This window comes from Bos javanicus, chromosome 2 (genome assembly GCF_032452875.1).
Source record: "Bos javanicus breed banteng chromosome 2, ARS-OSU_banteng_1.0, whole genome shotgun sequence".
NCBI lineage: Eukaryota > Metazoa > Chordata > Mammalia > Artiodactyla > Bovidae > Bos > Bos javanicus.
The window spans coordinates 6,790,304-6,862,392 of record NC_083869.1 but is presented as its reverse complement, the minus strand read 5'-3'; the positions used below and the strand labels follow the sequence as shown (position 1 = coordinate 6,862,392).

General features: G+C 39.6%; 1 protein-coding gene across 1 annotated transcript; it reads right to left on the bottom strand.

The window, feature by feature from the left end:
• Positions 1-32,355: 32,355 nt before the first annotated feature.
• Positions 32,356-55,106, bottom strand: SLC40A1 (solute carrier family 40 member 1). Its single transcript, XM_061433100.1, has 8 exons — positions 54,755-55,106; positions 54,200-54,267; positions 48,800-48,959; positions 46,527-46,642; positions 45,141-45,267; positions 36,573-36,815; positions 35,101-35,754; positions 32,356-33,981 (listed from the first exon to the last, which is right to left on the bottom strand). The coding sequence occupies exons 1-8, from the start codon at positions 54,795-54,797 to the stop codon at positions 33,668-33,670; spliced, it is 1,725 nt and encodes a 574-aa protein (XP_061289084.1). The 5' UTR covers positions 54,798-55,106; the 3' UTR covers positions 32,356-33,667.
• Positions 55,107-72,089: the final 16,983 nt, after the last annotated feature.

Genomic DNA, 72,089 nt, shown 5'->3' with positions numbered 1-72,089 from the left:
AATGTTCTAGTTCATAGTAAGGTAAAACAACGTGTTCCAATTGTTTTTAGCAATCCCTAAATCAGTGTCTGTGCATGGGAAATATTTTGTCAATAACCAAATATACTTCTCCCTCCAAAATATCTCCTCAACATGTTTTCTTCAAGCCAATTATCTCTGTTTAGTAAGAAGTTTTCTGAAAATCTCTTTAATGAGATTAATGAGATCAATTCTTCCATGAAATTACCAGTGTATCATGGGGCCCAAAGTGCCCATCCTCTGAGTGAGACTCCAACAGACAAAATTTATGAGCGGTTCCTGCTTTGTGTGGCCTACTCTACTTAATGTGAATGTTTTTGCTTGTTCTGATTTTGGGGATTTTTTTCTCCAAAAAAAGTGTTCAAAAACAATTTCTTAAAGCCTAATAGTATCTGGACCCCAGTCAACTTAGTTAGCTGAGATGCCCTTAAATAAATATTATTGTATAATCATTTAGAAAGTGCCTAGAGCAGATAATTAGTGAGATTATTAGTGTTTTCTCCTAAAGTATACAGAAAAAAAATAAAATCTAATTCAATTTGCACAAATAACAACCAATACATTTATGAGACACTTCAGAATTAGAGCATACCTTCACTTCGGAATTGCAGTGTACCTTCACGTCCATTTCTTCACCTAATTCTTATGAGGTTCTTGTGAGATAGACGTTATTCTCTTGTTTAACAAGTTGAGTAATTTGCCTGAGGTGACTCAGATGCTACATGACCAAAGTCAACTCCATATGATCCATATTATCCCTTTATTGAGGTGCGAGGGTTACAACAGTGAGCAAGACAGGGTCTTTCTCCACATTGTGTTAGCAGTGTATGTACACATATTCTCAGTGAAAAGTCTAACACTTGCAGGAATGAGCTAGAAATTAGTCTCTTCCAGCAGATAAGAAAACTCTAACCAGTCATAGTTCCAATTCAGTCTACCTGCCCTCCTTCAGCATTGATGTTGATAGACCATAAATCACGAGGGGAAAATAGTCGCTGTGCCAATTCTGTTTTTGTTCAGATCCATACAAGTCACCAAGAAAGCTTTTCAGCTTTTCAGAAAACCAGTGTCTCGGGTTGCTCTTATGAGGGCACTTAATGTCACGTTCATTGTGCCAGGGTGTACCAGTGCTCCACCCTAGGAAAACGTAGGGGCAACTCTGAAGTTCAGCCACTAAGAGGAAGATGACCTGAAAGAGGTCACGTCAAACCACTTAGACCTGTTAGATGTGAACAAATTTTTTTTCTGCTGATTTTTTCCCTGCTGATATGTGGAATGGGATATAGTGATGTGAACTAGTATTCACTTTGATGTCCCCTAAATTCCACTGAAATATTGTCAGAAAATCAGGATGTAAAACTTGCAAACTGTTGGCCAAAGGCACAGACAGTGGTCCAAAGAGTGGAGAGTGATGCCACAGGTGTGTAGAGCCGTATAATGACTGTGATCTGTGTCATCTTCACCCCTCCACCTCCTTTGCCTCCCTGCTTCTCTGCACTGAGACACCTTCCTCTGGTATATTCAGGATCGGGCTCTATTTCCTATATCTTTCCTCAACTATATACACCCAGCAATTGCTCCTCCCCACTCTCTTAAATTCGGCATATGGCATGACTCATTTTGCAGCTGGGGGCTGTCTAGAACTTGCTGTCAGAGTCCCCTTTGAAGGAGGGTGCCACTTCTTTCTATGAGACCAGCAGACAAGACAGGCCGATTTCTTATCTTCTCCACCCGCATGTTTGCTACAACCCCAGCCCACGAAGCTGTGTGATGTGTCAGTCAGTCTTATCCAAACTGTTGAGATCACTAAAAGCACTGGGCCAAGAAGCAAATCATTTAATTAAGAGAATTTGTCCAAAGGCAAAACAACCAACAAGGTTCAGCCCTGATAGAAGTTTCTAGATGGACCCTCCCCAAATTCACATCCTGTTGCCTTATCTGCACCTATCTGGTATAATCTCTTTGCACCTCACATAACCTGATGCAAATCACCTTTAAAATCCCACTCTTAACCACAGTGGTTACCCTTTCCTCACTGTTCATTTCCCCCAAGTCACTCCATCTAAAATAAATCCCTGAGGTGCTCTGGGCTTCCCTGATAGCTCAACTGGTAAAAAATCCACCTGCAATGCAGGAGACCCCAGTTCAATTCCTGGGTCAGGAAGATCCACTGGAAAAGGGATAGGCTACCCACTCCAGTATTCTTGGGTTTCCCTGATGGTTCAGCTTGTGAAAAATCCACCTGAAAATGTGGGAGACCTGGGTTTGATCCCTGGGTGGGGAAGATTCCCCTGGAGAAGGGACAGGCTACCCACGCCAGTATTCTGGCCTGGAAAATTCCATGGACTACACAGTCCATGGGGTCACAAAGAGTCAGACACGACTGAGCGACCTTTACATTCAGGTGCTCCAGCTGGACAGTCCAGTGTGGCATGTGGAATTTTCCGTCATGCAAAGCAACCCAGCACAGATGTGGAGACATCATGTCCAGGTTCTCTCTGAGAATTTCCTATTAATGGGAGCTGCAGACACTTCTTTCCTTCAGATAACCAGGGAACAGGTGAAGGGACTTGGCATACACACACACATCTCTAAAGGACCAACATTCATTCTCAGAGATGGTAAGCCAGAGTTTAACCAGAAACCACAAAATAGTGACCATGGATCTGTTTTATTTAAGCCTTTACATTAAAAAGTTAATCAATTTCTGGAGTGGACAGAATTAAAACCCCCACTAAGATACCAGACCACCTGACCTGCTTCCTGAGAAATCTGTATGCAGGTCAAGAAGCAACAGTTAGAACTGGACATGGAACAACAGATTGGTTCCAAATCAGGAAAGGAGTACATCAAAGCTGTATATTGTCACCCTGCTTATTTAACTTATATTCAGAGTACATCATGAGAAACACTGGGCTGGATGAAGCACAAGCTGGAATCAAGATTTCAGGCAGAAATATAAATAACCTCAGCTATGCAGATGACACCACCCTTATTGCAGAAAGTGAAGAAGAACTAAAGAGCCCTTGGTGAAAGTGAAAGAGGAGAGTGAAAAAGTTGGCTTAAAACTCAACATTCAGAAAGCTAAGATCATGACATCTGGTCCCATCATTTCATGGCAAATAGATGGGGAAACAATGGAAACAGTGACAGACTTTATTTTGGGGGGCTCCAGAATCACTGCAGGTGGTGACTTCAGCCATGAAGCTGAAGCACTATTTGTGGCAATTTGTTTCAGCCGCAATAGAAAGCTAAAACAATTTTCAACATTTTAAAGTCAGAAGTTTTGACACAGAAAAAACTGCCTTTCTTAGAGAAAGATAAATACCATATTCTAATGCATATATATGGAATCTAGAAAAATGGTACTGAAGGATTTATTTACAGGGCAACAGTGGAGAAACAGACATAGAGAACAGACTTATGGACATGGGGAGAAGGGAGGAGAGGGGGAGATGTATGGAAAGAGTAATGTGGAAACTTACACTACCATATGTAAAATAGATAGCCAAAGGGAATGTGCTGTATGACTCAGGAAACTCAAACAGGATGACCCTGAGGGATGTGATGGGGAGGGAGGTGGGAATGGGGTTCAGGATGGGGAACACATGTACACCCATGGCTGATTCATGTCACTGTATGGCAAAAACCACTACAATATTGTAAAGTAATTAGCCTCCAATTAAAATAAATTAATTAATTTTTAAAAAGGGGGGCTCTGTATCAACCTAGAGGGGTAGAATGGGGAGGGAGATGCGAAGGAGGTTCAAAAGAGAGGGGATATATGTATACCTATGGGTGATTCATGTTAAGGTTTGACAGAAAACAGCAAAATTCTGTAAAGCAATTATCCTTCAATAAAAAATAAATTAATTTTTTTTTAAATCTACCTTTTTTGCTTATCTTGGAAAATACTGTCCACACTCAACCTACTTTTCATGGCAGAAATCAGCAGAGGAGCGGCTGTCTCTTTTAGAAAGAGAGGGGTGTACAGGTCTTCATCATCCCTCCCTTCCCTGTGTTCCCAAGTGCGGAAGCAGAGTCAGGGGTGGATTATCATCCTCAGCTTCGCACTGTGATGGATGACTGGTTGCTTCTCCCAGTGCTCAGTCACCACTGTGGCCACACAATTCTTCCTCTACCATTTTACTGCCTTGAACAATTGCCTAAATGGGCAGTCATTCCTTGTTTAAAAAAATGCCATCCCAGTTTTTAAAAACTGCCCGCAGAAGGCTCCTGATTTTATCTTCACCTCTGAAACACACTGGACAGAGACTTGGAACAAATCAGGGAAAGGAGATAAATGAATCCGCAGGCAAGCTGGGAAGAGGAGCCAGATCATCATGGTGTCAGCACTGAGGCTCCATATCCTCTTGAGTTCAGACAGATTTATTTTGACAGTTTTATTTCATGGGTGATTTACAGTAATTGCATGCACACATACAGATTCTACAGATTATAATCATTGAAAGTCTTCGCTTTGTTTAGTTTGAGAGAAAATAAGCCTAAATTAGATTTTAGAATTTTGGGCCAGTGATGTATTTATATCATTTTTATAAAATCATATTTTAAATTCAATGGATGTCAGCCAGAATCTAGTTTGTTTTTTCTGAGAAGAAGGCTCTGGCCACAAACAACTCCTAAAGATCTTGTAAATAGAAAGTCATGATTCTAAATGTACATAAAAGGGTATTCAAAAATATCTCTGTCTTGGAAATCACTCACTCAACAATTTGACTTCTAAAAAATATTTCCACTGTATAGGGGGAATCTTTTGCCAAGCCAGGTACAACCATGACTAGCTATAAATGTCTAAAGTTACTTTTTAAAAGGCTACTTTATAAAACAGCATTGGTGTGTTTTTTTTCCAATAACACTGAGTATCAAAAGTCAGCATGAACAGTACATTTCCAGAAACATAATCACTTCCTCGGTTAAAAACATCTATTCAGAGCCTTCACTTGTTACCAGGCAACTTCATCTGACTTTATTTTTGTAACATTTTATAACACCTCTGATGGTTCAACTATGCAAAGGCCAATCATTGTAAACAGGCCAGTTCTATTATTAGGCTGGTTGAGAAGAGTCTGCAGCCCCAAATAATGGGACTAGTGGAAGAAATTTATTCTCCAAAACTAGCTGTTCCCTCTCAATGCAAACTCTAGTCAAAGAACTGTTGAATCTGGGAAATAAGGCAGATTTGGAATATGAAGTAGATTTGTGAAATGAAGCAGTTTTAAATTGCTTAGGTAAACACATTTTTTTCCAGTGTGAACTAAGCCACTCTGTTCTCTGTGGTTCGTGAGATTTCAGTGTGTATCCCCTGGAGAAGCCCTTTGTTGACCTATTTGCTTATGGACCTATGTTAATTTAGTAGGTTGACTATAACGAAGTACCATAAATGAGGTGGCTTAAGAAACAAAAATTTATTGCCTCACAGTTCTATACCCTGTAAGTCTGAGATCGATGTGTTGGAAGGGTTGGTTCTTTTTGAGGGCTGTGAAAGAGAATCTATCTCTAGCTTCTTTCTTAACTTCTGGAGGTCTGCTGGCAATGTCTGTCATTCCTTGTGTTTGGCTGTGTCACCCTAATCTCTGCCTTTATCATTATGTGATATTCTTCCTGTGTGTATTTTTGTCCAGATCGCCCCTTTTATGGGCTTCCTAGTCGGAGAAGGCAATGGCACCCAACTCCAGTACTCTTGCCTGGAAAATCCCATGGACGGAGGAGCCTGGTAGGCTGCAGTCCATGGGGTTGCTAGGAGTCGGACATGACTTAACGACTTCACTTTCACTTTTCACTTTCATGCATTGGGAAGGGAAATGGCAACCCACTCCAGTGTTCTTGCCTAGAGAATCCCAGGGATGGGGGCGCCTGGTGGGCTGCGGTCTCTGGGGTCGCACAGAGTCGGACACAACTGAGGCGACTTAGCAGCAGCAGCAGCAGGTGACTCAGTGTAAAGAATCCACCTGCCAATACAGGAGATGCAGGAGACTTGGGTTCGATCCTGGGTCAGAAAGATCCCCTGGAGGAGGAAATGGCAACCCATTCCAGTATTCTGGCCTGGAAAATTCCATAGACAGAGGAGCCTGGTGGCTGCAGTCCATGGGCTCTCAAAGAGTCGACACAACTGTGCGACTGAGCACGCGTGCACCCCTTTCATAAGGACTCCAGCTGTATTGCATTAGGCTCCCACCCTACTCCATTATGATCTCACCCTAACTTATTACAACTACAACAACCCTATTTCCAGACAAAGTCACATTCTGAGCTACTGGGGCTTAAGATTTTAACATAAATTTTGAGAGTTCAGCCTATAACAGGAACAAATCTATTGGTTCAATTGAACCAACTTTTAGAAAATTATGCTAGCAGAAAAAGAGAGAAGTTGCAAACTAAGGCTACTCTCTCACTTTTCTCTTATACGCCATACTCTCTGTTCTTGGCATTTGGAGGATTTATGAATGATAGGCCTTTATCAAGGTAAAAGTTACAGAAAATTTTGTTCAATATTTGAACTTTGTAATTAGATTTTATCAGGAACTCATTTCCAGGGACTGGAAATGGATAAATTAATATTATTATGTTTTAAGAGCTAAAATAAAAGAATTAGAGCATTTTAGGTAAGAGTTAATCTGGTTTCTTAAAAATGAAGTAACTTGGCCTGGGGGTAGACTTTTGCTATAAAAATCTGACTGTCACCTCATCACTGTGGTCGTCTTTGCCATCGTTGGCTTTCTTCCTTCTACCTTGGCCTCCACGCCTAGCTCTCCAGTGGTTTGGGGGGGTTTTGTCTGTATGTTTTTGCCATCGTGTGTAGCATGTGAGATCTTAGTTCCCTGATTGGGATCGAACCTGCAGCCCCTGTGTTGGAAGTGTAGAGTCTCCTTCATTGGGTCTCCAGGAAGTCCTTCCGTTTTGATTCTCTTCTTGCCTTCTTCTCACTCTTTGCCATCTTCAGTGAGGTGTAGAATCTTCTCCACATTACACTCCACTTCTGTCCTCTTTCCCTGCTCTACCTTGTGACCGCATTTACTCTTGGTTCCAATGATCAATTTTAGGTGCCTGATTCCTAAGCTGGTATTTCTAGCCTTGATTTCTCTACCTCACTATAGACTCACACGTCCAGTTGTTTGTGCCTGAAACTCAATAAAACTACAACTGAAAATATTATGTCATCCTTCACCCTAGGTCATCTTCTCCTCTGCATCACACTGTTTCAGTTAATTTATTATTCTTCTGCTCAAGCAGGCTTGGAAACTCGTGATCATCATATATGTCTGTTCCTCTTCTCATATATCCATCTTTCTGGAAAATCTTTTGCCTCTACCTCTGAAATATAGTGGTGTTCCTCTGACTTGTCCTTGTCCCCCCCTTTTTTTTCATCTGAGGATTTTAAATTGTTTCCTATTATCTCAGGAACTCTCTGCTCCTCGCTAAACTTCACCCTGCTTAAAAATGTAATTGATTCCCTCATTCTCTATAAATATTAAACTGAGGCCAAAGTTTTAAAATGGCGTCTGTGACCTCTATACAATGGATATACTCTTCTGGTTTCCTTTATTTCTGGCCATTGTTGTACAGGTACCCCATCTTTGACCAAACTAGACTCCTTGCTATTTTTTTTTTCAAAACTAGATTTGACAAAATTGGGATTTTTCCAAACAGCGCATTCTTTAAGGCTAAAGACTTATTTATTCCATATTCTCTATGAAGTCATTTTCTGATCATCCAACAGGATCTCTGTGGCTTAGCATTTATTTGGAACCTCTATTGTTCCACTTAACACCACCCTGACAGAGGGATGGGCTCATGGTATACACTCAACAAACATCTTAACTGACTGTTTCCCCCGTAGGCCTTGCCTTAAAGTTATGGGCATGTTTGTGCTATCCTGTCTCAGTTCAGTTTAGTTCAGTAGCTCAGTTGCATCCAACTCTTTGCGACCCCATGAATTACAGCACGCCAGGCCTCCCTGTCCATCACCAGCTACTGGAGTTTACCCAAACTCATGTCCATCGAGTCGGTGATCCATCCCGCCATCTCATCCTCTGTCATCCCCTGAGTCTTTTCCAATGAGTCAACTCTTCACATGAGGTGGCCAAAGTATTGGAGTTTCAGCTTCAGCATCAGTCCTTCCAATGAACACCCAAGACTGATCTCCTTTAGGATGGACTGGTTGGATCTCCTTTCAGTCCAAGGGACTCTCAAGACTCTTCTCCAACACCACAGGTCAAAAGCATCAATTCTTTGGTGCTCAGCTTTCTTCACAGTCCAACTCTCACATCCATACATGACCACTGGAAGAAACATAGCCTTAACAAGACAGACCTTTGTTGGCAAAGTAATGTCTCTGCTTTTGAATATGTTATCTAGGTCGGTCATAACTTTCCTTCCAAAGAGTAAGCGTCTTTTAATTTCATGGCTGCAATCACCATCTGCAGTGCAATTATAAAAACTTAATATTCTATATAATCCATCTCTTTTTACCCCATATACTCTTCCTTGTTCTGTGCTTTAATTAGACTACTAACTAAAGACTATTAATTTAAACCATAAAGGATGCTGAGAAATCAATCTGACACACCAAGAAATTCTGTTATAAACTTCCCAACCAATAGATGGGCAGAAGGTTGCAATTATTATTTGACCTAACTATCTATTTTGTTATTTACATTGATTATTTGAGCAAACTCTAGGAGATAGTGAAGGACAAGGAAGCTTGGCATGCTGCAGTCCATGGGGTCACAAAGAGTCAGACACGACTGAGTGACTGAACAATAACAACATTGATTATTAGATTAAAGAACCTTATCTTTGAAACATAATAACTCTCTTGTGAAGGTTCCATGGGCTGCGAATGACTGAGGACTTGGAGGAGAGGGATTAAGAATACCAGAAGGAAACTTCATGTACCCATGAGCCCTGTTGAAAGTGAAGGAGAAGAAGTAATCCAAAATCTTAACCTTAAGAATGTCTCCATGACAAAATTTCCACATGTGCCTGTGTCTGTTACTCTTTAGTACAAGATTTCAGGCAAGAGACCAAGGCTTGGCTTTGTCTCCTAATTTCGTAAATTGAACTTTCAATAGTAATGAAAGATGTTCTTGTTTGTGTTTTCTTACAAGCTCACATTAAAACATCTAAGTTTATTTTTTATTTATCTTGAAAGCTGAGTTTACTTATAGAGAAATTGAAGGTTCTGCTTTTCCTCCTTCCCCTGAGCTGGTGTGATAGTCAGTGATAATTATACTAGAATTTCTAAAAATAGAAAGAAATTTAACACCATCACATTTTTCAGATACTTTGCTTGAAAAAAATGCAGTCTAAAATATGAGTTTACAAATATGGAAAATATTCACCATTTTAATTTACTTGTATAAGAGATATAGAGATCCCCTTCTGCTATAAGCTACTCTAGCCTTGAATTATTTTAAAATACAATTTGAGTTGCAAAATCTGACACTTTTTTTTTCAGAAATGTATATTAAGTAAAGATTATTGAGAAGCTATTGTGTGTAAACAACTGTTTTATAGATCCTATTGCATAAAATTACAAGCCACAACTAGAACCAGTTAGAGGAAAGAAGTTGTCTAGGTCTTTCAGAGACTGATACTATCTGGGATAATTGAAGTTTACAGCAAAGGGCAGTCAAAACCACATGAGTCCTGAGTGCTTGGATTAGCTCAGTGTTTCGGAGGTTGAGCTCTGAAGTCACATGACTAAGCTCCAATCCCAACCCTATTCCCTACTAAATGCATCGCGTTAACCAAGACATTTAACCTCTTTAAGCATCAAATTCCCAAGTGTGAAATAAGGATAATAATCACATTTCCTTCCTCATAAGCTTACTATGAACATTGAGACTTTATATAAACTGCCCTTTCTGAAGAAGCCACTCAAGCTGCCTTAAATATTATTACTCATAGCAATTAGTTATGCTGTCAAATTAAACTGATAATTATGGTTGGTTTGTTTGTTTGTTTGCTTGTTTTTCTTTTAGGCTGTAAGGTACTGGATTTCTTTGACTTTTTAAAAATAGCTTTATTGAGATATAATTCACATACATTTCACCCACTGAAAATGCTCAATTCAGTGGTTTTTAGTATACTCATAGATTTTTGCAACTATTACCACAATTTGATTTTAGAACTTTTTTTTTGTTTATTTTTTGTCTAATAAGTTAGCATGTCTCTTTCTTTTTTAATTTTTGTACTCTATCTTTTTTAGAATTCTTCCTAAATCCCTGTAAAGCTATGGTTGAATAGTAGAAGGAACCATTTTATTAATGGAATTACCAGGATTTTTAGAGTTGGAGAAGTGCAAAAATTTAATTGACATGAAGGCAATGCTGGATGATATTAATATCAGTGTTCTTGGCTGTTTCATACAAGATACAAGATCAATCAGGCTGGTAGAACAGAAGAAAGCAATGGCCTGATTATTATTTTTTCATCAGTTGGGTTGTAGGTTGGCATATAGGTGGACTCATGCCTTAAGAATAAAATGGATCCCCTTACCCAAATATACATGATATTGTTGAGGGCTTAGAGAAGAGGGGATACAATCTTATACCCCTTCAGGGTATAGAGAGTAGAAAGAAGTGTCACAGGATGGGGGACCATAAATCTCTAAAATTCTGAGCTCTGAAGGACTACTCTGGATAAAAAGCACCTTGAGATACATTCTGTAGGAGAGGAGCACATTGCGGTTTATTTCACCACTTGGCTAAGCACAGATTAACTAAGACCAGCTATTCATGACTCAGTATTTGAGGGAGAGGGCCCTGCTTAGTGTTAGCTTGAACAGGGCACAGAAGGTAAATACTTGGGCAGGAAATTAAGCCCTAGCATTGGTATTCCAAGGCCATGCTTCTGAAGTTGAGGTAAGATGGGCTGAACATGAGATCAAATGGCAAATGTAGAAAAACTGGAACCACTTCACAAAATTGCCTAGTTCCTGCTCTGCTCAAAACACCCACAAGCACACATCAATCCATATTCAAACTTTTTGGCTCATACACACAGAGTGATTTTGGATTTTTTTTTTTTAAAGAGTAAATAGGTTCAGAAGAAGCTGAGCATGTACGTTGTTGCCAGTCCCCAAAGTTTCTTGGATGAGCTCAGGCTACAGCTGCATAAACATTTTTTATATTGGCCACCTGCCCCACTCCACTTCTTTGCAGGAAAGAACACATTTTTCCAGTTCAGTTTACTGCTTGCATCTTATGTGGACTGACTGAAGAACATTATTTCTAGAACTAGAGGTGTTCCAAACATAACTATGACTTCTGGCACCTAAAGAGACACTACGAGACAATTTTTCTCCCTCTGTCTGGCTATTCATGTTCATCCTTCGAGACTTAGCTCAGAATTTTCTGTATCAAGAAATGAAAAGGACCTGTATGAATAAAACTATAAGTCCTTATTAAATAACACAAAAAACACTTGAATAGACTGATACACCTATTTAATGGAAAGAAAAATTCAAAACTCAATTTTTCTTAATTAAATCTAGTCTCTATAATAACAATCAAAATCTCAATAAGCTTGTTAGGAATTGATAAAATGACTCCAAAGTTCATCTAGAAAAAAATACAGAATCAGGAAAATTCTGAAGAAGAATGAGAGAACTTGTCTACCTACAAGATAATGCTAGAATTGGTACTGTTTCATGAATTTCTAGATTTTAGTGAATGTAACAGAACAGTCTAGAAATAATCCCACATAACATGTGAATTTGGTATCCAATAATAGCTACAATTTAGTGAGCTAAATTGTCAGCTCCTGAATATCCCTGATATCCTATGCTATTTTTCCTGTATTAAGCTCAGAGGTTTGAAAGAGAAGGCACCCAGTTGCTCAACCATTTGGGAGCTCAAACAAACATCTAGTAAAGTAATATATTGTTGAGGACAGTAGTGTGAGTTTTATGATATTAAGATATTGTTTTTCCCATCGATTTTAGTGAGATAAATACATTGTGCAGAAATGCAAAATAATACCTTTTTAAATGTATCTCTCTCCCTTCAACCAAGACACAGGGTCTCAACGAGTTAACCAGCATCCTTCAGAACCCTTCTTTGAGTACTGCTGTCTCAGCTATGACAGGGCCTGACACTGATTTGCTTCTGGGAACATGTCTCACTCTCTGCTTCTGCAAACTGGAAATGAGGATAATTTGCCCAGCAACAGACATCTACCGCCAATGGCTGTGGGGGCGAGGAAGTGTTTGCTTGAGGGCCTTGCTTTAGACATGCTTTCTTTCAGCTCCAAATTTTCCAGTGAACTCTGTCTCTATTTTGACATTGAAAAAATGTTTTGGCACTGAGTAACACTCAAAAATGTTTCACAACAAGCTCTTCTTATCAGCTTGTTGACTTTGTCATGTGAGGTTTTTCTCTAGCCAGACGGCAAATACATTCTGGAGTTAGTGCTTTTGAACTATAGTAGCAGATAGGAATTATAGGTAGCCATGGTCCCTAACTGGGCTTCCCAGGTTGCTCAGTGGAAAAGAATCTGCCTGCCAACATAGAGACCCAGGTTTGGTCCCTTGGCTGGAAAGACTCCTGGAGAAGGAGATGGCAACCCACTCCAGTATTCTTGCCTAGGAAATCCCATAGACAGAAGGCTGGTGGGCTGGTGGGCTACAGTTTCTATTCAGTTCAGTCACTCAGTCATGTCCAACTCTTTGCAATCCCATGAATTGCAGCATGCCAGGCCTCCCTGTCCATCACCAACTCCCAGAGTTCACTCAAACTCACTTCCATCGAGTCAGTTATACCATCCAGCCATCTCATCCTCGGTCGTCCCCTTCTCCTGCCCCCAATACCTCCCAGCATCAGAGTCTTTTCCAATGAGTCAACTCTTCGCATGAAGTGGCCAAAGTACTGGAGTTTCAGCTTTAGCATCAGTCCTCCCAAAGAACACCCAGGACTGATCTCCTTTAGAATGGACTTGTTGGATCTCCTTGCAGTCCAAGGGACTCTCAAGACTCTTCTCCAACACCACAGTTCAAAAGCATCAATTCTTCGGTGCTCAGCTTTCTTCACAGTCCAACTCTCACATCCATACATGACCACAGGAAAAACCGTAGCCTTGACTAGATGGACCTTTGTTGGCAAAGTAATGTCTCTGCTTTTGAACGTGCTATCTAGGTTGGTCATAACTTTCCTTCCAAGGAGTAAGCATCTTTTAATTTCATGGCTGCAATCACCATCTGCAGTGATTTTGGAGCCCCCAAAAATAAAGTCTGACACTGTTTCCACTGTTTCCCCATCTAATTCCCATGAAGTGATGGGACCAGATGCCATGATCTTCGTTTTCTGAATGTTGAGCTTTAAGCCAACTTTTTCACTCCCTCTTTCACTTTCATCAAGAGGCTTTTTAGTTTCTCTTCACTTTCTGCCATAAGGGTAGTGTCATCTGCATGTCTGAGGTTATTGATATTTCTCCCAGCAATCTTGATTCCAGCTTGTGCTTCTTCCAGCCCAGCGTTTCTCATGATGTGCTCTGCATATAAGGCTACAGTTTAGTGGGTCACAAAAGAGTCAGATGGGAGAAGGCAATGGCACCCCACTCCAGTACTCTTGCCTGGAAAATCCCATGGACGGAGGAGCCTGGTAGGCTGCAGTCCATGGGGTCGCTAAGAGTCAGACATGACTGAGCGACTTCACTTTCACTTTTTATTTTCCTGCACTGGAGAAGGAAATGGCAACCCACTCCAGTGTTCTTGCCTGGAGAATCCCAGGGACGGGGGAGCCTGGTGGGCTGCTGTCTATGGGGTCACACAGAGTCGGACACGACTGAAGCAACTTAGCAGCAGCAGCAAAAGAGTCAGACATGACTCAATGACCAAACAACAACAAATCATCTCTAATTACTACTATATTATAATTATTATCAGATAGTAATATGACATTTTAAATATGTGAAAAGGGGAGTAAATAACATATCAGATACAGCAAAGGAGTCCTCTAAATGAAATTAGTTAAAAACAGAGAGACTAAAAGTCCATATTCAAAGTGTTAGTGTATTCCTGAACATATTCTAGAGGACCATGTTAGTTTTGGTGTTGATGGTGCTATTGTTGCTTTAAAAAGCAGCAGACAGAATGGTAGTAAGTAAAAAGCTTTAGCCCCCAACACACCAACTAGAGGTAATCATTTCATGTTATTCATAGATATTCAGGTGGTTACTTCACCACTGGGTTTGTCTCCCTGAGTTTAAGGTGGGTGTGATTTTCACACGCTCTTCCAGCCAATGGAAGCACCAGCTGTTAAGGGTAACATGAAAACTATGACTCCCGTTTTACAAATATTGACACTAATGGGGGAGTCATGCCTTCCTTAGTGTTTGTTTACTTAATTTTTTGGAAATTAAGTTTGGAATTCCAACACGTTAAGCATGTGTTATCATTTTAATCTTAACATAATACAGAAAAGCTTATTAAGACATATGCATTGCTAAATATTTATTTATTTAAAAATCAACGGTCCAAAAATTTTATTTATTTATTTTTGACATGGACCACTTTTAAAGTCTGTGTTGAATTTGTTACAATATTGGTTCTATTTTATGTTTTGGTTTTTTGGCCTCAAAGTATGTGGGATGGATAGTTCCTCAACCAGGGATCAAACCCACAATCCCTGCATTAGAAGGCAAACTCTCTACCATTGGACAGCCAGTGAAGTCACCCAAAGTTTTAAGAAATGTAAAATATTGGGGAATATGAATGAAATACTTCCAGGGAAAAGAAAGAGAGGGAGAAAGTTAGAGAAAGGATGTTTAGAAGTAAGCATGAAAACGAAGTATCAGACACAAGGAACATACAAGCTATAGTCAGCACAATTATATATGACTATAATTTATAGCACATTATGGCATATATTTCTTGGAGTAGGAAATGGCAACCCAGTCCAGTATTCCTGCCTGGAAAATTCCATGGACAGAGGAGCCTCATAGGCTATAGTCCATGGGGTCACAAAGAGTCAGACATGACTGAGCACACATGCATGGCATATATTTATAGCATAAATACTGCAATTAACTTAGATACGGATCTAAGGTCACACAGACTTTTCCTTCCACTTTACACAAATATACTTTTCACTTTTAAGCGAAGGCAGTCTGGGGCTTCCCTGGTGGCTCAGTGGTAAAGAATCTGCTTGCCAATGCAGGGGACATGGGTTCAATCCTTATCTGGGGAAGATCCCACATGCCTCGGAGCAACTGGGCCCTGTGCAACAACTATTGAGCCTAAGAACCTCAGGACCATTTCTATGGAAGCCCATGTGCCCTAAACACCATGCTCTGCGATGAGAGAGGCCAGCACAACCAGAAGCCTACACACTGGAACTAGAGAAGAGCCCCTGCTCTCTGCAACCAGAGAAAAAGCCCACTCAACAACGAAAACCCAGCACAGCCAAAAATAAATAAATTTATATAAAAAAAGAAGGCAGTCTGTTACATATTCAGTCATCAGTGGCCATTAACATATCACAACAATAAACTTTTGAAAATGTCTGTTCATGCCTTCCTAAGTGTGTAGGTTCAAATCAACAAATTATCCTCTAAAAAATTCGATCAATGGGCTCCCTGGGAGTTGTACTTGAGAAGAACTGAGCTTATTAATAAATGTGTAGATAAAAGACAGATAGCTACCAGGATGTGCTAGAGAGGCGGATAGTAAGCCAGCTACATCTAATTCTCAAACTACTAATTTATCTCTATTTCTCAATTTAGCGACCTAAGACAGTATCTCTCAATGACCACTATTACAGAGAAGTGATTCACCTTATGTTACTCCTTACTTCTCACCTACCCCTTCTCCCAGGTTTTGTTGGTTTCTTAGCTCTTTTTATTGGTTACTTAAATCATATAATAGGAATTATTTCATAATTTCATAGAATTGCAAATAATACAATGCATATAATTTCAAATAAAATGCTTACATTATTGTTTCATTATTTTAGACTGTATCTTAATTCTCTTTAAGTGTAATGGAGGAATAAGACCCCTATGTTACCTTTACCTTTCTCTACCCCCAGTTCCCAATTTTGTCAACTACACCAGAACTTTTAAATTATCAGTATTTAGAACAATTTTTTGAGAAGGCAATGGCACCCCACTCCAGTACTCTTGCCTGGCAAATCCCATGGACGGAGGAGCCTGGTAGGCTGCAGTCCATGGGGTCGCAAAGAGTCGGACACGACTGAGCGACTTCTTTCACTTTTCACTTTCATGCATTGGAGAAGGAAATGGCAACCCACTCCAGTGTTCTTGCCTGGAGAATCCCAGGGACGGCAGAGCCTGGTGGGCTGCTGTCTATGGGGTCACACAGAGTCGGACACGACTGAAATGACTTAGCAGCAGCAGCAGAACAATTTTATCTACAACCACCCTGACCTTGTTTATAACTTGTATGGAAGACTCTGAGCTTTGTTTAGAGGTTAATTCTAAAAATTAAAAACAAACAGCCAGTACAACACTATTATCATGTCATGATTATTCATTGCAGATTCAAGTATGACGTTTGAACCTCAGGAGAAGGAAATGTAATCCTATGTAAGGAAAACTTTGCCATTTAAAGAAAATGACCAAAGAATTAGAGTAAAATTAATTCAACTTGAATCAAGCAAAGTTTACTTTGTTTCATATATGGAAATGACTTTCTTAAACAAGTTTTAGGTTTTATTCTGAGTTTTCTAGTTGCTTTTTCCCACTATTAGACAAGAAACATACGCACCCTTACTCATATTATTAAAGCAATTCAGTTTTTTTTCCTTCCCCTCCCATTCAACTCCATTTTTCTGCTCCTCTTACTTGATTTCTTTACCAACTGAGCTAGCAGCACAAAGAGTCAGACACAACTGACCAACTGAACTGAACTGAACTACTTGATTTGTTAGTAGAAAGATGTTTGGCATCCTGGATTAATGTTTAAGGTCACGTGTTTTTTTCTCATTCTATGTTTTTGTCTCACTGCTCTACTTTTATTATTTTTAATATAAATTTATTTATTTTAATTGGAGGCTAATTACTTTAACAATATTGTATTGGTTTTGCCATATATTGACATGAATCCACCATGGGTGTACATGTCTTCCCCATCCTGAAGCCCCTTCCCACATCCCTCCCCATCCCATTCCTCTGGGTCATCCCAGTGCACCAGCCCCGAGCATCCTGTATCATGCATCAAACCTAGACTGGCAATTTGTTTCATATATGATAATATACACGTTTCAATGCCATTCTCCCAAATCATCCCACTCTCGCCCTCTCCCACAGAGTCCAAAAGACTGTTCTGTACATCTGTGTCTCTTTTGCTGTCTCGCATACAGGGTTATTGTTACCATCTTTCTAAATTCCATATATATATGTGTTGTTATACTATATTCGTGTTTTTCTTTCTGGCTTACTTCACTCTGTATAATAGGCTCCAGTTTCATCCACCTCATTAGAACGGATTCAAATGTGTTCTTTTTAATGGCTGAGTAATACTCCATTGTGTATATGTACCACTGCTTTCTTATCCATTCATCTGCTGATGGACATCTAGGTTGCTTCCAGGTCCTGGCTATTATAAACAGTGCTGCAATGAACATTGGGGTACACGTGTCTCTTTCAATTCTGGTTTCCTCGGTGTGTATGCCCAGCAGTGGGATTGCTGGGTCGTATGACAGTTCTATTTCCAGTTTTTTAAGGAGTCTCCACACTGTTCTCCATAGTGGCTGTACTAGTTTGCATTCCCACCAACAGTGTAAGAGGGTTCCCCTTTCTCCACACCCTCTCCAGCATTTATTGCTTGTAGACTTTTGGATTGCAGCCATTCTGACTGGCGTGAAATGGTACCTCCTTGTGGTTTTGATTTGCATTTCTCTGATAATGAGTGATGTTGAGCATCTTTTCATGTGTTTGTTAGCCATCTGTATGTCTTCTTTGGAGAAATGTCTGTTTAGTTCTTTGGCCCACTTTTTGATTGGGTCGTTTATTTTTCTGGAATTGAGCTGCAGGAGTTGCTTGTATATTTTTGAGATTAATTCTTTGTCAGTTGCTTCGCTTTCTATTATTTTCTCCCATTCTGAAGGCTGTCTTTTCACCTTGCTTATAGTTTCCTTTGTTGTGCAGAAGCTTTTTAATTTTAATTAGTTCCCATTTGTTTATTTTTGCTTTCATTTCCAATATTCTGGGAGGTGGGTCATAGAGGATCCTGCTGTGATGTATGTCAGAGAGTGTTTTGCCTATGTTCTCCTCTAGGAGTTTTATAGTTTCTCGTCTTACATTTAGATGTTTAATCCATTTTGAGTTTATTTTTGTGTATGGTGTTAGAAAGTGTTCTAGTTTCATTCTTTTACAAGTGGTTGACCAGTTTTCCCAGCACCACTTGTTAAAGAGATTGTCTTTTCTCCATTGTATATTCTTGCCTCCTTTGTCAAAGATAAGGTGTCCATAGGTGTGTGGATTTATCTCTGGGCTTTCTATTTTGTACCATTGATCTATATTTCTGTCTTTGTGCCAGTACCATACTGTCTTGATGACTGTGGCTTTATAGTAGAGCCTAAAGTCAGGCAAGTTGATTCCTTCAGTTCCATTCTCCTTTCTCAAGATTGCTTTGGCTATTCGAGGTTTTTTTTTTTTTTTTTTTTTTCCCATACAAATTGTGAAATTATTTGTTCTAGCTTTGAGAAGGCAATGGCACCCCACTCCAGTACTCTTGCCTGGAAAATCCCATGGATGGAGGAGCCTAGTGGGCTGCAGTCCATGGGGTCGCTAAGAGGCGGACACGACTGAGTGGTTTCACTTTTACTTTCATGCACTGGAGAAGGAAATGGCAACCCATTCCGTTGTTCTTGCCTGGAGAATCCCAGGGATGGGGGAGCCTGGTGGGCTGCCGTCTCTGGGGTCACACAGAGTCGGACATGACTGAAGTGACTTAGCAGTAGCAGTAGCTTTGTGAAAAATACCATTGGTAGCTTGATAGGGATTGCATTGAATCTATAGATTGCTTTGGGTAGTATACTCATTTTCACTATATTGATTCTTCCGATCCATGAACATGGTATATTTCTCCATCTATTAGTGTTCTCTTTGATTTCTTTCACCAGTGTTTTATAGTTTTCTATATATAGGTCTTTTCTTTCTTTAGGTAGATATATTCCTAAGTATTTTATTCTTTTCATTGCAATGGTGAATCGAATTGTTTCCTTAATTTCTCTTTCTATTTTCCCATTATTAGTGTATAGGAATGCAAGGGATTTCTGTGTGTTGATTTTATAACCTGCAACTTTACTACATTCATTGATTAGCTCTAGTAATTTTCTGGTGGAGTCTTTAGGGTTTTCTATGTAGGGGATCATGTCATCTGCAAACAGTGAGAGTTTTACTTCTTCTTTTCCAATTTGGATTCCTGTTATTTCTTTTTCTGCCGTGATTGCTGTGGCCAAAACTTCCAAAACTATGTTGAATAGTAGTGGTGAGAGTGGGCACCATTGTCTTGTTCCTGACTTTAGGGGAAATGCTTTCAATTTTTCACCATTGAGGATAATGTTTGCTGTGGGTTTGTCATATATAGCTTTTATTATGTTGAGGTATGTTCCTTCTATTCTGCTTTCTGGAGGGTTTTTATCACAAATGGATGTTGAATTTTGTCAAAGGCTTTCTCTGCATCTATTGAGATAATCATATGGCTTTTATTTTTCAATTTGTTAATGTGGTGTATTACATTGATTGATTTGCGGATATTGAAGAATCCTTGCATCCCTGGGATAAAGCCCACTTGGTCATGATGCATGATCTTTTTAATGTGTTGGTGGATTTTGTTTGTTAGAATTTTGTTAAGGATTTTTGTATCTATGTTCATCAGTGATATTGGCCTGTAGTTTTCTTTTTTCTGTGGCATCTTTGTCAGGTTTTGGTATTAGGGTGATGGTGGCCTCATAGAATGAGTTTGGAAGTTTACCTTCCTCTGCAATTTTCTGGAAGAGTTTGAGTAGGATAGGTGTTAGTGCTTCTATAAATTTTTGGTAGAATTCAGCTGTGAAGCCGTCTGGACCTGGGCTTTTGTTTTTTGGAAGATTTCTGATTATAGTTTCAATTTCTGTGCTTGTGATGGGTCTGTTAAGATTTTCTATTTCTTCCTGGTTCAGTTTTGGAAAGTTGTACTTTTCTAAGAATTTGTCCATTTCTTCCAAGTTGTCCATTTTATTGGCATATAGTTGCTGATAGTAGTTTCTATAATCCTTTGTATTTCTGTGTTGTCTGTTGTGATCTCTCCATTTTCATTTCTAATTTTATTGATTTGATTTTTCTCCCTTTGTTTCTTGATGAGTCTGGCTAATGGTTTGTCAATTTTACTTGTCTTCTCAAAGAACCTGCTTTTGGCTTTGTTGATTTTTGCTATGGTCTCTTTTGTTTCTTTTGCATTTATTTCTGCCCTAATTTTTAAGATTTCTTTCTTTCTATTAATCCTGGGGTTCTTTATTTCTTCCTTTTTAGTTGCTTTAGGTGTAGAGTTAGGTTATTTATTTGACTTTTTTCTTGTTTCTTGAGGTATGCCTGGATTGCTATGAACCTTCCCCTTAGGACTGCTTTTACAGTGTCCCACAGGTTTTGGGGTTGTTGTGTTTTCATTTTCATTCATTTCTATGCATATTTTGATTTCTTTTTTGATTTCTTCTGTGATTTGTTGGTTATTCAGCAGTGTGTTGTTCAGCTTCCATATGTTGGAATTTTTAATAGTTTTTCTGCTGTAATTGAGATCTAATCTTACTGCATTGTGGTCAGAAAAGATGCTTGGAATGATTTCAGTTTTTTTGAATTTACCAAGTCTAGATTTATGGCCCAGGATGTGATCTATCCTGGAAAAGGTTCCATGTGCACTTGAGAAAAAGCTAAAATTCATTGTTTTGGGGTGAAATGTCCTATAGATATCAATTAGGTCTAACTGGTCTATAGTATCATTTAAAGTTTGTGTTTCCTTGTTAGTTTTCTGTTTAGTTGATCTATCCATAGGTGCAAGTGGGTATTAAAGTCTCCCACTATTATTGTGTTGTTGTTAATTTCCCCTTTCATACTTGTTAGCATTTGTCTTACATATTGCAGTGCTCCTATGTTGGGTGCATATATATTTATATTTGTTATCTCTTCTTCTTGGATTAATCTTTTGATCATTATGTAGTGTCCTTCTTTGTCTCTTTTCACAGCCTTTGTTTTTTTTTTTTTTTTAACCATGGGTTTTTTTTTTTTTCCTAATTTTATTTTATTTTTAAACTTTACATAATTGTATTAGTTTTGCCAAATATCAAAATGAATCCGCCACAGGTATACATGTGTTCCCCATCCCGAACCCTCCTCCCTCCTCCCTCCCCATACCATCCCTCTGGGCCGTCCCAGTGCACCAGCCCCAAGCATCCAGCGTCGTGCATCGAACCTGGACTGGCAACTCGTTTCCTACATGATATTTTACATGTTTCATTGCCATTCTCCCAAATCTTCCCACCCTCTCCCTCTCCCACGGAGTCCATAAGACTGTTCTATACATCAGTGTCTCTTTTGCTGTCTTGTATACAGGGTTATCGTTACCATCTTTCTAAATTCCATATATATGCGTTAGTATACTGTATTTATGTTTTTCCTTCTGGCTTACTTCACTCTGTATAATAGGCTCCAGTTTCATCCACCTCATTAGAACTGATTCAAATGTATTCTTTTTAATGGCTGAGTAATACTCCATTGTGTATATGTACCACAGCTTTCTTATCCATTCATCTGCTGATGGACATCTAGGTTGCTTCCATGTCTTGGCTATTATAAACAGTGCTGTGATGAACATTGGGGTACACATGTCTCTTTCCCTTCTAAAGTCTATTTTATCTGATATGAGTATTGCTACTTCTGCTTTCTTTTGATCTCTATTTGCATGGAATATCTTTTTCCAGCCCTTCAGTTTCAGTCTGTATGTGTCCCTGGTTTTGAGGTGGGTCTCTTGTAGACAACATATATAGGGGTCTTGGTTTTGTATCCACTCAGCCAGTCTTTGTCTTTTGGTTAGGGCATTCAACCCATTTACATTTAAGGTAATTATTTATATGATCCCATTGCCATTTACTTTATTGTTTTGGGTTTGAGTTTATACACCTTTTCTGTGTTTCCTGTCTAGGGAAGATCCTTTAGCATTTGTTGGAAAGCTGGTTTGGTGATGCTGAATTCTCTCAGCTTTTGCTTGTCTAAGAACTGCACTGCACACCCGACTCCCTGAACCCTGACAGCTGCCGGAGCAAGCCCGCCCCGTGAGGGCAGGCAAAGCCGGGGAGGAACCCACGCTTGTGGCGACCACAGGCCGGGCTCGAGGGGGTCTGAGGAGGACTCAAGTGCCCGCTCCACCGCACTCTGGGAAAAAGGGTGGCGGGCCGGCGCCCAGGGCCGCAGCGAGCTCCTCTGCTCTACTTTTAAATTCATCTTTTCATTGAACTTAGGTGGGGGGGGGGCAATATTTTTAACTTCCAACCACTTTCTCCTGTTCTCTTTTTGCATACAACACTTTCTTAATAGATGCCATCCTTTTAAAAAATCTTTCTGAGGATATTAACTAGAGTTGAAAAAAAAGTCATTTTCTTACCTGAATTATCACTTTATTTGATTCTTTTTTGATCCATCACCTTCTTCATTCATCTTAGTTCTATTATTTGGTGCTGTTGCTTTACCCCTGGTATCATCTGTTCATACTTACAAAGGAAAGGCTAGGTTAATGCACTCAAGGACTTTGGGTGGATTTCTGCCACTGTTGAGTAGGTGGTTTTTTTCTCAAAAGGTCCTACTGACTGGGAAGATTTCAGAGTAAGTGGGCAAGTCATGCTGACGGGTAGGCTCCTTTAAGATATGTGAACAAGAACACAAAGGCACTCAGGGTTTCACTCTCAATATAAGAGCAGGAGGCTCTTTTCTACTGCCCACACCCTCACTAAGAGACTTTCCAAGGCTAATTAGCACTGCAAACAAAGTCTGCTTAGATGGGAAGGAGCAGACATTTTAAATACTAAATACAATCCATCTGCACATTCCCCTCACTGGGGACCCAAGGCTTTCCAGGAAAGATGGCTTACAACTGTGCTGCAGCTTTGGGGACTTCTATGTCAATATATGTCAAAATGCCTTATATGACATTTGACATAATCAGAAATCTATTTTTTTTAATTTTATTTTATTTTTAAACTTTACAATATTGTATTAGTTTTGCCAAATATCGAAATGAATCCGCCACAGGTATACCTGTGTTCTCCATCCTGAACCCTCCTCCCTCCTCCCCCCATACCCTCCCTCTGGGTCGTCCCAGTGCACCAGCCCCAAGCATCCAGTATCGTGCATCGAACCTGGACTGGCGACTCGTTTCATACATGATATTATACATGTTTCAATGCCATTCTCCCAAAGCTCCCCACCCTCTCCCTCTCCCACAGAGTCCATAAGACTGATCTATACATCAGTGTCTCTTTTGCTGTCTCGTACACAGGGTTATTGTTACCATCTTTCTAAATTCCATATATATGCGTTAGTATACTGTATTGGTGTTTTTCTTTCTATTTTTGATCCACTAATGGTTCCAGGCTATCCTGCTTTTAAAAGAAGGAGCTGACATGTTTTTGTACTCTTTTCCTTTCATATCATTGGCATTTGAGGAGTTCAGTTCAGTTCAACTCAGTTCAGTCACTCAGTCGTGTCCGACTCTTTGTGACACCAAGGACTGCAGCACACCAGGCCTCTCTGTCCATCACCAACTCCCGGAGTTTACTCAGACTCATGTCCATTGAGTCGGTGATGCCATCCAACCATCTCATCCTCTTTCATCCCCCTTTCCTCCTGCCTTCAATCCTTCTCAGCATCAGGGTCTTTTCCAATGAGTCACTTCTTCACATCAGGTGGCCAAAGTGTTGGAGTTTCAGCTTCAACATCAGTCCTTCCAATGAATATTAAGACTGATTTCCTTTAGAATGGACTGGTTGGATCTTCTTGCAGTCCAAGGAACTCTCAAGAGTCTTCTCCAACACCACAGTTCAAAAGCATCAATTCTTCGACATCCAGCTTTCTTTATGGTCCAACTCTCACATCCATACCTGACTACTGGAAAAACCATAACCTTGACTAGACGGACCTTTGTTGGCAAAGTAATGTCTCTGTTTTTGAATATGCTGTCTAGTTTGGTAACGACTTCTCTTCCAAGGAGTAAGTGTCTTTTAGTTTCATGGCTGCAGTCACCATTTGCAGTGATTTTGGAGCCCAAGAAAATAAAGTCTGTCACTGTTTCCACTGTTTCCCAATCTATTTGCCATGTAGTGATGGAACTGGGTGCCATGATCTTCGTTTTCTGAATGTTGAGCTTTAAGTCAACATTTTTACTCTCCTCTTTAACTTTCATCAAGAGGCTCTTTAGTTTCTCTTCACTTTTTGCCTTAAGGGCGGTGTCATCTGCATATCTGAGGTTATTGATATTTCTCTTAGCAATCCAGATTCCAGCTTGTGCTTCATCCAGCCCAGCATTTCTCATGATGTACTCTGCATATAAGTTAAATAAGGAGGGTGACAATATACAGCCTTGACGTACTCCTTTTCCTATTTGGAAGCAGTCTGTTGTTCCATGTCTAGTTCTGACTGTTGCTTCCTGACCTGCAAACAGATTTCTCAAGAGGCAGGTAAGGTGATCTAGTATTCCCTTCTCTTTCAGAATTTTCCACAGTTTGTGGTGATCCACATAGTCAAAGGCTTTGGCATAGTCAATAAAGCAGAAATAGATGTTTTTCTGGAACTCTCTTGCTTTTTTGATGATCCAACGGATGTTGGCAATTTGATCTCTGGTTCCTCTGTCTTTTCTAAAACCAGCTTGAACATCTGGAAGTTCATGGTTCACGTGTTGTTGAAGCCTGGCTTGGAAAATTTTGAGCATTACTTTACAAGCGTGTGAGATGCGTGCAATTGTGTGGTAGTTTGAACATTCTTTGGCATTGCCTTTTTGGGGGACTGGAATGAAAACTGAACTTTTCCAGTCCTGTGGCCACTGCTATGTTTTCCAAATTTGCTGGCATATTGAGTGTGGCATTTTCATAACATCATCTTTTAGGATTTGAAATAGCTCAACTGGAATTCCATTACCTCCACTAGCTTTGTTTGTAGTGATGCTTCCTAAGCCTACTTGACTTTGCATTCCAGGATGTCTGGCTCTAGGTGAGTGATCACACCATCATGATTATCTGGGTCGTGAAGATCTTTTTGTATAGTTCTTCTGTGTATTCTTGCCACCTCTTCTTAATATCTTCTGCTTCTGTTAGGTCCATACCATTTCTGTCCTTTATTGAGCCCATCTTTGCATGAAACGTTCCCTTGGTATGTCTAATTTTCTTGAAGTGATCTCTAGTCTTTCCCATTCTATTGTTTTCATCTGTTTCTTTGCATTGATCATTGAGGAAGGCTTTCTTTTTTCTCCTTGCTATCTTTGGAACTCTGAATTCAAGTGGGTATATCTTTCCTTTTCTCCTTTGCTTTTCTCTTCTCTTCTTTTCACAGCTATTTGTAAGGCCTCCTCAGACAGCCATTTTGCTTTTTTGTATTTCTTTTCCATGGGGATGGTCTTGATCCCTGTCTCCTGTACAGTGTCACAAACCTCCATCCATAGTTCATCAGGCACTCTGTCTATCAGATCTAGTCCCTTAAATCTATTTCTCATTTCCACTGTATAATCGTAAGTGATTTGATTTAGGTCATACCTGAATGGTCTAGTGGTTTTCCCTACTTTCTTCAGTTTAAGTCTGAATTTAGCAATAAGGAGTTCATGATCTGAGCCACAGTCAGCTCCCGGTCTTGTTTTTGCTGACTGTGTAGAGCTTCTCCTTCTTTGGCTGCAAAGAATATAATCAATCTGATTTCAGAATTTACCATCTGGTGTTATCCATGTGTACAATCTTCGCTTGTATTGTTGGAAGAGGGTGTTTGTTATGACCAGTGCATTCTCTTGGCAAAACTCTATTAGCCCTTGCCCTGCTTCATTCTGTACTCCAAGACCAAATTTGCTAGGTATTTCTTGACTTCCTACTTTTGCATTCCAGTCCTCTATAGTGAAAGGGGCAACTTTTTGGGGTGTTAGTTTCAGAAGGTCTTACAGGTCTTCATAGAACCATTCAACTTCAGCTTCTTCAGCACTACCAGTTGGGGCCTAGACTTGGATTACCATGATATTGAATGGTTTGCCTTGAAAACGAACAGAGATCTTTCTGTCATTTTTGAGATTGCATCTAAGTACTGCATTTCAGACTCTTTTGTTGACTATGATGGCTACTCTGTTTCTTCTAAGGGATTCTTGCCCACAGTAGTAGATATAATGGTCATCTGAGTTAAATTCACCGATTCCAGTCCATCTTAGTTCGCTGATTCCTAGAATGTCGACGTTCACTCTTGCCATCTCCTGTTTGACCACTTCCTATTTACCTTTTTTATGGACCTAACATTCCAGCTTCCTATGCAATGTTGCTCTTCACCACATCGGACCTTGCTTCCATCACCAGTCACATCCACAGCTGGGTGTTGTTTTTGCTTTGGCTCTGTCTCTGCATTTTTCCTGGGGTTACTTCTCCACATTTGAGGAGTAGATTGGATAAATAGATGTACTACTTTGTTTGCTATCTACCATTGACTAACAACGTGGGCTGGGAATTCCCTCCCCACTCTCCCCAATACCCTTCACTCCTTCTTCTCTCCATCTTTTCCTCTAACCTTTTCTTTTACAGATCACTACCTAGAAGTCTCAGAAATGATGTTGGATATATACCCAGGAATGAAATTGCTGGATCATATGGTAGATCTATTTTTTGTTTTGTGCAGAACCTCCATACTGTTCTCCTTAATGGCTGTACCAACAAGGTACAAGGATTCCTTTTTCTCCACATCCTTACCAACATGTGTTATTTGTTGTCTTTTTGACAATAACCTTGCTGACAAGTGTGAGGTGATACCTTATTGTAGTTTTGATTTGCATTTCCCCGATAATTAGCAATGTAGTGCATCTTTGCATGTGTTTGACCATCTTTATGTCTTTTTTTGAAAAATGACTATTTAGGTCTTCTGCCCATTTTTTAATCAAGTTGTTTGTTTTTCTGATATAGAATTTTATGAGCTGTTTATGCCCCTGGGAATATAGTCAAAGAAAAAGAAAACACTAATTTGAAAAGTTACCCTGATATTCACAACAGCATTATTTACAATAGCCAGCCACAATAAGGAAGCAACTTAAGTTCCATCAATAGATGAATGGATAAAGATGTGATATATGCCATGGAATATTAGTCATAAAAAGAATGAATTTTGCCATTTGTCACAACATGGATGGACCTGGAGGGTATTATGCTTAGTGAAATAAATCAGACAAAGAAGGGCAAATACTGTATGCTTTCACTTTTATATGAAATTTAAAAAATAAAATAAATACATGAATATAGCAAAACAGAAATAGACTCACAGATATAGAAAACAAACTAGTGGTTACCAGTGGGAACAGAAATGAGGGGAGAGGCAAGATGACATTAGAGGATTAAAGAGGTATAAACCATTATGAATAAAATAAATAATATATAAGGATGTAATATACAACAGAGAATATAGCCAATAACTTAATAACAACTTCAAATGGAGTCTAATCTATAAAAATCTTGAATCACTGTATTGCACACCTGAAACTAATACTATATTGTAAATCAACTATACTTTAGTAAAAGTAAAAAACAGTGATGAAAATTTTCCTCCTTTTTTACCATAGAGGTTCTTTACAATGACCACAGTAGAAATTTCAGCTGTTTTCCAAAGAACAGAAAGTAAACAATTTAGTTTCTCTATTTTAAACAAATCTCTTTGTAGACTCCTACTATCAAAGAAAATATGTCACATTTGAAGAAAAAAAATTAACAGGTATATTTAACTAAATAGTTCTTCCAACATGACACTTTGCATAAAGATAATTCATGTAACAATAAATATGTTGAAACAGAAAATATTCTTAATTATTCCTCATATGAATTTAAGAAACACTCTGGGGCATATATTTGGTACTTTACTAAGAGTTCTAATCCCCTATATGTTAGATATTAATATTCCCAGTATGTGAATGAAGAGCACAAGTTCAGGGAAGTTTGACAACATTCCCAGAGCACAGAAGCTAGTAATTACTAATAGCAAGGCCAAAATCTGAACCCAGGTCTCTCTGCCACTCCTAACTATTTCTGTATTCCACCTCCTATAGGCATTAAGAACGTCCCAAAGTACTGTAAGCACTGCACAAAGACCCACGAAGACGCTTAAAACAGGGGACAGTCATGAATCCTGGAAAAACTTGAGCTGTCGGGAAAAACAGTTAGAAATTCTCATGCTCAATGAGTCAGTTAACAGAGTTACACTCACTGCACTATATAAGTTTAAATGTTTGTCATAAATAAATAGACCCCCTTAGGATTTTCTGACCTTTCCCGTTAGAAAAAAGAAAAAATGTGCTGGAGTTGTGTTATGAAACAAAGAAGACAGCCTTTGGAGGCAGACAGAAATTATTTTAGACTCTATTCTATACTTACTAACTATATAAGTGCATGACATCCTAAGACTCAGTTTCCTCATCTATAAAACACAGATAATAATACCTTCTCCACTGAGTTATGGTGAGGATTAAATGAATAAAATGCTGACAAATACAGATGTTAAGTATTATTTCCTTTCCACCATAGTGTCTTTTACTTAAACAACTTAGAATTAATAGAAAAGATATATTATGTGTATATTTGGTGAATACATAGTACTAAATAAAAATAAATCTATCAAAGGACAACCTTTCTTTTTAGAATATATATACATTAAGCTCAAATATTCCTTTATGTATGATTTACTATGTGACCATGTCCTGTTCATTAGGGATCATTTATCATAAGGTCTTTGAAAACATATTTCTCCTGAAGTGTTTTAGTTACTATAAAACATATTCATCCTCTTGCATCTTCAATCTGTTTAATTATTTTTGCATTGTCATCACTACAACTGCATACATACGTTAAGGACAACCACTTTCTAAGACAATTTTTGAAAGTAACTATTTCAAGAAGTTTGCAACGCACTTTTATCCTAGTGAAATGCAATAAGGAAAATGTTCAAACAGGAAGATATGTAATAACTTCCATAGAGCTTAGGTGAAGAACTGGAAAAAAGTACTTGAACTTTGCACCTCTCATTTGTCCATTCTTTAGATAAAATACTTGCTGTCTTTTGGACTTGGAAAATGTAAACAAGTACCCATATAAGGGATAAAATTTGTTTAGCTTTCAAAGTGTGACTAAATGTAACCAGTTCAGACTTGTTTGTAATAAAAGTATATGTGTTGTCACAAGGTTCTAACATTTCAACTCTATTCTTGAATTGCTATCTTGTAAAACAAAACTGTTCTGCTAGCAAAGATTACTCTGAATGGTGGATCAAGAGGAAAAAAAAGGAGACATTATACATGGAAAAGCAATGCTTAACTGAAGTAATGAGTTTCAAGTAAGTGTCATTTGAGGAGAAAAAGGTAAAATTCAGTGGTCTTTTGTCTTGCTGAAAGGAATATCAGACTAAATCTCCTTCTCAATGACAATAAAATTAGACTTGGTAATTTGTATACCTATGTCACTTTTTAAAGTTTCTAACTTACTATGCTGCTAAATCACTTCAGTCGTGTCCGACTCTGTGCGGCCCCATAGACGGCAGCCCACCAGGCTTCCCAGTCCCTGGGATTCTCCAGGCAAGAACCCTGGAGTGGGTTGCCATTTCCTTCTCTAATTACTCTATCAACACCCTTAATGCAAACATGACTTTAATAGAGCCCTCTGAATTTGAGGGGGGCGGGGAATATACATTGATTGACTGATCAAGCAACAGACAGACAGAATGATACAATCTTGGTGAATAAACCAAATGATATAACAAATTATTTTTCCAATTTTCACTAAAAAATTCTCTGGAAGTATACACTAAACTGTTCACAGTGGGTACTGGGGATTCGAGGAGCAGGGTAGGAAGAGAGGAATTGAGTAAAGTCTGTGCTGCTTCTTTTTTAAAATAGGAGCATATTATGTTTATACTTAAGACAAACTTTAAAAGTATTTTTAAATTAAATCATCATTACCCTTTAACACAGCTGTATAAACAACACATGGAATAAGGGACAGGGGGCAGAATTCTCACTGACATCAATGTGGCAGGTAACAAATGCATAGATTATTTGATCTTAAATGATCTCTAACAAAGGATGCCTAATCTCTTAATGTTTTTCACCATTGTTTGCCAAGTTCATTCTTGTTCTTTGTGCTCCACCAATTTTGTATATATATCTCCTTTTATCTATACATTTTTCAAATACCATTCTCTTGCAAACAACTGTCCTCTTAAAGAAAAACTTTAAAAATGGCACCCCATGGGTGGCTCCTCAGTAGCCTACAGGTATACATATTTTCAAATTAATTGCCAGAATTGAAGGATTTGGAGATGTCACACAAAATTTCAGAATCCCAGCTTCTCTTGAAAGATAAAAGATATGACTAGAGAGGCTCACATTCCGTGTTGCTTAGCTGTTTCTTTATCCTGGTTATGTGCTTGCCAGCTTGCATACCCTGTGACCTCCCCAAAAGCATGTTCAGGGCTTTAGCTCCCCTCTTGTATTGTTTTTTCTTAGGGTGAACAGGAAAGTTATTTCTTACTTATACCTTTTTCTTTCTTTAAGTGGGTCAGGGGGCAGGAAATGAAAGGAATATCAAGGAAGCCAGATGCCCCAAGAAAAAAAGGGAGAATAGGAGTATTTCTTCAGAAAATGAATATTTTTCCTATGCAAAGGAGGTCTATGTGGAAAGAATCAATTTTAATAACCATAAGAAGCCTCCATGGGAATTGTGGTGGTATGTGGTTTAGTCACTAAATTTTGTTTGACTCTTGTGACCCCCATGGACTGTAGCCCACTAGGCTTCTCTGTCCGTGGGACTTCCCAGACAACAATACTGGAATGAATTACCATTTCATTCTTTGGGGGATCTTCCTGACCCAGGGATCAAACCTGGGTCTCCTGCATTGCCAGCAGATTCTTTACTGACGGAGCCAGAATTAAGAAAAAAAAATGGTAATAATTTGTTTTTAAGTGGGAACAAATAAGTGATACTTTTGTGAAATGCAATTACATGTTAAATGTAAGACTGTTTTCACTTCACTCATTTGTATTACCTACTGACCCTGTAGGTATCTGAGTTTGTCTCCCTAGTTAGAAACATACCCAGAATAACACACATCATCCACCCAGCCCTAGTATGCCTGGGGGACAGTACCCAGCAAAGGCTACCTTGTCCAGCAGTTATTTTCTCCATTTCCCTTCTCCTCCTGCTCTGAGCAACGCTCTGCAAAGATAAGGGCAGCAGCTATAAACATTTCTGTTAACTAACTCCACTTCCCTTCCTCTCACACAGAGCCGCTCTCACCAGGCCCACAGTCTGGCAAAATGCCCACACTGAGAGATGGGACCTTCCTTTGCTAAGATGGTTTTACTCAATTCACAAGGTCACAGGCCTTCAATTACAGCTACAAACACTCAGGGCAGACCTCCAACCGTAGCTCGACCCCTGCAGGAAGAAGTGGATGACCTGTTCAAGACAGTAGCCAGACCTAACAGAAACATGTACTGTCTACTCAGAAGTCAGCAGCTGATCAGTAATTATGGGTGATGCCAGAAGTCGTCAAGCTCCCAATTTGGGGGGAAAAGAAAAGGAGTCTCTGATCAACCATGTTTTGAGTCAAATCTGCATCTCCAAGACCAATCAGTCTGGGACACAGATTGGTTGTTTAGCAAACATTTGCTGAATACAGAATGTGGCTCTACTCTCTCTGGCTTCTCAACAGGAATCTAACTCTCTGTTATTAGTTAGACCCGACTTCTAGTAATACTATTAATACTGCCTCGTCATATAGTCCACAAAGTGCTTCTACAAGAAGTACCTTACTTGACTCATTCAGGGAAACTGTGATGTAGGTACAGCTGGTTTTATAATAACACTTCCAATTTACAGAAGAAAAAATAGAATTCAAGAGAGCTTAAAGTGACTTCTTCAAGGTCAAAGAATGAGTTCTGGGGCTCATGTTTACTGTACTGTTATCCCAGCCACCATAAACTAGACATATGAGCAGGGAGATAACACTTAAAAGTGTGAATTATTACAACATTATAGATCTTTAGAGAGAAACAGATAGTATCTAAAACAGATGTTCTGTTAACAAAAGCAATATTAAACAACAAGGGAACGCAACTCAGGAAAAAGAAGTCAAGATTTTTTTTAATGTTTTTATATAGAAATATTTTACAAAGATTTTACAACATGGCAAATCATTACATCATACTGTAGAAAGAAGAAAAAGATTAAACCTCAAGAAAAGAGAAAGTGCTCAGTGCAATGTATTGCAGTCTCCATGAAAGTGCATGAATGGTTAGGGCAAGGCATGCCGCTGGCACTGGCATGCTGCAAAATGACTTGCAAAACAGCTTTGAAAAAATATATATATAAAAGGAGTTTTTCCCTCCATTTTTCTCAAAGACATTTGAAAGGGATACATTTATGAACAGTTTTGCTCTACGACTAGGTAAAAATAACTCCTGGGTACAAAACAGTAAAAGTAAAAACGTTCTACTGAGCATGTTAAAAGTAAACCAAATGATTTACAAAAACAAAACCTTTCCAAGTTTGGGCCTGCTTTCTACATTTAACTTGCCAACTCCCTCATGCTCCAAGGCAGAGATCCTGAAGGACAGTGGCATGAGTTAAGTCTGGATCTTGACCTTCATGTGACTTTTAACTTCCAGTTTCTATGGCCAAACTGCCGGCACGTTTGAAGTCCTCATGCCTTCACTGTATTATAAATCTACCCTATAGCTTTGCTTTTACCTGTAGCTTACACAATAGCCATTTTATGAAGTGCTACATATGCTTAATACAATATTTTGCCCTAGCTGATAAGAAAAATACAAAGGTGCTCTCTAAAGTTAAACCATAAACCCTATTAAAGAATTCTAGTTAAGTATTTCATTCCTCCACATATATGTCAATGCCTTAACAGCAACAGGACCAACGAGGATAATACTGGTTATCCAACTTTAATTTTCAAACTTGGAAGAGAATTCGTTTTTATAGTATAACTGAGAATAAGATTTTTTTTTTAAGTAAATTAACTAGACTTGAACAAGAGTGTTAAGGCAAACTGACATATCTGAATTCTAGTACAGATAATAAATATCTGCCAAAAAATAACTTAATTCACCTGACTAATCACTCTCCTATGGAAAATTTTACACTCTTATGAGAAATAGGGAAAGTCAGTGTTACTCTTCTAGTCTCTGTATTTAAACTGAGTTTCTCTTTCTCTATTTTTTTTCTATCCTTAAATATAAGGGAAATTAACCAGCTCATTTCTCCTGGCTTGTTTCCTAACTAGCTTTTGGCCCTCAAGGCATAGCTATGGTCAAACCAGAGAGAGACACCCAGCAATTTATTGGAATTCTGAAGAACAAAATATGCACATGTGCTCTACATAATCTAGTAACAGGGGCAGCAACAGCTGAACTGTCTTACACATCAGAAGTATTAGCTTGATCTGCATCTGTAACTTCTTTATCATCATGACCACAGGCAAAAAGCTGGGAGCCCAGAGTTTTCTGGGCAAATCGGAAATACATGACGTGGCCCATTGCCACAAAGGAGACTGAAATCAACACGAGCAAGCCAAAAGCTTCAGGGTTCGGAGCCAGGATGACCATGATGAAGTGCAGAAGGTCAAGAAGATAGTTCATGGAGTTCTGTACACCATTTATAATGCCTCTTTCAGATTCAACAACATTTTCTTGCAGCAACTGTGTCACAGTTAAATCAAAGGACCAAAGACCTAAAATAAAAGATATTTCTTAGAAACTTAATTTTAACTTAGAGCCATACATTTCAGAACTATACATTAAATATCTGTTGACATATACAAAATACATACTTAACTCTATTACCTTAAAGTCACCATATGTATATTTATCATAGCTGAGTTTTAGAGAATTATTTTTCATTAATAAATACTGTGCTATTACTGGTTTCAAGAAATTGTTTTTACAGCCATAAGAAATAATTCTTTTCTGTGATTATTCATACTCTGAAGGCAAAACTCTGAAATCAGAGACATAATAAATCCTATTATAATTACTAGTATTTTTAAAGTTTAAAATGAACGGACCTGATATATTGTTAGGTTTAAAGTGTAAGGAAACTTTAAGCCATTAATACATTTACTGCTTCAGTCCTAAAGCCCCTACAATAAAGCTGTCTTGCTTTAATATTAATATCCTTAATAAATTAATGAACTGCTGTGTATCACAAGATAAATATGGTTTCATTTCAAGAACGAATTCAGACAGAGTTAATTCATCAGTAGTCTATTAATGATTACTTAAACTTTCCTTTGTAAGAGGTTTTTACATTATGCTTCCTTTCAGGGCTATAAAAATCATTTGTTTGGCAAAGTATACAACAAAGAAACATCAGCTAGAGAAGACTTCTGAAGGATTTTTCTCTAACTATTGTGTCTTATTTTTTTAAATTTAAACCCCACTTTTTTTAACTTTATTGCATTGAACTATTTGCTAAATTACAGTCCTTTTGGTAGAGTTATAATAATAAAAAGGCTCTAAATTACTAAAAGTATAATTATTATTGATAATATCTTTTTAAAAATTAACTAAATTACATTAAAAGAGAAAGATATCCACTCAGTAAAAAGCTTCAAGCCCTAACCATGTTTTAGGAAAGTATATATACATACACACTCTACAAAATACAGGTTCTTTCAAACTATAAAGTTAAATTTTCATAATAAATGACTGGATTATACATAAGAATAAAGAGTGGATTTTGCTTAAATTAACATTCAGGGAATATTTTAGCCCAATTTCTGCTGAATTATCTGACCCTCCATTGCAAAAAGACACTTTAATTCATTAATATACAAAAGGAGACTTCTTACCGATTCTAGCAGCAATGACGCCTGCAAACAGCAGGCTGACAGAGATTATAGGCACGGATTTAGAACTCATCTCTGGGACAACACTAGCAGGAACAGACCCGTTTGACATGTGCGTATCAGTTGTAGAGATGATTTCAGGTATTTTTGTAGGTGTAACTGAAAGTGGTTCTGTTTGAATGAACCTAGTACGGATATCTTCAAAAGGTGAAACAGACAAGTCCAAGGGGCTTCCAGGCATGAACACGGAGATCACACACAAGATCAAACAGGAAAGCTGTGCGAGCCCTGAGATCAGACCAGTCCGAACCAGGCCACATCTTCGACGCAGCCACGTAAAAGCCACAGTTCCCATTATTCCAGTTATGGCTGATGCTCCCATCAAAATACTGAGGATGGACCCGCTCAGCCCCTGAGTGTAGGCGTACCCTGTAGTGATGCAGTCAAAGCCCAGGACAGTCATATAGAGGAAAGCAAGACCCATGCCCGCCAGAAACACAGACTGGTTGTAATAGGAGACCCATCCGTCTCGGAAAGTGCGGAAGGGCTCAGCCATCTGGGAGGCACAGCTTGGCTCTTGCTCATGTTCAAGTTCATGGATGTCAGGGTCTTTCTCACCCATTAGATGAGTTCCCTCCAGGGGTTTTGGCTCAGATTCTGTTAATAAAAGACATTATTATTTGAGGGAGGGGACATGGAAGAAAAAGCTAACTACCTTACTCAGTAATTTTCTTCTCCCCATTCCCTCACCTATGGAGGGCACACCCATGGACACCCTCGGCTACTACAATATAATATGTATTTTCTTGTACTCATCTAAGGATTTCAGCCAAGCAATAAACTCCAAGTACTTACATTATAAACAAAATACTATTGATACTTCTCCCCTCCCCATTCCCCCTGTCTCTCAGAATTATAATCCCACCAAAGTAAACAGCAGGAAAACTTAACAGATAAAATCTAATAATTGTCTGAGAAAAATACACAACCTTATGTCTGGGGCCCATTTAAGCTTCCATTTGCTCAGAAGCCTAACTTCCTCCTCTCTTCTTGAAAAATGCCCACCCTCATATCCTCACTCTCTTCCACTGTCCCACAAATGGCAGGCAACTCCCTTCTTTACAGACTTCTAGGAATTCTCTTCTCCTTCCCCCCAGTGTTCCTCCCATTACCATGCCCAACTCTGCCCATCCCCCAATTAATTGCCCCTCTGTGCCTGCTATTCACATTAAGAAAAAGGGCCAGAGGTCCCATTCCAACCCCTTGAGGTTCAACCCAGATTTGTTCCACAGATCCTCAAAAGACTGGGTTTTAACTTATTACCATGTTGATATAGTTAACCTCATGCAGACCATCAATAATAACTAAACCTGACATAAATTCACATGTATTTTGGTCTCAACCAACATACAAGATCTGCAAATAAAATCAAAATAAGATCAAAATAAAGGGATCGAACATTTTGTTGAGTTTACCTTTGTATAAATTCAGTCGTTTCAACTCAGTTTCCTCTTTAGGAGGAGCCTTCACAGCTAGAGCAGGGGTTTTCTGGTAAACCTTCCAGAGCAGAAAGTATTCCACACACATGGATACCAAATTCCATGCCGAAATGAAACCACAGCCAATGACTGTAGAGCCAAATGTCATAATCTGGCCAACAGCCATGGGGGCCAAGATGTTGGTTAACTGGTCAATCCTTCGTATTGTAGCATTCATATCTACAGAGATAGGTGAAAAAGGCAGGTAAGTGTGCAAATCTATCAAAGAGAGACTGCCCACGTACATAACGCAACTCATAAATCAAGTGTATTGATTCCTAAGATGTAAATTTCTAAAAGCACTCTGCAAGCAAACTATTTTGTTAGAAAATCAATTGCTGTTTGGAGCAAGTCACATTAAACTTGCCTCAAAAATCATGATTCTCTAGGATTATGTAAGTTAGTCTAACATCAGCTCTTTTAAAATGAATTCAATAGTAACTCTATATTCATTTATTTCAACAAGCATTTATTTAATGCTTATCGTGAGTTAGGCTATGACAAAAAATGAATACGCTTCCCATCTTCATGAAGTTTATACTCACATGGGAAAACAAAGACAGTCAACAAGCATATAAATACACAGCAAGTCAGATGTTCATTAAAGACTAGAGTGAAAAATAATGCAAAAGAAGGGCATAGAGAGTGCTCAGGGGAAGGGGGAAACTTCAGTCCTATGTATGGTAAGGTCAGGGAAGAACTCACGGAAAAAAAGAGAACATCATAGCAAAGGCATGAAGCAACAGGAGGTAAAAGAGTGAGTCCTGTGGGTATTAGGGAAAAGACGATCCCAGGCCAAGGCAAGTGCAAAAATCCTGGAACAGGAGGAGCATGCCCACAGGAACAGTGAGGACAGTAAGACTGCAGCAGAATGAGGAAGGGAGAGGATAAGAGATGAGGTCAGAGAGGGACGGACTGGCCCAATCATGCAGGATCTTACCCCACTACTTGGAAATCAATTTTTATGCCGGATGACTCAGGAAACCTTTCGAAGCTAATGAACAGAGAGGTGGTACCACATGACTTGTATTTTTAAAGGTTCATTTTGGCTGCTGTGATAAGAAAACAGCGTGCAGTGTGTGTGTGTGTGTGCGTGGGTCAGGTTGGGGTGTAGACAACAGTGGAGCCAAGGAGACAGGTGGGAGACGACGGAGGGGGAGCAAGACAGTAAGAGTGGAAACAGAGAAACAGACACTGGATATAATCTAAAGGAGAATCAGGAAGACTTGAAACAGATTAGATATGGTATGAGAGAGAAAGAGAGGAATTACAGATGACTCTAAAGTTTTCATACTGAGCAACAATTGGAAGGACAGAGTTTCCACTTACCGAGAAAGGGAAGACTTCAGAAGAATCAGGTTTGGACAAAAGAATAAGCATTTGCTTCTAGAGATGTTGATTTCTCTAAGTCGACTGACATTCAAGAGGCTCTGTCAAGCAGACAATTAAACATAAAGGTCTGGAGTCCAGAGAAGAAGTAGGTACCAGATCTGCGAGTCACCACCAGCTGCTTGATTTTTAAACCAAAGACACTGGAGGTGACCGAGAGAGTGAGTATAGACGGATAAGGTCTGAGGACTGAGTCTATATTCAGAGGTCAGGAAGATGAAGAGGAACGAGCAAAAGAGGAGAAAAACCAGGAGAGTGTAGTGTCCTAAGCCAAGAGGGAGCAATGTTTCAAAGAGGAGGAAGTGATCAATTGGCAATCAATGCCGTTAAGTCAAGAAAGATGAGCACTGAGAAGCATCTCTAGACAGGTCACATGGAAGGTTCTGAGGACCTTAAAAAGAATAGTTCTGGTGAGCAATAAGGGCAAATGCCTGATTGAAGCTGGTTAAAGAGGTTGGTGCCGACTCCAGGGGACACCATTTCTATCATATTCTAAGTGAGTGGCACCATCCAGCTTCACAATGTGAAAGTTGCCCCCGCTCCCCCCCACCCCACCCAGCCCCGGTATTATGGAAAGCAAGGCCCCAACCAAGCAAAGGAATTGGAAAGAGTGAACACAGATATTTCTTTTGGTTAAGTTTTGTTCAAAAGGAGAATAAAGAAATGGGAGTGATAGAGGGGGTAAAGAAGGGCATTTTTAAGATAAGCAAAGTTACAGCATGTTTATATGCTAATGTGAATGATTCAGTAGATGAGAAAGGACAGAATTGAGTCTACTGCACAAGCTGCAGAGCTGTTCTTAGATAGGACCACAAGCAATTCAGGAGTGTAGGTCATGTGAACGGCTGTAGGTGCAAGTGGGAAGAGAGACGTGAAGATGGGAGCACGTGAAAATCCTCTTCTCATTTTCCCACTTTCTCAGGAGAATGCAAGACAAGGTCATCAGCGAAAGTGAGGATGGGAGAGGCGGTACTGAATGTATGAGGAAAAAGTGAGACACAGTCCTTTAGGACAGTGGGAGGAGGAAGGGGCCAGAGGCAATTGTATGATCACACAGCAGCATGAAAGGGCTGGCTTGAACCCAGTGGTCATGAACTTTAAGCGAGAGCAGTGAGCAAAATTGTGCATTTTTTTTTTCACCAGCCATGTGCTACCATGGAGAGTTGGATTTAAGCAGGATCTTAGGAAAGGAAAAGAACAAAAGAAGAGGAGGCCAAGTGAGCTGAGGGTGTATACTAGGAGGTGTTCATATGGTTGGAACCACTGAGTTTGGAATTTAAACTGGGTAAGGAGAGGAGACCAGAGAAGGCAATGGCACCCCACTCCAGTACTCTTGCTTGGAAAATCCCATGGACAGAGGAGCCAGGTAGGCTGCAGTCCATGGGGCCGCTAAGAGTCGGACATGACTGAGCGACTTCACTTTCACCTTTCACTTTCATGAATTGGAGAAGGAAATGGCAACCCACTCCAATGTTCTTGCCTGGAGAATCCCAGGGATGGCAGAGCCTGGCGGACTGCCGTCTATGGGGTTGCACAGAGTCAGGCACGACTGAAGTGACTTAGCAGCAGCAGCAGCAGCAAGGAGAGGAGACAAGAGGGGGTCACGAGCAGTGGAAAGGTACTGGAATCGATGACTTGTAGGTGCCAATGAGGCTGGAGCACTGCTGTGGCTGGGGAACCAGGAGGAGGGAGCTGATAAGGCAGGAGGTATAGTTCAAGTCTTGGATGCCAAAGATTGAGATTAGCGAAGGGGAGGGTTTCGCAGTGATAACAAGGTCTTTGGGTATGACCATGGGAACATACAGCTGAGTTAGAGTGGAGGACGAGATGCATAAAGGAGAGGAAATCAAGAAAATAACCTACTTTCTCATTTTCTATCTCACAGAGTGAAAACTGAGAAAGTTCTTATCAATCACGTGGGGCACCTTGGAAAAGCATTATGTGACTAATTGGCACATTAACAGAAAACTGTCATTATTCTTTCTCGCACTCTTCCTGGTCCTCAACTGCCTTCCAATTAGTCCTATGCATGCAGAACACCTGCATGATAACAGGAGAACTTTGACATATTTCACCTTTCACTTGAGAAGCAAAGGCAGTTTTCATCGATCTTATACATAACCAATTTTGCAGAGGCCTCATTAACTTCCATCTGCCCCTGCTAATAATTTCCTAACATGGAAACGTAGGATTGCTCCTAATAACTCAATAACTTGAATTCAAAAATCAAATACTAATGAAAACATACACTTGGATCTGAAGGCCTCAGAACAACAATGAAATTTAACTAAAATGATTTGTTACTTTTTTACTACCTCCCTTTTCAAGTGCTCATGAAACTTCCTAATGCCACCAATTTCTTTTCTTTATTATCAAAATTTAGAAACTTCTATCTAAGGAAGCTAATAATGTTTAGATGTAATGTAGTATCAGAAAAGAGATTTCATTTTTCTGAAGTAGAATTAATTAAATAATTTTTGAAACAGACCTAACCATTTTACTGGTAACAGGCTAGAGAAGAACTGGTCCTCTCAATGTGCAAACATACTCTTTTTCACAGGCTTGTATTGATTCTTATGCAAACACACAAAAGTGTGCTCATTTAATTTCAATTAACTGTTTTCAGCTGCAGCTGTGACAGAGCAGGACATCAGTAACTACTTGCTGTTATAAAGGATATATATCTCATAGAATAATAAAGAACAGATTTGCTGAGCAAATAGCACCTCGCAGGTTTGTCTACCTCAAATATGAAATCAATTTTCAGTCAATGGAGTTCAAACAAGAAATGTATCTACCTTACTTGATCAAGCCAACCAGCAGATGTTTCTCTGGAATGATGGACAAGAAAAATCTCAGACACTATGAACAAAAAGTGATTAACAAAGGAAATGAAGAAGGAAATAAAACAACAGATGGAATAAAAAGTCAGGGAAAGGAAGTGAGTTTCAAACAGATTTGACAGGCTAAGGGTCATGGCTCAAGAGAAGGCTTTAATTAGACACTAACTAACTAAAGTACTTAGATAAATTAGTTGACAGATTAATTAACAGTATGTATGTGGAAAAAGAGTACCTTTTCTGGAGCTGTCTAAACTGGATGGTAACAACTATATTTTGACCTGATGCACTGAAATTATAAAACTTTTCAACCTTCCAGGGAACATCTCTCTTGTTCTTTACCCTCAGTGATAAAACTTCCACTTTTATAAACTACTCTGAAAACAAGAAACATTGGGATGTGGGATTGGGAACAATTAGCTTCCAGCTGACAACCCTCCCTCTTAATGGGCACACTCTTACCCCATCACATACACTTTACAACATACACACACACACACGTGTGCGATGCACATGCGTTCAGTTGGTCCTGCCCAGTCTCCCACTTGGTTTCTAACAGTCTTTGCCAGCAACCTCAAAGATCGGCCTGCATGAACATAAATTACTCCTGCCTGGAACAGATGTGCATCTGTGCACAGAGACACAAAACCAGAGGTAGCACAGGCGGCAGGTGGAGTCCCCTCCTAGTGTACTTTTCCCCTTTCTCTTCTATTTTTCCTTTACCCTCCTCTTTTTTTATCTTTTCTGTATCTCTGACTTACAGCAGGAATAGTACCAAAATCCATGGTGAGAGCCTTGCTGATCCCCAGCATGGAATAATTATCTGCTCCTATTTTGAAGGACCGTTTTTAATTAGTTTTTAAACAAATATGGAGGTCAAAACTTGAGGAAAAACAACACGGAGAGCTTCTTTAGGCTCTATCCTGTACTTGCAGCTGAATTTGAAACAGCACCACTTCCTAAACTAATCCACAGTGGACAAGAGTTCAACAGGCAGCTTCCTTCCTTTTTTAAACTCGAGAAACTCCAGAAAAGGGAAAGGGAAAGGGAAGTCGCTCAGTCGTGTCTGACTCTTAGCAACCTCATGGACTGCAGCCTACCAGGCTCCTCCGTCCATGGGATTTTCCAGGCAAGAGTACTGGAGTGGGGTGCCAGAAAATAGACTGGTTAGCCCAGATTCTTCCATTATGCAATAATTCCTCAAATAAAGAAAGACAGCTGAGAAGTGGCCAGTCGTATTTTTGTTGTTTTCCTGGAATATCACTTTATAGTCAGAAAGGTCCCAGAAAGTTACATGGGATCTTTGCTTTGTTATTTATTTATTTATTTATGTAGATATTTAGCACAAATGAACCGTGAACTTCCTGATGTTCAAGCTGGTTTTAGAAAAGGCAGAGGAACCAGAGATCAAATTGCCAACATCCGCTAGATCATAGAAAAATCAAGAGAGTTCCAGAAAAACATCTATTTCTGCTTTATTGACTATGCCAAAGCTTTTGACTGTGTGGATCACAATAAACTGTGGAAAATTCTGAAAGAGATGGGAATACCAGACCACCTGACCTGCCTCTTGAGAAATTTGTATGCAGGTCAGGAAGCAACAGTTAGAACTGGACATGGAACAACAGACTGGTTCCAAATAGGAAAAGGAGTTCGTCAAGGCTGTGTATTGTTACCCTGTTTATTTAACTTATATGCAGAGTACATCATGAGAAATGCTGGGCTGGAAGAAACACAAGCTGGAATCAAGATTGCCGGAGAAATATCAATAACCTCAGATATGCAGATGACACCACCCTTATGGCAGAAAGTGAAGAGGAACTCAAAAGCCTCTTGATGAAAGTGAAAGTGGAAAGTGAAAAAGTTGGCTTAAAGCTCAACATTCAGAAAACAAAGATCATGGCATCTGGTCCCACCACTTCATGGGAAATAGATGGGGAAACAGTGGAAACAGTGTCAGACTTTATTTTTCTGGGCTCCAAAATCACTACAGATGGTGACTGCAGCCATGAAATTAAAAGACGCTTACTCCTTGGAAGGAAAGTTATGACCAACCTAGATAGCATATTCAAAAGCAGAGACATTACTTTGCCAACAAAGGTCCGTCTAGTCAAGGCTATGGTTTTTCCTGTGGTCATGTATGGATGTGAGAGTTGGACTGTGAAGAAGGCTGAGTGCCAAAGAATTGATGCTTTTGAACTGTGGTGTTGGAGAAGACTCTTGAGAGTCCCTTGGACTGCCAGGAGATCCAACCAGTCCATTCTGAAGGAGATCAGCCCTGGGATTTCTTTGGAAGGAATGATGCTAAAGCTGAAACTCCAGTACTTTGGCCACCTCATGCAAAGAGTTGATTCATTGGAAAAGACCCTGATGCTGGGAGGGATTGGGGGCAGGAGGAGAAGGGGAAGACAGAGGATGAGCTGGCTGGATGGCATCACTGACTCGATGGACGTGAGTCTCGGTGAACTCTGGGAGTTGGTGATGAACAGGGAGGCCTGGCGTGCTGCGATTCATGGGGTCGCAAAGAGTCGGACATGACTGAGTGACCGATCTGATCTGATGTGAAAGATTCTGAGTAACTTTCTCTTTACTCGGGGCTTTTTTTTTTTTTTTTCCCCAATTATAGACTCTACACACTTCACAGAGTCAGCATGAGTTAAAAAATTCACATATGAGAAAGAAAATCATCTTAAAAACTAACTTTTCCCCCAAATACATTTCAACAGATATATGTGATCTATTTTTAAAACATATCCTTTCGTACCCTTTGAATTTCAGAACATGGACATACGTTACATCCTTAAAACAACACACTGAAAGAGAAAGAAAATAACAGGGAAAAATACCCTAAAAAGGACAAAATCTTATCTTTTAATTCTATGTGACAAAAAGAGATATGGAATTATTTCCTATTAGTAAATGATCATAGGAAGAAAAATCAATGAGAATCACTACTTTAGCTCCAGAGAGAATTTTCTGCAATACAGGCTTTCCTGTGCTAAATTCATCTTCCATACTCACTGACCTCTAAAATCACCGTGGTATCTCTATCTGAAGCAGTGTTATTACTGCTATCACAAAGTGATGACTTAAGCAAATCCTTCTTTTTCTTCATGTAGACCTTTCACAGATTTTGTTCCCTTTCTCTCAACTATTTTTTTTAAACCACATGTCTAGTCAAACAAAGTTGCTTGCTAACCCCAGCCTCTGTGTCCTGGGATAAGCCACTAAAGTGATCAGGAATGGTCTTGTCAGTCAGGGTGGTTGGCAATGAGTTTGTGATACCCATTAATCTCAGTGACTAGCAGAGCTGACCCAGCTGACCTGATGGGTAAATAAGTGTGCATTCCTCCTTTACTCGGCACGATTTCAATCCATCTGTGTCTGGGTGCTCTATGCAGTAGGAGGTAAGTAGGGAATATTGAGTAAGTAGGTTACTCTAAGCCCAGGTGTTACTGATGTAATGGATATACTGCTCTGTAAGCACCCTTCAGCCTTTGTTTGCCCTCCTGTACATTTCCAATGGACAACTAAAATGCAAGCTTTGTAAGACCTACATTCTATCCTCTACTTCTTTAGTCTTCAAAACAGCAGTTACAGTGCATCATACATAATGTAATAAAAGTTATCAACTATAACTTTAAAGTTGAAGGAATTAACTTCTAGAGTCTATCCTAGAATTGTGTGTGTGTGTGCTGCATATTCAGTCATGTTCGACTCTTCGCCACCCCATGGGCTGTTGTGTTCCAGGCTCCTCTGTCCACGGAGTTTCCCGGGCAAGAATACTGGAGCAGATTGCCATTTCCTTCTGCAGGGGATACTCCTGACCAGGAATTGAACCCACATCTCTCGCATCTCCCGCATTGGTAGGAGGGTTCTTTACCAGCTGAGCCACATATTTGTTTCTATTTGTTTGGATAAAAGTAATATCCACAATATGACCAATAGGTACTGGTAATAATAACCATAGTATAATGATAAAATTCATGTCAGATATTCACTGTTTTAAGTATTAGAAAGAAAAAGCTCAAAAGAAATATTCTTCTATTTGCCAGGTTTTCATAGAATAAAAGAGAAGGTCACTAGCCTATAAATTAGCTTCTTAACAGTGAGATACATCTTTGTGCTAAGATTGATAATGTAAGAAAAAGACTATTCTTTCAGTTTATTATTCCTTAAAATTACTCATAAAAAAAGGCTTAAGCCTCAGTTATTACCACTGATTTAAAGTGAATCCTAATATAAACCATTTGGTAGAAAGAGAAAAGCAAATTACCTGCTAATCTGCCTCTGTCTCCTCCTGCAACAACCACAATCCAATCCCTTTGGATTGTGATTGCAGTAGCAGTACTGGCCAAGTTTGCAATATTTGCAATCGTGATGATCAAGATATAGCATGAAGTCTAAGGAATTACAGGAAAAACATTAAAATGTCAGTGTTACTACACTGTACCGACTGGTCTTTGGTAGCATAATAAAATTTTTATTTTAACTTAATTTCATAAATTATAAAAAAAATCATCTTACTTGTAGACATGAAACTATAAGATAGCAGTGGTCAAGTTAAAGGGCATAATATCTTTCTAATCCGTATCTTCTGTGGTACAAAAACATATTGAGTGCTTGGTCACATCTGACTCTTTGTGACCCATGGACTGTAGTCTGCCAGGCTCCTCTGTCCATGGACTTCTCCAGGCAAGAATACTGACATGGGTTGCCATTTCCTACTTCAGGGGATCTTCCCAACCCAGGGATCAAAGCACATCTGCGTTTCCTGCTTTGGCAAGTGGATACTTTGCCAATGAGCTACCTGGGAAGCCCCATCCGTAGTATACATGATACAAAAGAGTCATATGCACATTTATATGACCTAGTTATCACAGTGTTAACCTCAGGGTAGTTTTTAATTCCTCCCATAAATATGTCCTTTGGAAGAAACATTGAAGGGGAAGTGAAAAGTCTTGCATTCAAATCAGTGTTCTGACATTTTCCAGTTGCATGACCACAGGCAATCAGCTAACATCACCTTGCCTCATTTTTTCATCAACAAAATAAAGGGAATAGAGTAGAAGATTTCTTGTCCATCTAGCTTTGGAACTCTACAATATCAATTCAAATATACCTAAGATTTACTAGTGACACCAAATGTATTGTTTTCCACTACACCCATTTCTGTGCTCTTTTCTGTCAAGCTATCATGAGATTAAAGTGTAAGAAGTTATCTACTCACGTCCTCAAATACAAATACCAATTATTATTGGAGGACCACAATCATGACTGATTTATATATATGGATAACATTTCTTATATGGTGTGAACAAATTATAGGTTAATACTAATGATCTGAAAGCTAGCAACTGGATTATGTAATAAACTCTTTGAACTGCCATTAAAACAAAAAAGGAAAAAAAACCAATAGAACAAAATTTAAATTCAAACAACACATAATGAATGCCTGTTATGGGCAAAAAAAACCCAAACAAAAGTGGTAGGGGATATTAAAGTAACATGGATCACAGCCTTGTCTAACTCAACGAAACTATGAGATTAAAATTAACAGGGCTTATTTGCAAAAGACATTCCCTAGCCTTGAGAGTTTTCCTCTTTTATCACTAACAGATACATCAATTTTCTGCCATCAAAAATCTTGTTGAGAACTTACAAGAACCCATCCATGGTACATAGTCAGAAGCTCGTTCTTATGTAGGAAAACCATCATCAGGATGATTCCACACAGGATGACCGAAACATTCTGGATCACCAGTGAAGTCTGGGCCACTACACAGAAGGAGAAACAAAGTGTTCACACACCAAAGCATCTCAACGGAGCTGTTTTCATCCATGCATCACTGTTCTACTGTATTAATGCATATGCAAATTACAAGAAATGAAAACATTCCTACCTGAACTATTTCTAGCAGGACCCAGCATATCACGTCAGACCAGTAAAACTTGCAGACAGAATAAAGAAGTACTTCTCATTTTCCCTGATAAAGCCACTCATAACGACCGTATTTTCATTTATTTTCTTGAAAGTATACTGTCATAAACAGAACTATATTAGATAAACAAGACCCACGTCTCAGCCCTTTGTAGCTTAGGCAAAACTAAGAACGTGGAAGAAGCTAAGGAAGAGGTCATGAAATTCATAACCTCCTAGATGGTGGGCTGAATTTGATAAGATGGTACGGATGAGTAGGAAAGACATATAAAAAATTGCCAAGAATAAGGCAGCAGTGTGTTCCTTTTAGAACACTAAAGCTATTTGCTTTGCTATGAAATTCTAAACTACACCTTTCCTCAGAGAAAATGCCAATTTTCTGAGAGTGAGGCATCCGAGTAGACAAAGAGCTGACACAAGGATGGGTCAGGATACCAGGAAAGGACACCATGGAGTCTTTCCTTTGCCGCTCACTACACAGATGATCTAGGGCAGCATACTTAAACTCTTGTGTCTGTGTCTATAAAGTGAGGATATAATACACATCTATCTGCCTTCCTTACTTTATGGGGTCATTATGATGCTCAAATAAAATACTCATGAAAGCACTCTGAAAAACACAGAGGGCTGTATATGAAAGGTATGATTATAGCTCTTGCCTTTAAGGACAGTAAAGCTCATTCTGGCTTAGAAGGTTATATCAAAGCCTCGAGACAAAACAAACTGCTTTCTGAAATTAGTTTGAAATAAAATCCCAACATATAAGTCATCCTTTTATTGTACAAGGCTTAAATACCAACTGAATGAGATTTTTGGCTTTCAGAACCCCACAGACCACAGGAAGGGTACACAAATGAACAGATAATTGTAAGAGCATAAGTGAGATAGTAACTAAGCTGTAATGAGAGTGCAGAAAAAACAGTGTCTCTAGCTAACTCAGCCTAGAGACATCAAAGATTTTCATGGAGGCAGACACATGAGTTGATTACATCGGGTAAGTGCAAGATTGCTATCCCACCGAACTCCTCTTCATCCAACTCAACATTCTTTCCTAACTTACAATTTCAGTGTTCAACAATCATAAGATTAAAGGTCTCTATATATAACATTCCCATGCCCCTATGTATAATGATGTAAATAACTGGGAATTTTTTTTCTAGGATACAAAACCTTTTTTTATATGTTCTTTGGTCTGTTGATTCTCAAAATAAAATAATGTCCATCTTGGCCATTTTACTAATAGCATCAAGTCCTAGAATTTGATAATCCAGTTGCTCTTTAACCAAGGGCAGTCATCCTGCATTGAAAGAAACAGATACCTCAATCTTTCCCCAATGACTAAGACAGACATGGCCAGGTCTTAGCATTATCAACTGAATAATTCTGGGAAATTCTGCCCTGAATTATTATCCAAATTGCCCTTATATTCTGAATAACTGAACTGTTCTCTTTCTTATACAATACTTAATGATTTCAGGATTAATGCTCTAGATTAATGTCAGTATACTATCATTTCTTTTTTCTTAAAAAATTAATAATTCAGCTGTGATCAGATACTCTTTTTTAAACCCATTGTTTCCATTTCCCCTAAACACCCGCCTATATGAAACATAGTACCCCAGAAAACAGATGTTAAAGCTGTCCCAGGAACATTATATTAAGTGAACTCCAATGCAAGTCCTGGTTAAAAAGATGCCAGAGTTAAGTAAACTTTTAATGTTTAACATGGTTCACAGAAAAGTGCTATGATGTTAATCATTAACATTTGTAATTTATGAACAGCCAAAAAAGATACCTCCCCAAATCTGTAAACTCAATATCCTGATATCCCATCTTTCTGCGGGAGTCCCAGGACCCTCCAAGCAGGGGTGCTGCCCCTGAGCACCCTACCACCCAGGCAGGGGCTGCAGAGGTTCAGTGGGTGAGTCCCAGTGGCTTCTCTCTAGGGCAGGCACTGGTCCCATGAACACAGAGGCTCCCATGACACCACTCACCTTTCAGTCTGGCATTCTTATCCACCCAGTCGCCAATGATGGCTCCTAGGACCAGCACCGAGCCTGCCACCACCAGCCCGTAGACCGCCGTCAAGAGCAGGCTGTTTCCGTAGAGCTCCACCAGGAACACAGAGACCGCGAAGTGCCACATCCGGTCCCCCTGGAAACAGGACAGGAGAACAGGTGCTGACAGATTCGGGCGGTGGGGGTTTCTAGCCAATTACACTCAAAAAATCGTTTCCCTAACAAAAGAGCATTTTCCGACTCTATCAGGAGATTTTCAAAGTCAACAATTCCTCTATGGATTGAACGTGGTCAGGTGTTAAAACTGTTCATCCAGGCACAGCGGAAAATATTCCTGCCCAATGACTAGGTAAACCTGAGAGAAAAAGCATATTAATGAAACAAACATACTTATCATTCCAGAAAAGCATAGTTTCCAAGTTCAAGAAGGTTTTTTTGAGATAAAACCTGTTCCCTTTTTTTTTAATCAGGTTTCTAGCCAGGCCTGGGATTGAGAGGCATAAAAGAGTTTGCTACTGAACCAGAATGAAACTACAGTATCGTAGTTTACAAACATCAGTATGCCTTGGATGTCAAGTAAAAGCTAGTTTCCCAACTTGTACATGGTAAGAATGCACTACATTACCTTTCAAGTTTCTTTTACCTATAACATTCTAAAATCCATGTTCTACTTCAGAAATAAATTTCAAAGACATAAAACATCAGGACAATCAAAAAGATGAAGTTAATACTTTCAAATTCTGGCACCATATGAAGATGTCAGAAATAAATACATAAATAATTTAACTTTTTGACATAGATGAGTTTTAAAAGGGAAAAAAAAAAACAGAAAAACTATTTCTTCTCTCCAGAGTATACAGGAAATGCTGGAATTCACTGCTGCAAAATAAGTAACAGAAACTTTTAAATGAGTTGAGCAAATTAATGTGTAAGAAGTCTAAAATGGACTTTATTATGAGTTTTTAGGCCCCACTGCTGACTTGTAAGGTTAACCTAAACCAGGACAATAATGTTCTATCATAACCTATCACTATGAGGAATCACTACAGGAAAATAAATTCCCAGGCTAGCCTCCACAGTTACGGATTGGAAGTAGTACTACACTCCTAGTTCTTTCCAACGTCTTAACATCCTCTCAACAAATTTAGTGTATAAGGAGCAATGTATTATCCTGCTATGTCGTATGATTTTAAACATTTAATAAAGCCAAGACAACAATCTGATGCATCCCAAGTTAAATGGAAGCGCATATTGTAGCAAACATTTACAATAAACTTCATATAGACCAGTATTTCTCAAACGGGGGTGAACCTCCAGGGATTGCTTAGCAATGTCTGGATCTATTTTGGGTTGTTACAACTGTGAGGGTGGGTTTACTACTGGCATCTACAGTCCCTACAACAAAGAATTAATCAGGCCAAGACATCAATAGTGCCAAGGTACAGAAGCTTTGGTGTAGAGGATTATGAACATTATTTAGAACCACAGCTCAAAGTTAACCTAAGAGTAGGGTCTTGAGGGATGGGGTGAACCAGTAAACATCCAGACAAGTAAACATCTGGAAACCAGTGGAAGCACCGTGTTTGAAAGACTGATTCTCACTTGATGGTCTGGGATGTGAGCTCTAGCACAAGCCTCAGCACAGGGCAAAAGCCCAGACTAGAAGCACAGCAAATAACTGTGGAATCAGCAAAGAAATGGATGCGCGGTGAATCCTGGCTGTAAATGAGTACAGAGTAAGACTAATTCATCAACCATAATGTTCTGGTACATTAGATTTGTTACATGAATGTTCAAGAAGTTTGAGGTTTAATTAGAACCATAATTCGTATTTCTCATACAGCTTTTTAAAGTTTGCTTTGATAATGGAAAATTTCTTCCACTTAAGTAGGAATAACATTTCAAATACCATTATACTAAATGACTAAAAATATACGATACAGCTTGTTTGAAAACAATAAAAAGACAATTTTACATTAAGATAAAAATGTCAATAAGAGTAACAAATTAACCTATTTTCTTAACCTTTAACATGAGAAGTAAATTTATATTTGATTAGAAGAAAATGGGATGAGGAGAGCAGAGGTGCTTTATCCTAATCTCCATCCTCTAAAAAGATAAAAACACATAAATGCCTCAAATGATAGCCTGCCTCCATGAGAGAATTTATCATAAAGAATAAGAAATATTATTCCTATTGCTTCTTTCTTTCCTTTCGTACAGTTACTCCATTGAAGAACGGTTGACTTACTATGCTGTGCTGGTTTCTGGTGTACAGCATAGTGATTCAGTTACACATTCTTTTTCACGTTCTTTTCCATTATGGTTTATCACAGGATTTTGAATACAGTTCCCCGTGCTATACAGTAGGTGCTTCTTCCTTTCTTTGTTGTTTTACTTCTATATTTTTTTCCAAAAGAATTTGTTTAGGTTTTTTTAAAGCAGGACTTTGAAACAAGTGCCACAAAAGTTTTCTCTCTTGCCTCCTCCTTGATGGAGAAGAATAAAACTTCTCCACTTGCTCCAATTTCCAAAGGCTCAGGCTTTAAGAAGTAACAGGCTCAATATTCACAAAGCCCAAGAATCAGGTAAAGTCTCTGTAAATATTGACCAAGCGAGCTCTCAGGCCCACCCATCCATTCTTTCCTAACCTCCATTTCCTGCCCTCCCACAAGCTCTCATCATACTTTGAGGATTTGTTTACATGTTCATCTACATCCAGTGCACTGAGCCAAAGGCCAAATGAATGTCATTATTGCACTGAATACTTTTTGAGAGGCTACTATGTACCCAACCACACTGCTGCTGCTGCTAAGTCGCTTCAGTCGTGTCCGACTCTGTGCGACCCCATAGACGGCAGCCCACCAGGCTCCGCCGTCCCTGGGATTCTCCAGGCAAGAACACTGGAGTGGGTTGCCATTTCCTTCTCCAATGCATGAAAGTGAAAAGTCAAAGTGAGATCACTCAGTCGTGTCCGACTCTTAGCTACCCCATGGACTGCAGCCCACCAGGCTCCTCCGTCCATGGGATTTTCCAGGCAAGAGTACTGGAGTGGGGTGCCATTGCCTTCTCCGAACCATACTGAAGGCACTAGAAATTCAGCAGTACACAAAAATCAAGATCTATGTTCATGCTGCTTGCATCCCAGTGAACAGAGACCTAAAGCAAACCCAGAGTAGGCCAGGTGGTATAAATGCTACATGGAAAAATAAAGTAGGGTGGGGCAGGAAGGTGGCATTTTGCATGAAGCATACCTATGAGTAGAAACCCAAGGAATTAAGAGCCGGCACCATGCAGACATCTGGCACATAAATGGAGACAGTCCATAGCATGATGCATAAGATAGTAACACTGGCCACCCTTTTTCACCGCCTTACACTGTTAAGTTATCTTTTTATAATTAGATACATTGTTTAAAACCCGTACCAAATTATTTCATAGGTTCCTTGAAAACAGGATTCGCTTCTTACCATATTTTGTATTCTGATAGCATAGAGTAAAATATATTGATCCACTGGCAGAAAGAAATGAAGTCAGAAACAAAAAGCATTCAACCTCAAACAAATCTAACCCAATATAACCTTCTACCCTAACACCTATATACTCAGTGTACAGGAAACCACGGGCAATGGATAGACAGATTTGTACACATGTGCATACATATATTTTGTTGGAATAAAACCAGGCAAAGCGTCAAACAGGAGACAACACTCAAAAGGCAGAATTATCTAGCATTAGAGAGCATTCCTTTTTTGCACTCTTCTGCACCAAGAAGTGAAAATCCACTAAACCGTACATGGCTGTAATTGCTGTGTCTTGTTTTAATCCAAGTTTCCCACAAGAACTCCTTTTGCTCAATTATCTTTAAGACTGGAGTAAGCATCTGTCATTTTTCTTGTGTTTTGTATGACAAAAAACAAATCCTCCTGGAACAATCACAGTTCCACTCTTTTGGCAAATCTGACCTGTCAACCTACTAACGAAAGGTCATATAAATCTAAAACTTGATCAGTATTTGGAAGTTAGGCATCTTCTTCGCCTAAGAGATAGGTCCAGATCACAAGATAAGAATTTCAGACACTTACGTCCATCACGTAACACTTTTTTAAAAAAATACTCAATACTACTGAATTAAATTGGAAGAATAATTTAATTGGATTTAAATTAATTAAGGGCAGTTTCACTCGATTTCTACTTAGAATCATCAGTTACCGGAAATGGAACTCAGGCCAAGTCTACTTTGTTTACATGTATTTGCAGAGTCATCCCTGTCTAAGCCTCTGGGGAGATAGAAGCTGGCCTTTCTAAAAAGCCATCTTTGAACTGCTCTTTCTTAAAGAGCTGATAACCTAGCTTAATAATTTCCCAAGGGCATGGGTACAGATTTCCTCATACTATAGTTTGCATTCACGTCTTAAGGATGATCCAATAGAAGTTTCCACTTTAAAAAGAAAATAGCATTCACAAAATTTATTCTCAAAATTCATTCTCCTTACTTACAGTTCTGTAAAACAGAAACTTATGGTTCTGTAACTATCACACATGACACATGAATAGAATATACTCAGATTTATTGCTTTAAACAATAAGACCAATTGTTTAAAAGATTTTAATCACCAAAGTGATTTAATAATCAAAAAGACATCTATCATCCTTCGGGGATTATTCTTTGAGGTCAGGGGGTGTTGGTGAAAGAACCCAGGCCCACGAAAACACTGGGACTCTTCCAAGACCATGTAAGAAGTCAGAGGGCGACTTAATCAGCTGCTCATTTTCACTGGATGATGGCTTTTAAGATAGACTGAGATGTCTCACATATATCTAGCTACAGATAACATTTGAAAAGACCAGAATTTTCATCTCTCAGATATTTGTTATTGGGGTCCATCATATTTACATTAATCTTAGAACTGCTATTTTTAGCCTGTTAGTCACGCCATTATTCTACTGTATTTTCATAGTGTGGTATGCTGGAACTTATCTTAACAAAAGAAAATAAACAAATACCTTAAAATATGTAAAAGCAGAAAGTAATATCAATGAGACATTCATCCATTCTTGGTAGCAGATATTACCATTTATTAAGCCTTGTAAGGCAAAATACAATACAAGTAATGAAGATAATCCTGCCCTTTTTAATCCTGTCTTTGGATAGCTGTTGGTCTACATAAAGTATGATAACCTAACAATTAAGTAGCATTCACTAACACCTATGGGAAAACATCTTTGGTGAAAATAACTTAGAGCATGTGTGTTCAATTGATTTCTTCAGGTGCATGACAAAACTGGAAGGTGGCTTAATACAACTGGCCCAAATGAAAGGAAACAAGAAATTGTGCAAGTATGTTGTAAGAATTACTGTAAATCATCACTTACCCAAGTAGACAGAGAATGACCAAGGTAGAGAAGGAATTTTGCAGAGGTCAGGTAGTTTGCTAAGGATCCTGCAAAGATACACAGTGGGGAGATAAAAAGCGTAGTCACCTGAGTGAACTGAGGTTGGAATATTCATTCATTTGCTCTTATTAAATACAATAATTAAAAATTGCTTTGTGGGGCAAACCATGTAGATTTCATCAAGTCACCTGGAAACTGGTGGGTAAATGAAAAGTTCAGCATGAGGTCAATTATTATTGGTCAATACCTGCAAAACTTCACATACAGTGAAGAAAGCTCTTGTTTCAACAGTCTTAAACTCCATTCTATTTTTAACAAGGCAATCCAAACTGTCCAGTCGATTCCATCCTCGTTTGTGTGCAAACTCCTTTCCCAAACCTTGAAATTCCTTTCTTCCTTAACCTCCACCAAAACATGAGTCAAAAGAGCTGCTAAGCACGCTGGTTAACAGCTGAGCCACATTCCTCCAAAACCTGCGTGGAGCTGCCGGTCTCCAACGAACCAGTTTCTACCCCAAGCGTGGGCTCTACTCACCACAGCATCCTCCCTGACGGCTCTGCTCTCTTGTCCTGGTCATGACACCCGACGCCCCCCGCTTGTTCTTCTGCTGTTCCTGCTGCTCCTGCTGAGGTGTTTGTCAACAGGAGTGCAAGAAACTGAAGAAAGCACCGCCGAAAATACAACAGCTCTGTGCAAAAAGCCTCTGACGACGACTATGATAAAAACAAAAAGGAAAACGGCCGGGGGTCTTCTTTTAGTCTTCCTTCCAAACTTAGCTAACACTGTAGCTGAAGTTGGAAAGGCAAAGCCTTATGGAAGCGGGTGGGAGGCTCAACAGGCCGTCCGAGGCGAGTTGGGAGCCCTGCGCCGCCGCCGCCGCCGCCGCGGGCCGGGCCTGGGCCGCCACTTATACGGGGACGGGGGCGGAGCTCCGGCCGCCGCCGCGGCGCTAGGCCAGGCGCCCCGCAGCCTTCCACGCCCTTCCTAGAGTCGCCGCCTACCCGCCGCCCTAGGGTCCGTCTGGCCGCAAACGACCCGCGGGCCTGGGAGCGCTTTCGCCGGACGAGCTGTGCTCGCCGGGTTACCCGCCCTCCGGGAGCCAGCCGGCTGGGCGGTGTTGGGGGAGGCGAGAGCCAAGGCCCGGGCCGCGGCTGCGGAGCCGCGCTTCGCACCGGCGGCCTGGTCGGTCGCGGAGCGGGCTGCCGCCGACGGTCGACAGTCGTCGTGCAAAGCGCCAGTCGGCTTGGAGGTGTTGGGGAAACATCCTTTTTTTTTTTAACGAAAATCATTTTTAATATAGATAAATAAATAGAATCCGTGTCACAGAGGCCGTTTTCCTGGCCTTGCCGTTCCGGCCCTCCTGCTGGCAGAGAATGTCTTTCCTTCCCAGGACCTCATGGCGGGGCTTCCCTCAAAGAACTAGAATCAAAGGGCAGGAAGGGGCGCCGGGATCAGAGTCCAGCCCTCTTCAGAGGAGTAAACGGAGCCTTTGGAAAGGTGAAGTCCCGAAACGACGTAGGGACCCAGCCCCAGCCCAGAGCTAGGGGCTCCATGTCCTTCTGGAGAAGCAACCAGGAGGAAGCACCCGAGCACTTCCTTTACCAACAAGCTTGCTTCTGTCTCAGCGCCCCCTGAGCCCTGCCCGCACCCACATGGCCATTCCCCATCTCTCCTCCAAGTGGCCCAGGATGGGACAGGCAGTTACCAGGAATACCGGTTATCCCAGTTGTGTCCCTGTCCAGATAAAGCCATTCGGTGGCCTCCTGGAGGGGCCAGTGAAAAACTTTAAAGAACACCAGACTTGACCCTCTCTTGACTTTTCCACACCCCCTTCCACCACCTCTCTGCCAAAATCCCTGGAGCCCCTAAAACCCCCAGGTTAAACTTACCCTTCTCAGTCTCGCCGAAACCTGGGGACTGGACCCTACACATTGAAACTCCAGCCAGATTCCACTCCCCGCAAAGGCCAGACTGCCACCCAGTAGTGAAAGGAGACACAAGTGAATATGTATGTGCCCTGTATCTAGACTCTCAGTCAAGAGCCCCAGAGGTCGGCGGGGCGGGGTGCAGCTGAACTGCGTTGGGATGTGGTCTGGAGGTCAGAGATAGGTGATTTACAGTTTAGCTGCTGCTCTTAACTGCCTTTGTCCTTTTCAAGCCCTCTTTTTCCCCGTTTCTTTCACAACACTTGCAAGTCCTTTCTCTTCACTCCTAGAGAGGTTTTGGTTTGTCTTCTAAAGTTGGAAAATAGGGTAATGTACCCACACGTCCTTGAGAAGTAAACCAAGGCACCCTCATATGAGGCACATGCAGAAGAAGGGAACCGAGGAATCAAACACCTTCCACATTATGGCAGTCTCTTCCAGGAGATAAATTTTGTTGATAGGTCCTCAAACAAGGCACCAGAGATTCACCGCAGTCTCTCAGCAATGAGGACCCCCAAGTGCTTTACATTAATTTGTACTTGCCACAAGACAAGTATGTTGTGCTGCCCCCAACTTCCAGGTAGCTTAAAGGAGATTCGGTTGGTTAAAAAAAAAAAAATTACTTCCGGCCCACACTGTCTGAGAAATGTTTGTTGGAATAGTAGCTAAGTCATGCACATTTCACAATGTGAGGCAGAGACTCTGTTTTCCATCGTCATCAAGGAGTCCTCAGAAGTCAAAAAACGAGAGAATGGGGGCAAAAAGAAGAGGCGAGAGACTACCGTGAAGCATGTGGATAAGAAATTTGGAAAGAAAACAGGCAAGATCTGTAACACCACAGCTACAACCAGTTCTTACTAGTGGAAATGGTTAAGATAATTAGTTGTGGCTTATGAAATGGAAAGGAATTGAGAATGAAAATGGAATAAAACTCCTCAAAATACACAAAATGCAAAATGACAGTAATCTCCTGGCCTTGACAGTCTAGATTACAAAGGCACCACTGAAGTCACAAGACCCGACGGACTAGCTATTCCTCCTTCTGAGGAATTACTTGACTGGATGAAAATTAATATTTCTTTCAAGTTGTATGTATCTTTTCCAGAATTTAGACAACACAAGTTTCCTGTCAGTATAATCATAATGAAGGAAGCCATGCAAGTTTTAAATCAGTTTACAAAAAAATGCCCTATAAAACATTTTCTAGTTCATTCTCCAAGTTTTTAAATTAAATAGTTTACCTAACTTTTTTAAAATTCCAGGCAGAATAAAATGTGTATTTTAATTTAAAATTGATAAGTAGTTATGGCTACAAAAGAAGTTTCATTATTTTAAGTTGTGTTTAACTTACCGGTCAGGCATCCTAAGTTTCCTCTGCTGTATCTGATGTGCTCACCAGGACAAATAAATGCAGAATAAGCAATGGTCACTGCAACACTGCTCTAAAGAAAAGTAATAAGGTTATCATCAGCAATTACAGGAAAAGCTTGGATCCAGGACAGAGCTTCTGTCGGGTGTGAAACTGTGTAGCCTAACGTAGGAGTGGTAAAGCCACACTGCCATTCAAGAACCTTCCTCAGTGTTGCAGGCATATCTCAAGAACTGTTGGCCATTTCTTGAACCTGTAATTGACTGGACCCTTGAGGAGTTTACCTTCAGATACCTAATTTAAGTTATGAACAGCTAATTAAAAAATAAGTATCCTCCCACGTTTCCATTTTGTTATCCTATTTCACAAGATTTTACCTTGCAGTTTCTCATGAATGCTAACCTCTCATCTCCCTCTCTCTCTCATACCACACACACTACAGGTACACTCAGCAGTCTACTACCTCTAGTTGTAAAATTAAATGCAGAATTCGTAAGATTCCAAAAGAAATACATTCCTAAGACAAATCCATAGAGAGAGAAGGTGTTTGAGGGAGAGGAGTATGGGTAGGAACTGCTTAATGGGTGTGAGGTTTCCTTCTGCAGTGATGAAAATGTTCTGTAATTAGTGGCAATGGTTGCACAGCATTTGCATGTACTAAAACTTCCTGAAAAGCATGCATTTTGTGTTATGTCAGGTGTACCCTTTTTTTTTTTTTTAAGAAATGTATTCATTTATGGAAAGTTTGCCATTTTTCAATAATAGTATTCACTGGGATAAAAAGTAAACCAAAAGTGGTCTTAGAAAATCTTAAAGAGAATTTGAAGGAGAAAAAGAGACGTTTTGTCCATCACACTCACTGGAAACCCCAAAAGACATGGCACTGAATTTACTGTTTAGTTTCTCTATGTGCAGCCAGAAAATACATACAAATTTAATTTAATGAATGTTTCAATCTCTCAGCTTTTGCCATAGGTGGTTTCCTTTGCTGCAAATCTATTTCTCTCGTGTTACCATTAGTGCCCGTTTTCTTGTGTGCTGTCTTTAGAGACAGAAGGCAAGCACCTATAGCACCACCACAATATTCCCTTCACATTCTCCAAACCTTGCCTGGCTTCACCCAGACTTGCCGTCCTTGGGTTAAAAAAAGACAGGGATGGATTTCTCTGGCATTCAGTCATTTTAACTCATCTTCTTGGTAACCCTTTTCAATTGCACCATTTGCTTGCAAGGCCTTCCCAGGAGACAGCACCCAGGGCCTAACTCATTTGAGTAGAGTTCCCATGTCATATAGGCTCATATTCTCAGTCATCTGCCTCAGATACTCCACACTGCATCCCTATTTCTGAGCATCACCCTGAAGCTGATTCTCACTAAGCTGGCCATACACTTACACGTGAAGTCTGCACTCTGGACTCTTAATAAAAATTTCAGAGTTCCTAACTATGTCCCTTTGGAACATAGTCCACATGTCCAGTGTAAGAGTCTCTGTTTTCCAGCTCCTTCCCCACCCCAGGCTCTTACTGATGTGATCATTGTGCCTGCTCTTCTGTTTGTTTTTTATTTCAATAAATACCACTTCCATAGTGTTAATTTGTTCCTTAACAGTTTCCTAAGATGCCCAGTTGTGACAACATGTCAATTATGAATGCGGCATAGTAAAAGATAATGGTGTCTCACAGCCATAAAATTTTGATTAATGGCATCCCTCATCTTGGGTCCTTGAATTTGCACACATATAGACCCTAATATGATAAATAAGACCCTTATCATGTGCTCTAGACATAAACCTCCGGTTTAATGCAATTAGAAAATATTAACTAGAGTGATTGTTTAATCATTTAAGGATAATTAAAAATACAGTAAGAAGTTCTTCCCAAAGATGTCTGCCAGAAATGTCTTACTGCAATGTTATCTGCATTGAGCTACATATATAACAAAAGGTATCACATGTGGAGCACCATGGCAGATATTAAACAAGGGGCTTATCAGATATTATCTTGTCTCATCTTCACAACACCCCGATGAAATATACTATTATTATCCCCATTGTATACATAAAGAAATTAGAGACTCAGAGAGGTTAAATAACTCATCTAAGGTCACTCAGTTAGAAAGGATTCAAGCCTAGACTTGTCTAGTTGCAAAGCCCTTGCTCCTCTGCTTTGTTATTCTGCCTGTCACCACCTAATAAGCTTGGGACAGCACAGGTGATGCCAGTAAGCATAAATAGGGCTTTTTCCTGTTGGCTCCCTTAGAGATGATGGGGACTCAGGCACCAGTAGGGAATTGGAACTAAGCATTGACAGTGGAGGCCAATGTAAAACTGGATGGGAAGAGTGTTTCGGGAGTAATACTATCTCTTTCATGGGGTTATTGCTAAGTTGCTGAGTTGTGTGCCACTCTTTGCAAGCCATGGACTGCAGCATGCAAGGTTTCCCTGTCCTTCACTATCTCCTGGAGTTTGCTCAAACTCATGTCCATTGAGTCAGTGATGCCATCCAACAATCTTTTCCTCTGTCACCCTCTTCTCCTCCTGCCCTCAATCTTTCCCAGCATCAGAGTCTTTTCCAATAAGCCAGGTCTTCACATCAGGTGGCCAAAGTACTGGAGCTTCAGCTTCAGCATCAGTCCTTCCAATGAATACTCAGGGTTTATTTCTTTCAGTATTAACTGCTTGGATCCCTTTGCTGTCCAAGAGACTCTGAAGAGTCTTCTCCAGCACCACAATTCGAAAGCATCAATTCTTTGGTGCTAAGTCTTCTTTATGGTCCAGCTCTCACATCCATAATGACTACCGGAAAAACCATAGCTTTAACTATACAGACCTTTGTCAGCAAAGTGATGTCTCTGCTTTTTAATATACTGTCTGGGTCTGTCATAGCTTTTCTTCCAAGGAGCAAGTGGCTTTTAATTTCATGGCTGCAGTCACCATCTGCAATGACTTTGGTGCCCTAGAACATAAAATCTGTCACTGTTCCCACTTTTTACCCATCCGTTTGCCATGAAATTGGATGCCATGATTTTCATTTGTTCACTGTTGAGTTTTAAGCCAGCTTTTTCACGCTCATCTTTCACCCTCATCCAGAGGCTCTTTAGTTCCTCTTCAATTTCTGCCATTAAAGTGGTATCATCTGCATATCTGAGGTTGCTGATATTTCTCCCAGCAATTTTGATTCCAGCTTGTAAGTCATCCAGCCTGGCATTTCTCATGATGTACTCTGCACATAAGTGAGATAAGCAGAGTGACAATATACAGCCGTGAAGTCCTCCTTTCCCAATTTGGAACAAGTCCATTGTTCCATGTTCGGTTCTAACTATTGCTTCTTGTTCTGCATACAAATTTCTCAGGAGACAGATAAGGTGATCTGGTTTTCCCATCTCTAAGAATTTTCCACAATTTTTTTGTGATCCACATAGTCAAATCTGCCTGCAATGCAGAATCAGCATGCACTGCGGCAGACCTGGGTTTGATTCCTCGGTTGGGGAAGACTTTGACTGTGTGGATCACAATAAACTGTGGAAAATTCTGAAAGAGATGGGAACACCAGACCACCTGAGCTGCCTCCTGAGAAATCTATATGCAGGTCAGGAAGCAACAGTTAGAACTGGACATGGAATGACACACTGGTTCCAAATAGGAAAAGGAGTGTGTCAAGGCTGTATATTGTCACCCTGTTTATTCAACTTCTATGCAGAGTACATCATGAGAAATGCTGGGCTGGAAGAAGCACAAGCTAGAATCAAGATTTCTGGGAGAAATATCAATAACCTCAGGTATGCAGATGACACGACCCTTATGGCAGAAAGTGAAGAGGAACTAAAAAGCCTCTTGATGAAGGTGAAAGAAGAGAGTGAAAAAGTTGGCTTAAAGCTCAACATTCAGAAAACAAAGATCATGGCATCTGGTCCCACCACTTCATGGGAAATAGATGGGGAAACAGTGGAAACAGTGTCAGACTTTATTTTTCTGGGCTCCAGAATCACTACAGATGGTGACCGCAGCCATGAAATTAAAAGACGCTTACTCCTTGGAAGGAAAGTTATGACCAACCTAGATAGCATATTCAAAAGCAGAGACATTACTTTGCCAACAAAGGTCCATCTAGTCAAGGCTATGGTTTTTCCTGTGGTCGTGTATGGATGTGAGAGTTGGACTGTGAAGAAGGCTGAGCACCAAAGAATTGATGCTTTTGAACTGTGGTGTTGGAGAATACTCTTGAGAGTCCCTTGGACTGCAAGGAGATCCAACCAGTCCCTTCTGAAGGAGATCAGCCCTGGGATTTCTTTGAAAGGACTGATGCTGAAGCTGAAACTCCAGTACTTTGGCCACCTCATGCGAAGAGTTGACTCATTGGAAAAGACTCTGATGCTGGGAGGGATTGGGGGCAGGAGGAGAAGGGGATGACAGAGGATGAGATGGCTGGATGGCATCACTGACTCGACAGACATGAGTCTGAGTGAACTCTGGGAGTTGGTGATGGACAGGGAGGCCTGGTGTGCTACGATTCATGGGGTCACAAGGAGTTGGACATGACTGAGTGACTGAACTGAACTGAACTGAACCCACTCCAGTATTCTGACCTGGAGAATTCCATGGCCTAGTCCATGGGGTCCCAAAGAGTTGGATACAACTGAGTGACTTTCACTCACACAGTCAAAGGCTTTAGCAAAGTCAGTGAAGCAGAAGTAGATTTTTTTTGGAATTCCCTTACCTTTTCTATGATCCAGCGGATGCTAGCAATTTGATCTTTGGTTCCTCTGCCTTTTCTAATGGGAGAAGGCAATGGCACCCCACTCCAGTACTCTTGCCTGGAAAATCCCATGGACAGAGGAGCCTGGTAGGCTGCAGTGCATGAGGTGGCTAAGAGTCAGACATGACTGAGTGACTTCACTTTCACTTTTCACTTTCATGCATTGGAGAAGAAAATGGCAACCCACTCCAGTATTCTTGCCTTTTCTAAATCCAGCTTGTATATCTGAAAGTTCTTGGTTGTGTACTATTGACGCCTCACTTGAAGGATTTTGAGCATTACCTTGCTAGCATGTGAAATGAGCACAATTGTGTGGTAGTTTGAATATTCTTTGGCATTGCCTTTCTTTGCGATTGGAATGAAAACTGACCTTTTCCAGTCCTGTGGCCTCTGCTGAGTTTTCCAGATTTGTTGGCGTATTGACTGTAGCACTTTCACAGCATCATCTTTTAGGATTTGAAATAGCTCAGCTGGAATTCTGTCACATCCTCTAGCTTTGTTCATAGTGATGCTCCCTAAGGCTCACTTGACTTCACACTCCAGGATGTCTGGGTCTAGATGAGTAGCCATACTGTCATGGTTATTTGGATCATTAAGACCTCTTTGTATGGTTCTTCTGTGTATTCTTGCCACCACTTCTCAATCTCTTCTGCTTCTGTTAGGTCCTTGCCATTTCTGTCCTTTATTGTGCCCATCTTTGCATGAAATGTTCCCTTGATAGCTCCAGTTTTCTTCAAGAGATCTCTAGTCTTTCCCATTCTATTGTTTTCCTCTGTTTCTTTGTATTGTTCACTTAAGAAGGCTTTCTTATCTCTCCTTGCTATACTCTGGAACTCTGCTCGGGGTATATCTTTCCCCTCCTTATTTGCCTTTCACTTCTTTTATATTCTCAGCTACTTATAAGGCCTCCTCAGACAACCACTTTGCCTTCTTGCATTTCTTTTTCTTGGGGATGGTTTTGGTCACCACCTCCCGTACAATGTTATGAACCTCTGTCCATAGTTCTTCCAGGACTCTCTCTACCAGGTTTAATCTCTTAAATCTATTCGTCCCTCTACTGTATAATAATAAGAGATTTGATTTAGGTCATGACTGAATAGGCTAGTGATTTTCCTTACTTTTTTCAATTTAAACCTAAATTTTGCAATAAGGATAGTCAACAAAAGAGTCCCAAACGCAGTATTTGGGTGCAATCTCAAAAATGGCAGAAAGATCTTTGTTCATTTCCAAGGCAAACCATTTAGCCTCATAGTAATCCAAGTCCATTCCCCAGTCACTGATGCCAAAGAAGCTGAAGTTGATGGGTTCTGTGAAGACCTATAAGACCTTCTGGAACTAACACCAAAAAAGATGTCCTTTTCATCATAGGGGATTGGAATGAAAAAGTAGGAAGTCAAGAGATCCCTGGAGTAACAGGCAAGTTTGACTGTGGAGTACAAAATGAAACAAAGTTTAACAGAGTTTTGTCAAGAGAATGCACTGATTATGGCAAACACCCTCTTCCAACAACAAAAGAGATGACTCGACACATGGACATCACCAGATGGTCAATACCAAAATCAGATTGATTATATTCTTTGCAGCCAAAGGTGAGAAGCTCTATACAGTTAGCAAAGACAAGACCTGGAGCTGACTGTGGCTCAGATCATCAGCTCCTTATTACAAAATATCTGCATAGGTCTCTTTAGTCTAGAATGTGCTTTGATATTTTCTTACTTAATCCTCTCATAATTGTACAACATTTTGATCATGGCCATCATACATCAAGTTAATCCAAGAAGTCACACACACACACACACACACACACACACACACACACACACAGTACGTGTCCCTCTAGAAGCAGGAAAGGTTTTGAGTGATGGGAGCTTGTAATGTAGGATATTATGGGTTTGGAAAGGGGACTGGGTTAAACAGAATTTAAGGGGCTGAAGATAAAAGTGAACAAAAGAGCAGGGAGAAAGAGAGTGGGCAGCATGGTACATCAAGAAACAAGCTTCAGATTAGAAATCAGGAGACAAAGTTCCATCTTTGCTTAATTGGCAGCTTTGTGCTTTGTGTGCTTGGGCAACTTACTTTGCCTCTATCCAAGGTCTGTTTTCTTGTTTGTAAATGAAGGCTTTGGTTTATCTCTGGGGTCAAATTTATCAAAATTGTCTGTGATTCAATAACAGTAGTTAGCTTCAGTGATTTTTAGTTTCCTCTCAATAATTTTCCACATAATGAGCATGTATTACTTACATACCTTTATAGTGAGCATGTATTACCTATGTATCCAGAAACAAAAAGATTAAACTTTCTGTGGTCTAATTCCTTCAACCACAGAAAGGCTTTCTTGTATCAGTGTATGCCACTTCAACCTTTGAACAGGACTAAATGTAAATTATCTTCAAGGACAATGATCCATAAAACACTAATTAAATTAATTAAGTTTTTTTTTAACTAGTTGCAATAATGTGTTTGAAGTAACTCTCAATAAATTTTTCTGCCACAATATATGGTATTATTTTATTCAAGAGGAAAATGGATGATAGCTTTCTAGTTTTGATACTGCACTCAAATTGATCTCATTATTATATCTCTGGGGAATTTTGAGCTAGTCATTAAAGTAACATATGATACCTGTTTATTTTTAGACTAGTTTACTTATCTGCTGGGTCCAAATATTTATAAGATAGAAAGTAATATCACCAAGTAAGAGACCTTTGTGTGGTAACTCTTTTGATGCCTCTGTACTTTAATTTTTTTTAATTGTTTAGTCCATCAGCCATCTGAAATTAACAATAGATTTTTGCTTCCTGAAAAACTGTATTTACATATGAAGACTGGTTTTCCATACATACCTATAGTTGCCAAAAATATAAAAAAATATGCTGCTAGAACTGATGGACAAAAATATTTTCAAGGCTATCACTCTCAAAGAATGTGTTCTCGAACTTTTAGGTTTCCTTTTATTTTGGAAGTCCAGCTTAAGCCAGCTTCAGCTTCTTCAAGAGTTGTTTTCTTACAAGTGGATACATGTGATTTAAAACTCAATTGAGTGTGTTCAACTACTGGGTTTTTGATTCCTGATGTATAGCAGGCACTGTTCATGTTGTTGGAAATGCGTCATAAATGAATCACTTCTTCCCTGCTGGGCAATGAAAATAAAGCATGTGTTTGCCTCAAAAGAAAAAAAAAAAAGAGTTGTTTTCTTAGGTTCACCTGACCCTCCATCTACACTGCCTGTGAGTCTCCCCTTTTCCATCCCCACCCTTTCCCTCTGATGGACATTAATGGCCAGTTACTGTGCTGCAGCAAGCTCAGCATCCCATTTCTTGTGGTCATGAGGTATGTACATTTTGTAATCTACTTTGTGTTCCTAGCATTAAGATGCATCCTTAAGAAGTCACACTAGAAAACATTAATGTTTTGACTAATTTAAAACTATAAATGAAAAACACCTGGGCTACAATTATCAGTTTACGAGGATATAGGGTATCATTAAATGAGTTTGCTTGTTTCTTCTTAGTACCAATTACTTAGACATGCCTGATTTGTTTTTCCTCATGTGAGCAATCAATTGCCCTTTAAGGTAAAGTGGACTGACCTATAATGATGATTAATTGTGTGTCAGCTGTTCATAGGGTGGACCATCTAAGCTAAAGTTGAGTGCTAAGGATAAAATGATTGAGGGAAGGTTCATATTTGCATCATAGAAGTCTCTTCAGTCCACTGAAAAAAAAAGTCTCACTACAGTTAGTAGCTGACCAGATCTTTAGCAAATTAACTGTATTCACTTACCTATTGTGAGCTTATACTGAGTTGGTGGATAAATATTTAGGAAATAATTCCTCACTAAAATCTCATGAATTATATTAAATTAGTATTTATCTTTATTTGATTGTGCTATATGGTGCCAAGGGAAATCTGGCATATTTTCTTTTTCAACTGTTGACACTTTTTAAAAGTAAAAGTATATGACAACTCTCCTGATTTATTCTGTTTCCTGTTTCAAAGGCTGCTTGGCTCATCAATGCCTTTTGTTCCAAACTGCTTTGCAAACCATAACAGTATATGAAGGCCCCAACAGACAAAAGTCCCAGAAGTGCCCTAACCATGCCTTTTGGTCAAATTAAGTAGCTATCTTCTTATAGAAAAAGATCAAAATAGTTTTGATCTTTTGTTTTGATACTTCCAGTTCAAAATACTTTCATGTTTGTGAAAAGACAGTTTGGCTTACACTACTAAACCTAAAAGTCCAGCCAAATATATAAACTAACGGCTCAACCAACAAAAGAGTGGGTAACCATGCTGGGATGTTTATAAGGATTACTGGTCAAAATATCTCTCTGATACATTTCCCTTTATCTATATATGTTCAGGTCAACTCTGGGTATAAATTTTGTTCAAATTATCCCTGTGTAAATATTACTTCCTCAAGGGAAAGGAAACATCTCTACTGAAATCCATTTATTTTGAAATTAAAAGAGAAAAGAAGATCCTTTTGATACTTAGTCCAGATTCTCTGAACTTAAATTTTATTTGCTGGCTCTGCTGTTAAGAAGTTAGACACTGTTGTTTAAACTATTCCCGAGAACAGGACTCTAAATGTCAGAAGGAACTAACCTGGATCCAAGATTTAGTCTCCAACTTTGGAACAAAGGGATAATTTGTGAGAAGATGACAGTGGCTTGCTTCTTTGTCTTTAAGGAAGTATTAATAGTAAGACATAGGGTGGGACATTCACTAGACAAATCTGAGTTCAATCTACTTCCTATTAACTATGTGATGAGATTACAAACTCTCTGGACTTCAGCTTCCTTTTTGAATAAATTGGAGATAGTGGTGTCTCTTTGCATAGTCAATGTAAGGCATAAATGAAATGCCATTGGTATGTGGTGAACCTCAAATGTCAATTTCTTCATCAGAACTTAGAGACAGACACCTTAGAAACCTGTTAAGAGTTATCTTTTCACTGATCTCCACATTTCCTCAATCTGTGTTTTGATTTTGTAACATAAATTTATTATCACTCCCTATCTGGAAAAAATAGTCCATTTGTTTACATTCATTATTTTATTTACCTTGAAAGCTCATTTTCAAACTGTCAGAAAAGAACCCTGATTAGAGTTGCTCAAGTTCATGCTCACTTGTTCTGCCTTCTATAATTTCTTTGTATTCAATCATTCCTCCTTTAAATCTTCCTATTTACAAATTAAAGTCCCACATTAGGGGTTAGAACTCATTGAAAAATTCTCAACCAATCTTCCTTCTGATCTTATTAAGAAGTTGGGTAGTACTGACCGGCCAAACCTCCTAGATAATTTTACAAACAGGAAGTGGGGTGTAAAATGGGTAAAATGGGGTGTAAAATCCCTAAAAGCAGGGATGCAGAGGGGGGTGGGGTATCCGTTAGCCACTGAGTTGAATAACTCACCCCATTTCACTGGAATTTTGGGAAAACATGTTTGTCTTGCCTAACAGTGTGTTTCTAGTGTCTAGCATAGTGATTATCACATGGCAGCTGCTTAAAAAATGTTTGTTGACTGAAGGAAGGCATGGGCAAATAGATGCCATTGAGAATGGACCTACGTGTACTCTGCTCAATGCTATGGCGGCCTGGATGATGGGAGGGCAGTTCAGGGGAGAATGGATACATATATACGTATGGCTGAGTCCCTTCACTAATCACCTGAAATTACAACAACATTGTCCATCGGCTGTAACCCAATACAACATAAAAAGTTTTAAAAAAAGAATCTACCCATGTGTTCGCTTTGGTGAGATACTACATGTTATACCTGGTTATACCTGTTAATAATGCTTTCAACTGCAAGTCAGAATGCCTATCCAACAGTGGCTTAAATAAAGGAGAGTTTCTCCCCCTTACAGTTTGGAGAAAGGTTGTTCAGGCCTATGTTGGCCCAGTAGCTCTATGAAGTCAGGTTTAGAGCCTCTGAGAGTCCTTGAACTTTTGTGACTGGCAAGATTGTTGCAGGAGTCCCAGGCGTCATGTCTTCCAAGGACCATGTGCAAGAACAGATGTAGCTAGTGGTACAGAGCAGAGAGCTTCCTTGTCTCTTATCAGAGAGGAAAATATTTCATAGGAGACCTCTAGGGAATTGCCCCTTATACTTCATTGGTCAGAATTGGGTTTCATTCTCACTCCTAGGCCCAGAAACTAGGACCACTTTCCCTGAGATCATTGGATCCCCACCTAACATCTGTGAGCAAGGAAGAAGAAATAGGAGAACGGCTTTGCCATCCTCAAACCTACTCTGGAGGGATTGTTAAAACTCAGTGTACTGTTCATTTTCTTCGGCGATAGCTAGACATAAAATGAGTGCTTTTAGTTACCACTGCTAGAAGTGAATGCAAAACTAAGGCAATGTTAATTAATTTGTTAATGTTAATTAAATAATTTAAATAAAATACTGTGTATAATTCAAGGAAAACAACTAATAATCCCTCAGATTTTTTGTCCGTGTCTGTGATGTTGCTACCATTCCTGAAGGTGTGTATCTGAATGGCTTTTTGTCTTCATAAAGGAAATAAGATCTGTTTCAACAAAAAGAAATCAATTAAGATCTGGACTGATTCTGAAAACTTATCTTTTATTGTGAGCATAAGAATATTGACTTGTGTTTGCCCTACCAATCAGTGACCACAAAAATAAAATCATGAATCATAAAGTGAAAAATCCAAACAGCTTTCCAGTATCATAGATGCCTTAGATATTATATCTAGTATACAGTATCATACAAGCCACCAAAAAAGTGGAATCCAACCTTTTGAAATTTAACTTAGTTAAACTATATTTCTTACTTCTCTTTTTTTGTTTGTTTTAATTTTATTTTATTTTTTAACTTTACAATATTGTATTGGTTTTGCCATATATCAAAATGAATCCGCCACAGGTATACATGTGTTCCCCATCCTGAACCCTCCTTCCTCCTCCCTACCCATACCATCCCTCTGAGTCGTCCAAGTGCACCAGCCCCAAACATCCAGTATCGTGCATCGAACCTGGACTGGCGACTGGTTTCATATATGATATTCTACATATTTCAATGCCATTCTCCCAAATCATCCCACCCTCTCCCTCTCCCACGGAGTCCAAAAGACTGTTCTATACATCAGTGTCTCTTTTGCTGTCTCGTATACACGGTTATTGTTACCATCTTTCTAAATTCCATATATATGCGTTAGTATACTGTATTGGTGTTTTTCTTTCTGGCTTACTTCACTCTGTATAATTACTCAGCCATTAAAAAGAATACATTTGAATCAGTTCTAATGAGGTAGATGAAACTGGAGCCTATTAAACTATATTTCAAATCCTAAAAGATGATGCTTTGAAAGTGCTGGACTCAGTATGTCAGCAAATTTGGAAAACTCAGCAGTGGGCACAGGACTGGAAAAGTCAGTTTTCATTCCAATCCCAAAGAAAGGCAATGCCAAAGAATGCTCAAACTACTGCACAATTGCATTCATCTCACACACTAGTAAAGTGGTGCTCAAAATTCTTCAAGGCAGGCTTCAGCAATACGTGAACCATGAAATTTCAGATGTTCAAGCTGGTTTTAGAAAAGGCAAAGGGACCAGAGATCAAATTGCCAACATCCGTTAGATCATCGAAAAAGCAAGAGAGTTCCAGAAAAACATTTATTTCTTCTTTACTGACTATGACAACGCCTTTGACTGTGTGGATCACAATAAACTGTGGAAAATTCTGAAAGAGATGGGATTACCAGACCACCTGGCCTGCCTCCTGAGAAACCTGTATGCAGGTCAGGAAGCAACAGTTAGAACTGGACATGGAACAACAGACTGGTTCCAAATAGGAAAAGGAGTATGTTAAGGCTGTATATTGTCACCCTGCTTATTTAACTTATATGCAGAGTACATCATGAGAAACACTGGGCTGGATGAAGCAGAAGCTGGAATCAAGATTGCTGGGAGAAATATCAATAACCTCAGATATGTAGATGACACCACCCTTATGGCAGAAAGTGAAGAAGAACTAAAGAGCCTGTTGATCAAAGTGAAAGAGGAGAGTGAAAAAGTTGGCTTAAAGCTTAACATTCAGAAAACTAAGATCATGGCATCCGGTCCCATGACTTCATGGCAAATAGATGGGGAAACAGTGGAAACAGTGACAGATTTTATTTTGGGGGCCTCCAAAATCACTGCAGATGGTGATTGCAGCCATGAAATTAAAAGATGCTTACTCCTTGAAAGAAAAGTTATGACCAACCTAGATAGCATATTCAAAAGCAGAGACATTACTTTACCGACAAAGGTCCATCTAGTCAAAGCTATGGTTTTTCTAGTAGTCATTTATAGATGTGAGAGTTGGACCATAAAGAAAGCTGAGCACTGAAGAATTGATGCTTTTGAACTGTGGTGTTGGAGAAGACTCTTGAGAGTCCCTTGGACTGCAAGGAGATCCAACCAGTCCATCCTGAAGGAGATCAGTCCTGAGTGTTCATTGGAAGGACTGATGCTGAAGCTGAAACTCCAATATTTTGGCCATCTGATGGAAGAACTGACTCATTTGAAAAGACCCTGATGCTGGGAAAGATTGAAGGCAGGAGAAGAAAGGGAAGACAGAGGATGAGATGGTTGGATGGCATCACGGACTCAATGGGCATGAGTTTGGGTGGACTCCGGGAGTTGGTGATAGACAGGGAGGCATGGCATGCTGCAGTCCTTGGGGTTGCAAACAGTCGGACAGGACTGAGCGACTGAACTGAACTGAACTGAAACTGTTTATGAAAAGACAAGCTTGGTCTCAAAATATCATTCTCAAATTAAACCAGAAAGTACAAGGTTTTAGAAATTAGTAGTCAATGCAGTATTTATGATCTAAAAGGGTTTTTCTGCTTTGTGAGGTATTGCAGATTGTTACTACTAGTGAGAAAATCATTGCTTAGTTTTCAGATATACTGTTTTAGGTGATTGCTGTGGTTCAGTGCTCAGTCATGTCTGACTCTTTGAGACCCTATGGACTGCGGCACACCAGGCTTCCGTGTCCTTTACCATCTCCCAGAGTTTGCTCAAACTCATGTCCACCGAGTCGGTGATGATGTCATTGAGTCAGTTTTAGGTGATAAAATTTCCTGTGTCATAGTAAAGATGCCTCAGGAAAAAAAAAAAAAAAAGCACCTGTTACCTGTAATTTTAAATAAGTATTAAGGATTATAAATTTGATAAAAGGATAAAAACTCAATTTGTTAATTGTTCATTATAACTGTGCTCCCAAATGTCCATCCTTAGTCACTTCAATCATGTCCAACTCTTTCGACCCGTAGCCCTCCAGGCTCCTCTGTCCATGGGATTCTTCAGGCAAAAATACTGGAGTGAGTAGCCATTTCCTTCTCCAGGGGGTCTTCCCAACCCAAGGATCAAACCCAGGTCTCCATTATAGGCAGATTCTTGAGCCACCAGGGCATCCCCAAGTGTATCTGTTTTTAGAATTTATTAAAAACAGACATGTGTCAGGGTAAACCTGGCTATTAAACCAAAACACTCACCTCTACCTTTTAAAAAATAGCCAATAGTTACAATTAAAGGTCATTTATTTTTAAATGTTATATGCTATAAAAGGCAACTACTAAAAATATCTTCAGTTATTCATTGGTAGACTTTCCACACTTTATACTATGTGCCAGGAAAAAAGAGATGGTAATATAATAAATTGTTATCAACCATTAACTTGTTTTGCCCCTCTAGACCATATTAAGCATTTATTCAGATACAAAAGTTGTTTATAGAATGTAAGATTTTCCTGGTAAGATTGGAACAATTCCACAGAATACAGGACAGGTGACACCATT

What these genes read in the sequence shown, in the direction of transcription:
- SLC40A1 (XM_061433100.1), bottom strand. Translation starts at nt 54,797, where the DNA reads ATGACCAGGACAAGAGAGCAGAGCCGTCAGGGAGGATGCTGTG. An exon ending in ACGACTGAATTTATACAAAG is followed by an intron (nt 35,755 to 36,572) that starts GTAAACTCAACA and finishes TTTTATTAACAG; the next exon opens with AATCTGAGCCAAAACCCCTG. An exon ending in CGTCATTGCTGCTAGAATCG is followed by an intron (nt 33,982 to 35,100) that starts GTAAGAAGTCTC and finishes CTTTTATTTTAG; the next exon opens with GTCTTTGGTCCTTTGATTTA.